Below are 72,089 nucleotides of genomic sequence, written 5' to 3' on the forward strand. Positions count from 1 at the left end.
GACCCTACGGGTTCGGGAGACATGCAGACATGACCGAGACGCCTCTCCGATCAATAACCAACAGCGGGATCTGGATACCCATGTTGGCTCCCACATGTTCCACGATGATCTCATCGGATGAACCACGGTGTCGAGGATTCAATCAATCCCGTATGCAATACCCTTTGTCAATCGGTATGTTACTTGCCCGAGATTCGATCGTCGGTATCCCAATACCTTGTTCAATCTCGTTACCGGCAAGTCTCTTTACTCGTACCGCAATGCATGATCCCGTGACTAACGCCTTAGTCACATAGAGCTCATTATGATGATGCATTACCGAGTGGGCCCAGAGATACCTCTCCGTCACACGGAGTAACAAATCCCAGTCTCGATCCGTGCCAACCCAACCTACACTTTCGGAGATACCCGTAGTGCACCTTTATAGTCACCCAGTTACGTTGTGACGTTTGGCACACCCAAAGCACTCCTACGGTATCCTGGAGTTGCACGATCTCATGGTCTAAGGAAAAGATACTTGACATTGGAAAAGCTCTAGCAAACGAAACTACACGATCTTTTATGCTATGCTTAGGATTGGGTCTTGTCCATCACATCATTCTCCTAATGATGTGATCCCGTTATCAATGACATCCAATGTCCATAGTCAGAAAACCATGACTATCTGTTGATCAACGAGCTAGTCAACTAGAGGCCTACTAGGGACACGTTGTGGTCTATGTATTCACACATGTATTACGATTTCCGGACAATACAATTATAGCATGAATAATAGACAATTACCATGAACAAAGAAATATAATAATAACCATTTATTATTGCCTCTAGGGCATATTTCCAACAGTCTCCCACTTGCACTAGAGTCAATAATCTAGTTACATTGTGATGAATCGAACACCCATTGCGTCCTGGTGTTGATCATGTTCTGCCCTAGGGAGAGGTTTAGTCAACGGATCTGCTACATTCAGGTCCGTATGTACTTTACAAATATCTATGTCTCCATTTTGAACTCTTTCACGAATGGAGTTGAAGCGACGCTTGATATGCCTGGTCTTCCTGTGAAACCTGGGCTCCTTCGCAAGGGCAATAGCTCCAGTGTTGTCACAGAAGAGAGTCATTGGGCCCGACGCATTGGGAATCACCCCTAGGTCGGTAATGAACTCCTTCATCCAGACTGCTTCCTGTGCTGCCTCCGAGGCTGCATGTACTCCGCTTCACATGTAGATCCCGCCACGACGCTTTGCTTGCAACTGCACCAGCTTACTGCTCCTCCATTCAAAATATACACGTATCCGGTCTGTGACTTCGAGTCATCCAGATCTCTGTCGAAACTAGCGTTGACATAACCCTTTACGACGAGCTCTTCGTCACCTCCATAAACGAGAAACATATCCTTAGTCCTCTTCAGGTACTTCAGGATATTCTTGACCGCTGTCCAGTGTTCCATGCCGGGATTACTTTGGTACCTTCCTACCAAACTTACGGCAAGGTTTACATCAGGTCTGGTACACAACATGGCATACATAATAGACCCTATGGCCGAGGCATAGGGGATGACACTCATCTTTTCTCTATCTTCTGCCGTGGTCGGGCATTGAGCCGTGCTCAATGGCACACCTTGCAATACAGGCAAGAACCCCTTCTTGGACTGATCCATACTGAACTTCTTCAATATCTTGTCAAGGTATGTACTTTGTGACAGACCAATGAGGCGTCTTGATCTATCTCTATAGATCTTGATGCCTAATATATAAGCAGCTTCTCCAAGGTCCTTCATTAAAAAACACTTATTCAAATAGGCCTTTATACTTTCCAAGAATTCTATATCATTTCCCATCAACAGTATGTCATCCACATATAATATGAGAAATGCTACAGAGCTCCCACTCACTTTCTTGTAAACACAGGCTTCTCCATAAGTCTGTGTAAACCCAAACGCTTTGATCATCTCATCAAAGCGAATGTTCCAACTCCGAGATGCTTGCACCAGCCCATAGATTGAGCGCTGGAGCTTGCATACTTTGTTAGCATTCTTAGGATCGACAAAACCTTCTGGCTGCATCATATACAACTCTTCCTTAAGGAAGCCATTAAGGAATGCCGTTTTGACGTCCATCTGCCATATCTCATAATCATAGTATGCGGCAATTGCTAACATGATTCGGACAGACTTCAGCTTCGCTACGGGTGAGAAAGTCTCATCGTAGTCAACCCCTTGAACTTGCCGATAACCCTTAGCGACAAGTCGAGCTTTGTAGATGGTCACATTACCATCCGCGTCCGTCTTCTTCTTAAATATCCATTTGTTTTCTATGGCTCGCCGCTCATCGGGCAAGTCAGTCAAAGTCCATACTTTGTTTTCATACATGGATTCTATCTCGGATTTCATGGCTTCTAGCCATTTATCGGAATCCGGGCCCGCCATCGCTTCTTCATAGTTCGAAGGTTCACCGTTGTCTAACAACATGATTTCCAGGACAGGGTTGCCGTACCACTCTGGTGCGGAACGTGTCCTTGTGGACCTACGAAGTTCAGTAGCAACTTGATCCGAAGCTTCATGATCATCATCATTAACTTCCTCCCCAGTCGGGGTAGGCACCACAGGAACATCTTCCCGCGCTGCGCTACTTTCCGGTTCGGAAGGGGTGACTATCACCTCATCAAGTTCCACTTTCCTCCCACTCAATTCTTTCGACAGAAACTCCTTCTCCAGAAAGGACCCGTTCTTGGCAACGAAGATCTTGCCTTCGGATCTGAGGTAGAAGGTATACCCAATAGTTTCCTTAGGGTATCCTATGAAGACGCATTTTTCCGATTTGGGTTCGAGCTTTTCAGGTTGAAGTTTCTTGACATAAGCATCGCATCCCCAAACTTTTAGAAATGACAGCTTAGGTTTCTTCCCAAACCATAATTCATACGGTGTCGTCTCAACGGATTACGACGGAGCCCTATTTAAAGTGAATGCGGCAGTCTCTAAAGCATAGCCCCAAAATGAGAGCGGTAAATCGGTAAGAGACATCATAGATCGCACCATATCCAATAGAGTGCGATTACGACGTTCGGACACACCATTTCTCTGAGGTGTTCCAGGTGGCGTGAGTTGTGAAACTATTCCACATTTCCTTAAGTGTGTACCAAATTCGTGACTTAAATATTCTTCACCACAATCTGATCGTAAGAATTTTATTTTCCTGTCACGTTGATTCTCAACTTCACTCTGAAATTCCTTGAACTTTTCAAAGGTTTCATACTTATGTTTCATTAGGTAGACATTCCCATATCTACTTAAATCATCAGTGAGAGTGAGAACATAACGATATCCTCCGCGAGCCTCAACACTCATTGGACCGCACACATCGGTATGTATGATTTCCAATAAGTTGGTTGCTCGCTCCATTGTTCCGGAGAACGGAGTCTTGGTCATCTTACCCATGAGGCATGGTTCGCACGTGTCAAATGATTCGTAATCAAGAGACTCCAAAAGTCCATCTGCATGGAGCTTCTTCATGCGCTTGACACCAATGTGACCAAGGCGGCAGTGCCACAAGTATGCGGGACTATCGTTATCAACTTTGCATCTTTTGGTATTCACACTATGACCATGTGTAACATCATGTTCGAGATTCGTCAAAAATAAACCATTGACCAGCGGGGCATGACCATAAAACATATCTCTCAAATAAATAGAACAACCATTATTCTCGGATTTAAATGAGTAGCCATCTCGAATTAAACGAGATCCAGATACAATGTTCATGCTCAAAGCTGGCACTAAATAACAATTATTGAGGTTTAAAACTAATCCCGTAGGCAGATGCAGAGGTAGCGTGCCGACGGCGATCACATCGACCTTGGAACCATTCCCGACGCGCATCGTCACCTCGTCCTTCGCCAGTCTCCGTTTATTCCGTAGTTCCTGTTTTGAGTTACAAATATGAGCAACCGCACCGGTATCAAATACCCAGGAGCTACTACGAGTACTGGTAAGGTACACATCAATTACATGTATATCACATATACCTTTGGTGTTGCCGGCCTTCTTCTTGTCCGCTAAGTATTTGGGGCAGTTCCGCTTCCAGTGACCACTTCCCTTGCAATAAAAGCACTCAGTCTCGGGCTTGGGTCCATTCTTTGACTTCTTCCCAGTAACTGGTTTACCGGGCGTGGCAACTCCCTTGCCGTCCTTCTTGAAGTTCTTCTTACCCTTGCCCTTCTTGAACTTAGTGGTTTTATTCACCATCAACACTTGATGTTCTTTTCTGATCTCTACCTCAGCTGATTTTAGCATTGAATATACCTCAGGAATGGTCTTTTCCATCCCCTGCATATTGTAGTTCATCACAAAGCTCTTTAAGCTTGGTGGAAGCGACTGGAGGATTCTGTCAATGACCGCGTCATCCGGAAGATTAGCACCCAGCTGAGTCAAGCGGTTGTGCAACCCAGACATTCTGAGTATGTGCTCACTAACAGAACTGTTCTCCTCCATTTTACAGCTGAAGAACTTGTCGGAGACATCATATCTCTCGACCCGGGCATGAGCTTGGAAAACTAATTTCAGCTCCTCGAACATCTCATATGCTCCATGTTTCTCAAAACGCTTTTGGAGACCCGGTTCTAAGCTGTAAAGCATGCCGCACTGAACGAGGGAGTAATCATCAGCACGCTGCTGCCAAGCATTCATAACGTCTTGGTTCTCAGGGATTGGTGCATCACCTAGCGGTGCTTCTAAGACATAATCTTTCTTGGCTACTATGAGGATGAGCCTCAGGTTCCGGACCCAGTCCGTATAGTTGCTGCCATCATCTTTCAGCTTGGTTTTCTCTAGGAACGCGTTGAAATTGAGGACAACGTTGGCCATTTGATCTACAATACATAGTGTAAAGATTTTAGACTAAGTTCATGATAATTGAGTTCATCTAATCAAATTATTTAATGAACTCCCACTCAGATAGACATCCCTCTCATCATCTAAGTGAAACATGATCCGAGTTTAACTAGGCCGTGTCCGATCATCACGTGAGACGGACTAGTCAAGATCGGTGAACATCTCCATGTTGATCGTATCTTCTATACGACTCATGCTCGACCTTTCGGTCCTCCGTGTTCCGAGGCCATGTCTGTACATGCTAGGCTCGTCAAGTCAACCTAAGTGTATTGCGTGTGTTCCGAGGCCATGTCTATACATGCTAGGCTCGTCAAAACCCGTTGTATTCGAACGTTAGAATCTATCACACCCGATCATCACGTGGTGCTTCGAAACAACGAACCTTCGCAACGGTGCATAGTTAGGGTGAACACTTTCTTGAAATTATTATAAGGGATCATCTTACTTACTACCGTCGTTCTAAGCAAATAAGATGCAAAAACATGATAAACATCACATGCAATCAAATAGTGACATGATATGGCCAATATCATTATGCTCCTTTGATCTCCATCTTCGGGGCACCATGATCATCTTCGTCACCGGCATGACACCATGATCTCCATCATTGTGTCTTCATGAAGTCATCACGCCAACGATTACTTCTACTTCTATGGCTAACGTGTTTAGCAACAAAGTAAAGTAATTTACATGGCGTTATTCAATGTCACGCAGGTCATACAAAATAATAAAGACAACTCCTATGGCTCCTGCCGGTTGTCATACTCATCGACATGCAAGTCGTGATTCCTATTACAAGAATATGATCAATCTCATACATCACATATATCATTCATCACATCTTCTGGCCATATCACATCACATAGCACTTGCTGCAAAAACAAGTTAGACGACCTCTAATTGTTGTTGCAAGTTTTACGTGGTTTGTAGGTTTCTAGCAAGAACGTTTTCTTACCTACGTATGACCACAACGCGATTTGCCAATTTCTATTTACCCTTCATAAGGACCCTTTTCATCGAATCCGTTCCAACTAAATTAGGAGAGACAGACACCCGCTAGCCACCTTATGCAACTAGTGCATGTCAATCGGTGGAACCTGTCTCACGTAAGCGTACGTGTAAGGTCGGTCCGGGACGCTTCATCCTACAATGCCGCCGAAACAAGAAAAGACTAGTAGCGGCAAGAAGAATTGGCAAACTCAACGCCCACAACTGCTTTGTGTTCTACTCGTGCATAGTAACTACGCATAGACCTGGCTCATGATGCCACTGTTGGGAATCGTAGCATAATTTAAAATTTTCCTACGCTCACCAAGATGCATCTATGGAGTGTACTAGCAACGAGGGGAAGGGAGTGCATCTACATACCCTTGTAGATCGCGAGCGGAAGCGTTCCAATGAACGTGGATGACGGAGTCGTACTCGCCGTGATCCAAATCACCGATGACCGAGTGCCGAACGGACGGCACCTCCGCGTTCAACACATGTACGGTGCAGCGACGTCTCCTCCTTCTTGATCCAGCAAGGGGGAAGGAGAGGTTGATGGAGATCCAGCAGCACGACGGCGTGGTGGTGGATGTAGCGGGTCTCCGGCAGGGCTTCGCCGAGCTTCTGCGAGAGAGAGAGAGAGGTGTTGCAGGGGAGGAGGGAGGCGCCCAAGGCTGTCGGTTGCTGCCCTCCCTCCCCCCCTTTATTTAGGCCCCCCTGGGGGGGCGGCCCTGGAGATGAGATCCAAAGGGGGGGCGGCGGCCAAAGGGGGGGAAGGGGTTGCCTTGCCCCCCAAGGCAAGGGGGAACTCCCCCACCCTAGGGTTCCCAACCCTAGGCGCATGGGGGGAGGCCCAAGGGGGGCGCCCCAGCCCACTAAGGGCTGGTTCCCTTCCACTTTCAGCCCACGGGGCCCTCCGAGATAGGTGGCCCCACCCGGTGGACCCCCGGGACCCTTCCGGTGGTCCCGGTACAATACCGGTAACCCCCGAAACTTTCCCGGTGGCCGAAACTTGACTTCCTATATATAATTCTTCACCTCCGGACCATTCCGGAACCTCTCGTGACGTCCGGGATCTCATCCGGGACTCCGAACAACTTTCGGGTTTCCGCATACACATATCTCTACAACCCTAGCGTCACCGAACCTTAAGCGTGTAGACCCTACGGGTTCGGGAGACATGCAGACATGACCGAGACGCCTCTCCGGTCAATAACCAACAGCAGGATCTGGATACCCATGTTGGCTCCCACATGTTCCACGATGATCTCATCGGATGAACCACGGTGTCGAGGATTCAATCAATCCCGTATGCAATTCCCTTTGTCAATCGGTACGTTACTTGCCCGAGATTCGATCGTCGGTATCCCAATACCTTGTTCAATCTCGTTACCGGCAAGTCTCTTTACTCGTACCGCAATGCATGATCCCGTGACTAACGCCTTAGTCACATAGAGCTCATTATGATGATGCATTACCGAGTGGGCCCAGAGATACCACTCCGTCACACGGAGTGACAAATCCCAGTCTCGATCCGTGCCAACCCAACCTACACTTTCGGAGATACCCATAGTGCACCTTTATAGTCACCCAGTTACGTTGTGACGTTTGGCACACCCAAAGCACTCCTACGGTATCTGGGAGTTGCACGATCTCATGGTCTAAGGAAAAGATACTTGACATTGGAAAAGCTCTAGCAAACGAAACTACACGATCTTTTATGCTATGCTTAGGATTGGGTCTTGTCCATCACATCATTCTCCTAATGATGTGATCCCGTTATCAATGACATCCAATGTCCATAGTCAGAAAACCATGACTATCTGTTGATCAACGAGCTAGTCAACTAGAGGCCTACTAGGGACACGTTGTGGTCTATGTATTCACACATGTATTACGATTTCCGGACAATACAATTATAGTATGAATAATAGACAATTACCATGAACAAAGAAATATAATAATAACCATTTATTATTGCCTCTAGGGCATATTTCCAACACTTCACCACACAAAATATTCACATCATGCACAACCCCGATGACAAGCCAAGCAATTGTTTCATACTTTTGACGTTCTCAAACCTTTTAAACTTTCACGCAATACATGAGCTTGAGCCATGGACATAGCACTATGGGTGGAATAGAATATGATGGTGGAGGTTATGTGGAGAAGACAAAAAAAGGAGAAAGTCTCACATCGACGCGGCTAATCAACGGGCTATGGAGATGCCCATCAATTGATGTCAATGTGAGGAGTAGGGATTGCCATGCAAGGGATGCACTAGAGCTATAAGTATATGAAAGCTCAAACTGAAACTAAGTGGGTGTGCATCCAACTTGCTTGCTCATAAAGACCTAGGGCATTTGAGGAAGCCCATCGCTGGAATATACAAGCCAAGTTCTATAATGAAAATTCCCACTAGTATATGAAAGTGATAACTCAAGAGACTCTCTATATGAAGATCATGGTGCTACTCTGAAGCACAAGAGTGGTAAAAGGATAGTAACATTGCCCCTTCTCTCTTTTTCTCTCATTTTTTTGTTTTTTTTCTCTTTTTTTGTGCCTTCTCTTTTTTTTGGCCTTTCTCTTTTTTTTCGTCCAGAGTCTCATCCCGACTTGTGGGGGAATCATAGTCTCTATCATCCTTTCCTCACTGGGGCAATGCTCTAATAATGATGATCATCACACTTTTATTTACTTACAACTCAATATTACAACTCGATACTAGAACAAAGATATGACTCTATATGAATGCCTCCGGCGGTGTACCGGGATGTGCAATGATCTAGCGTAGCAATGACATCAAAAAAACGGACAAGCCATGAAAACATCATGCTAGCTATCTTACGATCATGCAAAGCAATATGAAAATAAATGCTCAAGTCATGTATACGATGATGATGGAAGTTGCATGGCAATATATCTCGGAATGGCTATGGAAATGCCATGATAGGTAGGTATGGTGGCTGTTTTGAGGAAGATATAAGGAGGTTTATGTGTGATAGAGCGTATCGTATCACGGGGTTTGGATGCACCGGCGAAGTTTGCACCAACTCTCAAGGTGAGAAAGGGCAATGCACGGTACCGAAGAGGCTAGCAATGATGGAAGGGTGAGAGTGCGTATAATCCATGGACTCACATTAGTCATAAAGAACTCATATACTTATTGCAAAAATCTATTAGTCATCGAAACAAAGTACTACGCGCATGCTTCTAGGGGGATAGATTGGTAGGAAAAGACCATCGCTCGTCCCCGACCGCCACTCATAAGGAAGACAATCAATAAATACCTCATGCTCCGACTTCGTTACATAACGGTTCACCATACGTGCATGCTACAGGAATCACAAACCTCAACACAAGTATTTCTACTAATCCACAACTACCCACTAGCATGACTCTAATATCAACATCTTTATATTGCAAAACTATTGCGAGGAATCAAACATATCATATTCAGTGATCTACAAGTTTATGTAGGATTTTATGACTAACCATGTGAATGACCAATTCCTGTCATCTCTCTAAATATATATAAGTGAAGCAAGAGAGTTTAATTCTTTCTACAAAAGATATGCCCACGCTCTAACAAATATAAGTGAAGCAAAAGAGCATTCTACAAATGGCGGTTTTCTATGTAAAGAGAAACAGGCAATCCAAACTTCAAATGATATAAGTGAAGCACATGAAGCATTCTATAAAGCCATACTCAAAAGATATAAGTGAAGTGCATAGAGAATTCTATAAATAAACCAAGGACTATCTCATACCAGCATGGTGCATAAAAGAAAAGTGAAAACTAAATGCAAAAGACGCTCCAAGATCTGCACATATCACATGAACGAAACGAATCCGAAAACATACCGATACTTGTTGAAGAAAGAGGGGATGCCTTCCGGGGCATCCCCAAGCTTAGATGCTTGAGTCTCCTTGAATATTTACTTGGGGTGCCTCGGGCATCCTCAAGCTTGAGCTCTTTCCTCTCTTCCTTCTTCTCACATCGAGACCTTCTCGATCATCGAACACTTCATCCACGCAAAACTTCAACAGAAAACTCGGTAAGATCCGTTAGTATAATAAAGCGAATCACTACTCTAAGTACTGTTGCAAACCAATTCATATTTTGTTTTTGCATTGTGTCTACTGTAGTATAACTTTTCCATTGCTTAATCCACTGATATAAATCGATAGTTTCATCAAAACAAGCAAACTATGCATCAAAAACAGAATCTGTCTAAAACAGAACAGTCTGTAATAATCTGAACATTCACCATACTTCTGATACTTGAAAAATTATGCCAAAATTAGGAAAAATAAACAATTTTTATATAAAGACAGTGCAAAAAGTTTCAGAACCATTCGACGTTCCAGTAAAAAAATGAAAAATCACGCACTACAGCCAAAGTTTCTGTCCTGCACCGTACAAACCAACAAGCATTGTAAACATCCTAAAGGCAAACCTTGGCACATTATTTTTATTTTTAAACTCTATAAAAGCAGACAACAGAAATAAATGACTCTCTAAAACTTCCGGGTTGTCTCCCTGGCAGCGCTTTCTTTAAAGCCATTAAGCTAGGCATAAAGTGCTCAAGTAATGGATCCACCTGGATCCCAAAGTATATCAAAGCCAATTTTAATTAACAATGATTTAGAATTTAGTAGTGAGCACAAAGCAACATATATCAAGCAATGACAAAGTCTAACTCTCTTCCTATGCATCGGCATGTCATAAAAGAACAATTCATGCACACAAAGTAAAGGTCAATGCATAGTATAAACAGTTTCTTGCAATTTTATCGTGTTGGAAACATAGAGAGGTGGAGATATAGTTCCTCTCTCATAATAATTGCAAGTAGGAGCAGCAAGCACATGCATATTATATTCATCAAAATCATCATGTGCAACGGTATAAGGCAACCCATCAATATAATCGTTAATAAGTGCAAACTTCTCCGATATAGTGTGGCTGGGAGAATTCAAAAAGATAACAGGACTATCATGCATGGGTGCAATAGCAACAATTTCATGTTTAACATAAGGAACTATAGCAAGTTCATCTCCATAAGCATCATTCATATTGGCATCTTGGCCACAAGCATAGCAAGCATCATCAAAAAGGGATATTTCAAGAGAATCAACGGGATCATAACAATCATCATAGCATTCATCCTTCGGTAAGCACGAAGGGAAATTAAACAATGTATAAGTTGAAGAGTTACTCTCATTAGAAGGTGGGAACGGGTAGCTAATCCGCTCTTCCTCCTTTTGTTCTTCGCACTCCTCATCATCTTTTTCATCCAATGAGCTCACAGTTTCATCAATTTCTTCTTCCATAGACTCCTGCAAAATATTAGTCTCTTCTTGGACAGCGGAGACTTTCTCAATAAATGCATCAATATAGGAATTGTATTCATAATTCTCATAGCAATATTTCAATATGGCAAAATTTTCAGGCCTATAAACATCATCATCAAGAGCTTCATACTTTTCAAACAAAGGTTCAATTTCATAAGCACCCTTAAAAGCAACAAATTCTTCTATTTGTTCCACATCATAGTAATCATATATACCATTAGCATAAGAAGCTAAGGTTTTATTATCATTAAATTTGCATAAAAGGGGAAGGTGTGGAGACTTCATCCTAGAGCAACAAGTATAATCATAACTCAAGCATGCTTGCCGAGCATACCACTTCAATATATAAATTTGATCCCATAATAGTTTCCCCTTTTGTGTCAAGCGATAATCCCTAAAGTATTCACGTTGATCCAACGTTACTCCCATTACCAATTGAATGGGGTTTTCTCTGGATTATCAAAGTAGTACATAATATCTGTCACATAACGAGCATCGAGGGTTTTAGGAGGTTCCTCATCTCCATGAGTAGCAAGTACACCTAATTTTTTGGTATTTCGTGTTCCATATCCATAACTAAAGATAAAGAACAACTAAGAATAGCAAATAAAAATTACTTAGTGATAAAGCAAACAAGCACACACGAGAATATTCACCCCACGCTATTGCTCCCCGGCAACGGCGCCAGAAAAAGGTCTTGATAACCCACAAGTATAGGGGATCAATTGTAGCCTCTTTCGATAAGTAAGAGTGTCGAACCCAACGAGGAGCTAAAGGTAGAACAAATATTCCCTCAAGTTCTATCGACCACCGATACAACTCTACGCACGCTTAACGTTCGCTTTACCTAGAACAAGTATGAAACTAGAAGTACTTTGTAGGTGTTTTTGGATAGGTTTGCAAGAAAATAAAGATAGCATAAATAAAAAGCTAGGGGCTGTTTAGATAAAGACACAACTAAAGTAAATATAGCGAGTGTGGAAAAGTGGTGGTAGGAGTGGTGAAATTGTCCCTTAGCAATTGACTACTTTACTAGACCGATAGCAAGTTTTATGTGGGAGAGGCTACTGCTAGCATGCCATCCCTTACTTGGAATTCTATGCACTTATGATTGGAACTATTAGCAAGCATCTGCAACTACTAACGTTCATTAAGGTAAAACCCAACCATAGCATTAAGATATATTGGTCCCCTTCAATCCCGTATGTATCAATTTCTATGCTAGGTTGAAGCTTCTGTCACTCTTGCCCTCCAATACATAGTCCTATCAACATACAACTAACCCTATGGTGTGATCCACGCGTGCGCTCATATGATGGGCACCAAAGGACAGCAACATAACCACAAGCAAATTAAATCAATCATAGCAATTCATCAACCACCAATAGGACAACGAAAATCTACTCAGACATCATAGGATGGCAACACATCATTGGATAATAATATGAAGCATAAAGCACCATGTTCAAGTAGAGGGTACAGCGGGTTGCGGGAGATTGGACCGCTGTAGATAGAGGGGGGAAGGTGATGGTGTAGGAAATATGCCCTAGAGGCAATAATAAAATGGTTATTATTGTATTTCCTTGTTCATGATAATTGTCTATTGTTCATGCTATAATTGTATTAACTGGAAACCGTAATACATGTGTGAATACATAGACCACAACATGTCCCTAGTAAGCCTCTAGTTGACTAGCTCGTTGATCAATAGATGGTTATGGTTTCCTGACCATGGACATTGGATGTCATTGATAACGGGATCACATCATTAGGAGAATGATGTGATGGACAAGACCCAATCCTAAGCATAGCACAAGATCGTGTAGTTCATTTGCTAAGCGCTTTTCTAATGTCAAGTATCATTTCCTTAGACCATGAGATTGTGCAACTCCTGGATACCGTAGGAATGCTTTGGGTGTACCAAACGTCACAACGTAACTGGGTGGCTATAAAGGTGAACTACAGGTATCTCCGAAAGTGTCTGTTGGGTTGGCACGAATCGAGACTGGGATTTGTCACTCCGTATGACGGAGAGGTATCTTTGGGCCCACTCGGTAATGCATCATCATAATGAGCTCAATGTGACTAATAGGTTAGCCACGGGATCATGCGTTACGGAACGAGTAAAGAGACTTGCCGGTAACGAGATTGAACAAGGTATAGGGATACCGACGATCGAAAGTAACATACCGATAGACAAAGGGAATTGTATACGTGATTGATTGAATCCCCGACATCGTGGTTCATCCGATGAGATCATCGTGGAACATGTGGGAGCCAATATGGGTATCCAGATCCCGCTATTGGTTATTGGCCGGAGAGGTGTCTCGGTCATGTCTGCATGGTTCCCGAACCCGTAGGGTCTACACACTTAAGGTTCGGTGACGCTAGAGTTGTTATGGGAAATAGTATGTGGTTACCGAAGGTTGTTCGGAGTCCCAGATGAGATCCCGGACGTGACGAGGAACTCCGGAGTGGTCCAGAGGTGAAGATCGATATATTGGACGAAGGGTATTGGAGTCCGGAATTGTTCTGGGAGTACCGGGTGACGACCAGCATGACCGAAAGGTGTTTCGGAGGCCCCGGCAAGCGTTGGGGGCCCTTATGGGCCAAGGGGAGGGGGCACACCAGCCCACTAAGGGGCTGTGCGCCCCTCCCAACCCCTCTCACGTAACGTGGAGAGGTGGGGGCGCCTCCCCTAGGGCAGCCACCCCTCCCGGCTTTGGGGGCAAGTTTCCCAGGGGTGGGGGCGCCCAAACCCATCTAGGGTTTCCCCTGTGGCCGCCGCCCCTCCCCTAGGGAACCCTAGGGCGCCTCCTCCACCCCCCTTCCCCCTATATATAGTGAGGGAGAGAGAGGGCAGCAGCAACCCTTGCCTGGCGCAGCCCTCTTCTCCTCCGTAGTGCTTAGCGAAGCTCTGCCGGAGAACCACGAGCTCCATTGCCACCATGCCGTCGTGCTGCTGGAGTTCTTCCTCAACTTCTCCTCTTCCCTTGCTGCATCAAGAAGGAGGAGACGTCCCCGGGCTGTACGTGTGTTGAACGCGGAGGCGCCGTCCGTTCGGCGCTAGATCGGATCTTCCGCGATTTGAATCGCCGCGAGTACGACTCCATCAACCGCGTTCTTGTAACGCTTCCGCTTAGCGATCTTCAAGGGTATGAAGATACACTCAATCTCTCTCGTTGCTAGAATCTCCTAGATTGATCTTGGTGACACGTAGGAAAATTTTGAATTATTACTACGTTCCCCAACAGTAGCATCATGAGCTAGGTCTATGCGTAGATTCTATGCACGAGTAGAACACAAGTAGTTGTGGGCGTTCGTTTGTTCAATATGCTTACCGTTACTAGTCTTATCTTGATTTGGCGGCATCGTGGGATGAAGCGGCCCGGACCGACCTTACACGTACACTTACGTGAGACAGGTTCCACCGACTGACATGCATTTGTTGCATAAGGTGGCTAGCGGGTGCTAGTCTCTCCCACTTTAGTAGGATCGGATTCGATGAAAAGGGTCCTTATGAAGGGTAAATAGCAATTGGCATATCACAGTTGTGGCTTTTGCGTAGGTAAGAAACGTTCTTGCTAGAAACCCATAGCAGCCACGTAAAACATGCAACAACAATTAGAGGACGTCTAACTTGTTTTTGCAGGGTATGCTATGTGATGTGATATGGCCAAAAGGAAGTGATGAATTATATATATGTGATGTATGAGATTGATCATGTTCTTGTAATAGGAATCACGACTTGCATGTCGATGAGTATGACAACCGGCAGGAGCCATAGGAGTTTGTTGGGGATCGTAGCAGAATTTAAAATTTTTCCTACGCATCACCAAGATCCATCTATGGAGTGTACTAGCAACGAGGGGAAAGGAGTGCATCTACATACCCTTGTAGATCGCGAGCGGAAGCGTTCCAATGAACGGGGTTGATGGAGTCGTACTCGCCGTGATCCAAATCACCGATGACCGAGTGCCGAACGGACGGCACCTCCACGTTCAACACACGTACGGAGCAGCGACGTCTCCTCCTTCTTGATCCAGCAAGGGGGAAGGAGAGGTTGATGGAGATCCAGCAGCACGACGGCGTGGTGGTGGAAGTAGCGGGGATCTCGGCAGGGCTTCGCCAAGCTTCTGCGAGAGGGAGAGGTGTTGCAGGGGGAGAGGGAGGCGCCAGGGGCTGTGGTGCTGCTGCCCTCCCTCCCCCCACTATTTATAGAACCCCTGGGGGCGCGCCGGCCCCTGGGAGATCAGATCTCCAAGGGGGGGGGCGGCGGCCAAGGGGGAAGGGGGTTGGCTTCCCCCCCAAGCCAAGTGGGGCGCACCCACCCCCAGGGTTTCCAACCCTAGGCGCAGGGGGAGGCCCAAGGGGGGGTGCCCCAGCCCACTAAGGGCTGGTTCCCTTCCCACTTCAGCCCATGGGGCCCTCCGGGATAGGTGGTCCCACCCGGTGGACCCCCGGGACCCTTCCGGTGGTCCCGGTACAATACCGATAACCCCCGAAACTTTCCCGGTGGCCGAAACTGGACTTCCTATATATAATTCTTCACCTCCGGACCATTCCGAAACTCCTCGTGACGTCCGGGATCTCATCCGGGACTCCGAACAACTTTCGGGTTTCCGCATACTAATATCTCTACAACCCTAGCGTCACCGAACCTTAAGTGTGTAGACCCTACGGGTTCGGGAGACATGCAGCATGACCGAGACGCCTCTCCGGTGAATAACCAACAGCGGGATCTGGATACCCATGTTGGCTCCCACATGTTCCACGATGATCACATCAGATGAACCACGATGTCGAGGATTCAATCAATCCCGTATACAATTCCCTTTGTCAATCGGTACGTTACTTGCCCGAGATTCGATCATCGGTATCCCAATACCTTGTTCAATCTCGTTACTGGCAAGTCCCTTTACTCGTACCGTAATGCATGATCTCGTGGCTAACTCCTTAGTCACATTGAGCTCATTATGATGATGCATTACCGAGTGGGCCCAGAGATACCTCTCCGTCATACGGAGTGACAAATCCCAGTCTTGATCCATGTCAACCCAACAGACACTTTCAGAGATACCCGTAGTGTACCTTTACAGTCACCCAGTTACGTTGTGACGTTGGGTACACCCAAAGCACTCCTACGGCATCCGGGAGTTACACGATCTCATGGTCTAAGGAAAAGATACTTGACATTGGAAAAGCTCTAGCAAACGAACTACACGATCTTTTATGCTATGCTTAGGATTGGGTCTTGTCCATCACATCATTCTCCTAATGATGTGATCCCGTTATCAACGACATCCAATGTCCATGGTCAGGAAACCGTAACCATCTATTGATCAACGAGCTAGTCAACTAGAGGCTTACTAGGGACATGGTGTTGTCTATGTATCCACACATGTATCTGAGTTTCCTATCAATACAATTCTAGCATGGATAATAAACGATTATCATGAACAAGGAAATATAATAATAACCAATTTATTATTGCCTCTAGGGCATATTTCCAACAGTCTCCCACTTGCACTAGAGTCAATAATCTAGTTCACATCACCATGTGATTAGCACTCACAGGTCACATCACCATGTGACCAACATCTAAAGAGTTTACTAGAGTCAACAATCTAGTTCACATCACTATGTGATTACCACTCAATGAGTTCTGGTTTGATCATGTTATGCTTGTGAGAGAGGTTATTAGTCAACGGGTCTGAACCTTTCAGATCCGTGTGTGCTTTACGAATATCTATGTCATCTTGTGGATGCTACCACGCGCTACTTGGAGCCATTTCAAATAACTGCTCTACTATACGAATCCGGTCTACTACTCAGAGTCATCCGGATTAGTGTCAAAGTTCGCATCGACGTAACCCTTTACGACGAACTCCTTTTCACCTCCATAATCGAGAAAATTCCTTAGTCCACTAGATACTAAGGATAAGTTCGACCGCTGTCATGTGATCCATTCCTGGATCACTATTGTACCCCTTGACCAACTCATGGCAAGGAACACTTCATGTGCGGTACACAGCATAGCATACTGTAGAGCCTACGTCTAAAGCATAGGGGACGACCTTCGTCCTTTCTCTCTCTTCTGCTGTGGTCAGGTCTTGAGTCTTACTCAATACTCACACCTTGTAACACAGCCAAGAACTCCTTCTTTGCTGATCTATTTTGAACTCTTTCAAAATCATGTCAAGGGGTGCGTTCTTTGAAAGTATCATCGGGCGTCTTGATCTATCTCTATAGATCTTGATGCCCAATACGTAAGCAGCTTTATCCAGCTCTTCCTTTGAAAAACTCCTTTCAAACAACCCTTTATGCTTTCCAGAAATTTTACATCATTTCGGATCAACAATATGTCATTCACATATACTTATCAGAAATGTTGTAGCGCTCCCACTCACTTTATTGTAAATACAAGTTTCTAACAAACTTTGTATAAACCCAAAAACTTTGATCACTCCATCAAAGCGTATATTCTAACTCCGAGATGCTTGCTCTAGTCCATGGAAGGATCGCTGGAGCTAGCATACCTTTTAGCATCCTTAGGACAAAACCTTTCTGATTGTATCACATACAACCTTTCCTTACGATAACTGGTAAGGAAACTTGTTTTGACATCCATCTGCCAGATTTCATAAATGCAGCTAATGCTAACATGATTCCGACGGACTTAAGCATCGCTACGGATGAGAGAATCTCATCGTAGTCAACTCCTTGAACTTGTGAAAATACTCTTTGCCACAAGTCGAGCTTCATAGACGGTAATCTTACCGTCCACGTCCGTCTTCTTCAAAGATCCATTTATCTCAATGGCTTGCCGATCATCGGGCAAGTTCACCAAAGTCCATGCTTTGTTCTGATACATGGATCCTATCTCGGATTTCATGGCTTCTAACCATTTGTCGGAATATGGGCCCACCATTGCTTCTCCATAGCTCGTAGGTTCAGTATTGTCTAACAACATGATATCTAAGACAGGATTACCGTACCACTCAGGAGTAGTACATATCCTTGTCGACCTACGAGGTTTGGTAGTGACTTGATCCGAAGTTTCGTGATCACTATCATAAGCTTCCACTTCAATTGGTGTAGGTGCCACAGGAACAACTTCTTGTGCCCTGCTACACACTAGTTGAAGTGACGGTTCAATAACCTTATCAAGTCTCCACCATCCTCCCACTCAATTCTTTCGAGAGAAACTCTTTCTCCAGAAAGGACCCATTCTTGGCAACAAAGATCTTGCCTTCGGATCTGAGGTAGAAGGTATACCCAATGGTTTCCTTAGGGTATCCTATGAAGACGCATTTTTCCGACTTGGGTTCGAGCTTTTCAGGTTGAAGTTTCTTGACATAAGCATCGCATCCCCAAACTTTTAGAAACGACAGCTTAGGTTTCTTCCCAAACCATAATTCATACGGTGTCATCTCAACGGATTTTGACGGAGCCCTATTTAAAGTGAATGCGGCAGTCTCTAAAGCATAGCCCCAAAATGAGAGCGGTAGATCGGTAAGAGACATCATAGATCGCACCATATCCAATAGAGTGCGATTACGACATTCGGACACACCGTTTCGCTGAGGTGTTCCAGGCGGAGTGAGTTGTGAAACGATTCCACATTTCCTTAAGTGCGTACCAAATTCGTGACTTAAATATTCTCCACCACGATCTGATCGTAAGAACTTTATTTTCCCATCACGTTGATTCTCAACCTCACTCTGAAATTCCTTGAACTTTTCAAAGGTTTCAGACTTGTGTTTCATTAGGTAGACATACCCATATCTACTTAAGTCGTCAGTGAGAGTGAGAACATAACGATATCCTCCGCGAGCCTCAACACTCATTGGACCGCACACATCGGTATGTATGATTTCCAATAAGTTGGTTGCTCGCTCCATTGTTCCGGAGAACGGAGTCTTGGTCATCTTACCCATGAGGCATGGTTCGCATGTGTCAAATGATTCGTAATCAAAAGATTCCAAAAGTCTATCTGCATGGAGCTTCTTCATGCGTTTGACACCAATGTGACCAAGGCGGCAGTGCCACAAGTATGTGGGACTATCGTTATCAACTTTACATCTTTTGGTATTCACACTATGAATATGTGTAACATCACGTTCGAGATTCATCAAGAATAAACCATTGACCAGCGGGGCATGACCATAAAACATATCTCTCATATAAATAGAACAACCATTATTCTCGGATTTAAATGAGTAGCCATCTCGGATTAAACGAGATCCAGATACAATGTTCATTCTCAAAGCTGGCACTAAATAACAATTATTGAGGTTTAAAACTAATCCCGTAGGTAAATGCAGAGGTAGCGTGCCGACGGCGATCACATCGACCTTGGAACCATTCCCGACGCGCATCGTCACCTCGTCCTTCGCCAGTCTCCGCCTATTCCGCAGCTCCTGTTTTGAGTTACAAATATGAGCAACCGCACCGGTATCAAATACCCAGGAGCTACTACGAGTACTGGTAAGGTACACATCAATTACATGTATATCACATATACCTTTGGTGTTGCCGGCCTTCTTGTCCGCTAAGTATTTGGGGCAGTTCCGCTTCCAGTGACCACTTCCCTTGCAATAAAAGCACTCAGTCTCAGGCTTGGGTCCATTCCTTGACTTCTTCCCAGTAACTGGCTTACCGGGCGCGGCAACTCCCTTGCCGTCCTTCTTGAAGTTCTTCTTGCCCTTGCCTTTCTTGAACTTAGTGGTTTTATTCACCATCAACACTTGATGTTCCTTTCTGATCTCCACCTCCGCTGATTTCAGCATCGAATATACCTCAGGAATGGTCTTTTCCATCCCCTGCATATTGAAATTCATCACAAAGCTCTTGTAGCTCGGTGGAAGCGACTGAAGGATTCTGTCAATGACCGCGTCATCCGGGAGATTAACTCCCAGCTGAGACAAGCGGTTGTGTAACCCAGACATTCTGAGTATGTGCTCACTAACAGAACTATTTTCCTCCATTTTACAGCTGAAGAACTTGTCAGAGACTTCATATCTCTCGACCCGGGCATGATCTTGGAAAACCATTTTCAGCTCTTTGAACATCTCATATGCTCCATGTTTCTCAAAACGCTTTTGGAGACCCGGTTCTAAGCTGTAAAGCATGCCGCACTGAACGAGGGAGTAATCATCAGCACGTGATTGCCAAGCGTTCATAACGTCTTGGTTCTCTGGGATTGGTGCTTCACCTAGCGGTGCTTTAAGGACATAAGCCTTCTGTGCAGCAATGAGGACAATCCTCAGTTTACGGACCCAGTCCGCATAATTGCTACTACCAACTTTCAACTAAATTTTCTCTAGGAACATATCTTAAACAGTAGAACTAAAGCGTAAGCTATGACATAATTTGCAAAGACCTTTTGACTATGTTCATGATAATGAAGTTCATCTGATTAATTAATGAACTCCCACTCAGATAGACATCCCTCTAGTCATCTAAGTGATACATGATCCGAGTCAAACTAGGCCGTGTCCGATCATCACGTGAGACGAACTAGTCATCATCGGTGAACATCTCCATGTTGATTGTATCTGCTATACGACTCATGTTCGACCTTTCGGTCTCTTGTGTTCCGAGGCCATGTCTGTACATGCTAGGCTCGTCAAGTCAACCTAAGTGTTTTGCATGTGTTCCGAGGCCATGTCTGTACATGCTAGGCTCGTCAACACCCGTTGTATTCGAACGTTAGAATCTATCACACCCGATCATCACGTGGTGCTTCGAAACAACGAACCTTCGCAACGGTGCACAGTTAGGGGGAACACGTCTCTTGAAATTTTAGTGAGGGATCATCTTATTTACTACCGTCGTTCTAAGCAAATAAGATGCAAAACATGATAAACATCACATGCAATCAAATAGTGACATGATATGGCCATTATCATTTTGCTCCTTTGATCTCCATCTTCGGGGCACCATGATCATCTTCGTCACCGGCATGACACCATGATCTCCATCATCATGATCTCCATCATTGTGTCTTCATGAAGTTGTCACGCCAATGATTACTTCTACTTCTATGGCTAACGCATTTAGCAATAAAGTAAAGTAATTTACATGGCGTTATTCAATGACACGCAGGTCATACAAAAAATAAAGACAACTCCTATGGCTCCTGCCGGTTGTCATACTCATCAACATGCAAGTCGTGATTCCTATTACAAGAATATGATCAATCTCATACATCACATATATCATTCATCACATCTTCTGGCCATATCACATCACAAGGCACATGCTGCAAAAAAAAGTTAGACGTCCTCTAATTGTTGTTGCAAGTTTTTACATGGCTTGTATAGGTTTCTAGCAAGAACGTTTCTTACCTACGTAAAACCACAACGTGATATGCCAATTTCTATTTACCCTTCATAAGGACCCTTTTCATCGAATCCGTTCCGACTAAAGTGGGAGAGACAGACACCCGCTAGCCACCTTATGCAACTAGTGCATGTCAGTCGGTGGAACCTGTCTCACGTAAGCGTACGTGTAAGGTCGGTCCGGGCCGCTTCATCCCACAATGCCGCCGAAACAAGATAAGACTAGTAGCATCAAGAAGAATTGGCAACATCTACGCCCACAACTGCTTTGTGTTCTACTCGTGCATAGTAACTACGCATAGGCCTGGCTCATGATGCCACTGATGGGGATTGTAGCAGAATTTAATTTTTTTCCTACGCGTCACCAAGATCCATCTATGGAGTGTACTAGCAACGAGGGGTAAGGAGTGCATCTACATACACTTGTAGATCGCGAGCGGAAGCGTTCCAATGAACGGGGTTGATGGAGTCGTACTCGCCGTGATCCAAATCACCGATGACCGAGTGCCGAACGGACGGCACCTCCGCGTTCAACACACGTACGGAGCAGCGACGTCTCCTCCTTCTTGATCCAGCAAGGGGGAAGGAGAGGTTGATGGTGATCCAGCAGCACGACGGCGTGGTGGTGGAAGTAGCGGGGATCTCGGCAGGGCTTCGCCAAGCTTCTGCGAGAGGGAGAGGTGTTGCAGGGGGAGAGGGAGGCGCCAGGGGCTGTGGTGCTGCTGCCCTCCCTCCCCCCCCACTATTTATAGGACCCCTGGGGGGCGCCGGCCCCTGGGAGATCAGATCTCCAAGGGGGAGCGGCCTAGGGGGAAGGGGGGTTGGCTTCCCCCCCAAGCCAAGTGGGGCGCCCCCCACCCCCAGGGTTTCCAACCCTAGGCGCAGGGGGAGGCCCAAGGGGGGGCGCCCCAGCCCACTAAGGGCTGGTTCCCTTCCAACTTCAGCCCATGGGGCCCTCCGGGATAGGTGGCCCCACCCGGTGGACCCCCGGGACCCTTCCGGTGGTCCCGGTACAATACCGATAACCCCCGAAACTTTCCTGGTGGCCGAAACTGGACTTCCTATATATAATTCTTCACCTCCGGACCATTCCGAAACTCCTCGTGACGTCCAGGATCTCATCCGGGACTCTGAAAAACTTTCGGGTTTCCGCATACTAATATCTCTACAACCCTAGCGTCACCGAACCTTAAGTGTGTAGACCCTACGGGTTCGGGAGACATGCAGACATGACCGAGACGCCTCTCCGGTCAGTAACCAACAGTGGGATCTGGATACCCATGTTGGCTCCCACATGTTCCACGATGATCTCATTGGATGAACCACGATGTCGAGGATTCAATCAATCCCGTATACAATTCCCTTTGTCAATCGGTACGTTACTTGCCCGAGATTCGATCGTCGGTATCCCAATACCTTGTTCAATCTCGTTACCGGCAAGTCACTTTACTCGTACCGTAATGCATGATCCCGTGGCTAACTCCTTAGTCACATTGAGCTCATTATGATGATGCATTACCGAGTGGGCCCAGAGATACCTCTCCGTCATAGGAGTGACAAATCCCAGTCTCGATCCGTGTCAACCCAACAGACACTTTCAGAGATACCCGTAGTGTACCTTTATAGTCACCCAGTTACGTTGTGACGTTGGGTACACCCAAAGCACTCCTACGGCATCCGGGAGTTACACGATCTCATGGTCTAAGGAAAAGATACTTGACATTGGAAAAGCTCTAGCAAACGAACTACACGATCTTTTATGCTATGCTTAGGATTGGGTCTTGTCCATCACATCATTCTCCTAATGATGTGATCCCGTTATCAACGACATCCAATGTCCATGGTCAGGAAACCGTATCCATCTATTGATCAACGAGCTAGTCAACTAGAGGCTTACTAGGGACATGGTGTTGTCTATGTATCCACACATGTATCTGAGTTTCCTATCAATACAATTCTAGCATGGATAATAAACGATTATCATGAACAAGGAAATATAATAATAACCAATTTATTATTGCCTCTAGGGAATATTTCCAACAGAGTTGTCTTAATTTATTGTATGACCTGCGTGTCAATGAAAAACGCCATGTAATTACTTTACTTTATTGCTAACCGTTAGCCATAGTAGTAGAAGTAATAGTTGGCGAGACAACTTCATGAAGACACGATGATGGAGATCATGATGATGGAGATCATGGTGTCATGCCGGTGACGAAGGTGATCATGCCGCGCCTCGAAGATGGAGATCAAAAGGCGCAAGATGCTATTGGCCATATCATGTCACTTTATGATTTGCATGTGATGTTTGTCATGTTTACATCTTATTTGCTTAGAACGGCGGTAGCATAAATAAGATGATCCCTCAGTAAAATTTCAAGAGATGTGTTCCCCCTAACTGTGCACCGTTGCGAAGGTTCGTTGTTTCGAAGCACCACGTGATGATCGGGTGTGATAGATTCTAACGTTCGCATACAACGGGTGTAAGCCAGATTTACACTGCGAAACACTTAGGTTGACTTGACGAGCCTAGCATGTACAAACATGGCCTCGGAACACAAGAGACCGAAAGGTCGAACATGAGTCGTATAGTAGATACGATCAACATGGAGATGTTCACCGTTGATGACTAGTCCGTCTCACGTGATGATCGGACACGGTCTAGTCGATTCGGATCATGTATCACTTAGATGACTAGAGGGATGCTATCTAAGTGGGAGTTCATTAAATAATCAGATGAACTTAATTATCATGAACATAGTCAAAAGGTCTTTGCAAATTATGTCGTAGCTTACGCTTTGGTTCTACTGTTTAAGATATGTTCCTAGAGAAAATTTAGTTGAAAGTTGATAGTAGAAATTATGCGGACTGGGTCCGTAAACTGAGGATTATCCTCATTGCTGCGCAGAAAGCTTATGTCCTTAATGCACCGCTCGGTGTGCTGAACCTCGAGCGTCGTCTGTGGATGTTGCGAACATCTGACATACACGTTTTGATGACTAAGTGATAGTTCAGTGCGTAATGCTAACGGTTTAGAATTGAGGCGCCAAAGACGTTTTTTGAAACGTCGCAGAACATATGAGATGTTCCAAAGACTGAAATCGGGATTTCAGACTAGTGCCCACGTCAAGAGGTATGAGACCTCTGACAAGTTTCTTAAGCCTGCAAACTAAGGGAGAAAAGCTCAATCATTGAGCATGTGCTCAGATTGTCTGAGTACTACAATCACTTAAATCGAGTGGGAGTTAATCTTCCAGACGAGATAGTGATGGTTCTCCATAGTCACTGCCACCAAGCTATTAGAGCTTCGTGATGAACTATAACATATCAGGGTTAGACATGATGATCCTTGAGCAACTCGCGATGTTTGACACCGCGAAAGAAGAAATCAAGTAGGAGCATCAATTGTTGATGGTTAGCAAAACCACTAGTTTCAAGAAGGGCAAGGGAAAGAAGGGATACTTCATGAAACGGCAAATCAGTTGCTGCTCTAGTGAAGAAACCCAAGGTTGAACCCAAACCCGAGATTAAGTGCTTCTGTAATGAGGGGAACGGTCATTGGAGCAGAACTACCCTAGATACTTGGTAGATGAGAAGGCAGGCAAGGTCGACAGAAGTATATTGGATATACATTATATTAATGTGTACTTTACTAGTACTCCTAGTAGCACCAGGGTATTAGATACCGGTTCGGTTGCTAAGTGTTGGTAACTCGAAATAAAAGGCTACGGAATAAACGGAGACTAGCTAAAGGTGAGATGACGATATGTGTTGGAAGTGGTTCCAAGGTTGATGTGATCAAGCATCGCATGCTCCCTCTACCATCGAGATTGGTGTTAAACCTAAATAATTGTTATTTGGTGTTTACGTTGAGCATAGACATGATTGGATTATGTTATCGTAATACGGTTATTCATTTAAGGAGAATAATGGTTACTCTGTATATTTGAATAATACCTTCAATGGTCTTGCACCTAAAATGAATGGTTTATTGAATCTCGATCGTAGTGATACACATGTTCATGCCAAAAGATATAAGATAGTAAAGATAGTACCACATACTTGTGGCACTGCCACTTGAGTCATACTGGTATAAAATGCATGAAGAAGCTCCATGTTGATGGATCTTTGGACTCACTCATTTTTGAAAAGATTGAGACATGCAAACCATGTCTATTGGTAGATATGCATGAAGAAACTCCATACAGATGGATCGTTTGGACTCACTTGATTTTGAATCACTTGAGACATGCAAATCATAACACATGGGCAAGATGACTGAAAGGCCTCGTTTTCAATAAGATGGCACAAGAAAGCAACTTGTTGGAAGTAATACATTTTGATGTGCGCAGTCCAATGAGTGTTGAGGCATGCAGTGGATATCGTTATGTTCTTACTTCACAGATGATTTGAGTAAATGCTGAGTATATTTACTTGATGAAACACAAGTCTGAATTATTGAAAGCTTCAAGTAAGTTCAGAGTGAAGTTGAAGATCGTCGTGACAAGAGGATAAAATGTCTATGATATGATCATAGAGATGAATATCTGAGTTACGAGTTTGGCACACAATTAAGACATTGTGGAAATTGTTTCACAACTAATACCGCCTGGAACACCATAGTGTGATGGTGTGTCCGAACATCATAACTGCACCCTATTGGATATGGTGCATACCATGATGTCTCTTATCGAATTACCGCTATCGTTTATGGGCTAGGCATTAGAGACAACCGCATTCACTTTAAATAGGGCACCACGCAATTCCGTTGAGACGACATCGTATGAACTATGGTTTAGAGAAACCTAAGCTGCCGTTTCTTAAAAGTTTGGGCTGCGACGCTTATGTGGAAAAGTTTCAGGCTGATAAGCTCGAACCCAAAGCGGATAAATGCATCTTCATAGAATACCCAAAACAGTTGGGTATACCTCCTATTTCAGATCTGGAATCAAAAGTGATTGTTTCTAGAAACGGGTCCTTTCTCGAGGAAAAGTTTCTCTCGAAAGAATTGAGTGGGAGGATGATGGAGACTTGATGAGGTTATTGAACCGTCACTTCAACTAGTGTGTAGCAGGGCACAAGAAGTTGTTCCTATGGCACCTACACCAATTGAAGTGGAAACTTATGATAGTGATCATGAAACTTCGGATCAAGTCACTACCAAACCTCGTAGGACGACAAGGATGCGTACTACTTCAGAGTGGTACGTAATTCTGTCTTGGAAGTCATGTTGCTAGACAACAATGAACCTACGAGCTATGGAGAAACGATGGTGGGCCCAAATTCCGACGAATGGCTCGAGGCCATAAAATCCGAGAGAGAATCCATGTATAAAAACAAAGTATAGACTTTGGAAGAACTACTTGATGGTCGTAAGGCTGTTGGGTGCAGATGGATTTTAAAAGGAAGACGGACAATGATGGTAAGTGTCACCATTAAGAAAGCTCGACTTGTCGTTAAGATGTTTTCCTACAAGTTCAAGGAGTTGACTACGATGAGAGTTCTCACTCGTAGCGATGCTAAGAGTTTGTTGGAATTATATTAGCAGTTACTGCATTATTTATGAAATCTTGCAGATAGGATGTCAAAAAACATTGTTTCCTCGACGATTTTCTTGAGGAAAGGTTGTATGTGATACAACCAGAAGGTTTTGTCAATCCTGAAAGATGCTAACAAGTATGCAAAGCTCCAGCAATCCTTCTAAGGACTGGAGTAAGCATCTCGGAGATGGAATGTACGCTTTGATGAGATAATCAAAGATTTTGGGTTTTTACAAAGTTTATGAGAAACTTGTATTTCCAAAGAAGTGAGTGGGAGCACTATAGAATTTTTGATGAGTATATGTTGTTAACATATTGTTCATCAGAAATGATGTAGAATTTCTGGAAAGCATACATGGTTATTTGAAAAGTGTTTTTCAAAGGAAAACCTGGATTAAGCTACTTGAACATTGAGCATCAAGATCTATAAGGATAGATCAAAAACGCTTAATAGTACTTTCAAAGTGAATACATACCGTGACAAGATTTTGAAGGAGTTCAAAATAGATCAGCAAAGAAGGAGTTCTTGGCTGTGTTACAAGGTGTGAGTATTGAGTAAGACTCAAGACCTGACCACAGCAGAAGAGAGAGAAAGGACGAAGGTCGTCCCCTATGCTTTAGACGTAGGCTCTACAGTATGCTATGTTGTGTACCGCACCTGAAGTGTGCCTTGCCATGAGTTAGTCAAGGGGTACAATAGTGATCCAGGAATGGATCACATGACAGCGGTCAAACTTATCCTTAGTAACTAGTGGACTAGGGAATTTTCTCGATTATGGAGGTGGTAAAAGAGTTCGTCGTAAAGGGTTACGTCGATGCAAACTTTGACACTAATCCGGATGACTCTGAGTAGTAAACCAGATTCGTATAGTAGAGCAGTTATTTGGAATAGCTCCAAGTAGCGCGTGGTAGCTGCATCTACAAGATGACATAGAGATTTGTAAAGCACACACGGATCTGAAAGGTTTAGACCCATTGACTAATAACCTCTCTCACAAGCGAGATATGAACAAACCCCATGGGTGTTGGATTCATTACAATCACATAGTGATGTGAACTAGATTATTGACTCTAGTGCAAGTGGGAGACTGTTGGAAATATGCCCTAGAGGCAATAATAAAATGGTTATTATTGTATTTCCTTGTTCATGATAATTGTCTATTGTTCATGCTATAATTGTATTAACTGGAAACCGTAATACATGTGTGAATACATAGACCACAACATGTCCCTAGTAAGCCTCTAGTTGACTAGCTCGTTGATCAATAGATGGTTATGGTTTCCTGACCATGGACATTGGATGTCATTGATAACGGGATCACATCATTAGGAGAATGATGTGATGGACAAGACCCAATCCTAAGCATAGCACAAGATCGTGTAGTTCGTTTGCTAAGAGCTTTTCTAATGTCAAGTATCGTTTCCTTAGACCATGAGATTGTGCAACTCCCGGATACCGTAGGAATGCTTTGGGTGTACCAAACGTCACAACGTAACTGGGTGGCTATAAAGGTGCACTACAGGTATCTCCGAAAGTGTCTGTTGGGTTGGCACGAATCGAGACTGGGATTTGTCACTCCGTATGACGGAGAGGTATCTTTGGGCCCACTCGGTAATGCATCATCATAATGAGCTCAATGTGACTAATGAGTTAGCCACGGGATCATGCATTACGGAACGAGTAAAGAGACTTGCCGGTAACGAGATTGAACAAGGTATAGGGATACCGACGATCGAATCTCGGGCAAGTAACATACCGATAGACAAAGGGAATTGTATACAGGATTGATTGAATCCCCGACATCGTGGTTCATACGATGAGATCATCGTGGAACATGTGGGAGCCAATATGGGTATCCAGATCCCGCTATTGGTTATTGGCCGGAGAGGTGTCTCGGTCATGTCTGCATGGTTCCCGAACCCGTAGGGTCTACACACTTAAGGTTCGGTGACGCTAGAGTTGTTATGGGAAATAGTATGTGGTTATCGAAGGTTGTTCGCAGTCCCGGATGAGATCCCGGACGTGACGAGGAACTCCGGAGTGGTCGGGAGGTGAAGATCGATATATTGGACGAAGGGTATTAGAGTCCGGAATTGTTCTGGGAGTACCGGGTGACGACCAGCATGACCGAAAGGTGTTTCGGAGGCCCCAGCAAGCGTTGGGGGCCTTATGGGCCAAGGGGAGGGGGCACACCAGCCCACTAAGGGGCTGTGCGCCCCTCCCAACCCCTCTCACGTAACGTGGAGAGGTGGGGGCGCCTCCCCTAGGGCAGCCACCCCTCCCGGCTTTGGGGGCAAGTTTCCCAGGGGTGGGGGCGCCCAAACCCATCTAGGGTTTCCCCTGTGGCCGCCGCCCCTCCCCTAGGGAACCCTAGGGCGCCTCCTCCACCCCCTTCCCCCTATATATAGTGAGGGAGAGAGAGGGCAGCAGCAACCCTTGCCTGGCGCAGCCCTCTCCTCCTCCAACTCCTCCTCCTCCTCCTCCGTAGTGCTTAGCGAAGCTCTGCCGGAGAACCACGAGCTCCATTGCCACCATGTCGTCGTGCTGCTGGAGTTCTTCCTCAACTTCTCCTCTCCCCTTGCTGGATCAAGAAGGAGGAGACGTCCCCGGGCTGTACGTGTGTTGAACACGGAGGCGCCGTCCGTTCGGCGCTAGATCGGATCTTCCGCGATTTGAATCGCCGCGAGTACGACTCCATCAACCGCGTTCTTGTAACGCTTCCGCTTAGCGATCTTCAAGGGTATGAAGATACACTCCCTCTCTCTCGTTGCTAGCATCTCCTAGATTGATCTTGGTGACACGTAGGAAAATTTTGAATTATTACTACGTTCCCCAACAGATGGAGATGTTGGTGAAGATGGCGGAGGTGTTGGTGTAGATCGCGGTGATGATGATGGCCCCCGGCGGTGTTCCGGCACCACCGGAAGCGAGGGGGAGAGAGCGCCCCTCCTTCTTCTTCTTCCTTGACCTTCTCCCTAGCTGGGAGAAGGGTTTTCCCTCTGGTCCTTGGCCTCCATGGCGTGGGAGGGGCGACAGCCCCTCCGAGATTGGATCTGTCTCTCTGTCTCTCTCTGTTTCTACGCTCTCCTCTGCTGCCCTTTCACCGTTTCGTATATATATGGAGATCCGTAACTCCGATTGGACTGAAACCTTCGCCGTGATTTTTTTCCTGAAAATTAGCTTTCTTGCGGCCGAAGAAGGGCATCAACCGTCTTGCGGGTGGCCCACGAGGGTCAGGGGCGCGCCCCCTACCTCGTGGCCACCTCGGGCACCGTCTCGCGTTGATTCTTCTTCCGGAATTTTCCAAATATTCCAAAAATATTCTCCGTCCGTTTTTATCCCGTTTGGATTCCGTTTGATATGGGGTTTCTGCGAAACATAAAACATGCAACAAACAGGAACTGGCACTGGGCACTGGATCAATATGTTAGTCCCAAAAATAGTATAAAAAGTTGCCAAAAAGTATATGAAAGTTGTATAATATTGGCATGGAACAATCAAAAATTATAGATACGACGGAGACGTATCACCCACCAGGGCGCGCCTGGGCCTCCTAGCGCGCCCTGGTGGGTTGTCCCCTCCTCGGGACTCCCCCCAGGTGCAACCAGGGCCCAATATCTTCCTTCTGGTCCATAAAAAATCTTCGTAAAGTTTCAGGGCATTTGGGCTCCGTTTGATATTGATTTCCTGTGATGTAAAAACATGAAAAAAAAAACAGCAACTGGCACTTGGCACTATGTCAATAGGTTAGTACCAAAAAATGATATAAAATGATTATAAAACATCCAAGATTGATAATAAAACAACATGGAACAAACAAAAATTATAGATACGTTGGAGACGTATCACACGTCCGGCTGGATAGCAATTTTCTGTCTAGGCACTAACCGGGTAGGCCACCCGGATGTTTGGGGGCGGATATGAAGGATCCGAATGTAGATGCTCTTAGTAAGCGATGTTTTTTGACACTTTGGTCGAACTTCTAAAATTTTGACTTCCAATATCCACTTTTGCAGCAAACACACCTGAAGTGCTTTAACTTACTCCTGGTATACATTCAGTTTGTGTATGTCTAAGAATAGGGTGTTGCTAGGCGTCGGCCGACCAGCGCAAAGCCTAGATCAATCGCACGTGTGCCGGTCAATGGGACCAATTAGAACCATTCTATTTGTATCCCTACGCCATCCTTCACCCCACCACTTTGTTTGCAAAACATAGAGAGAATGAGGAGTGCAACTTGAGTCGCGCGAGCCACCGCCTCCTGCAACCCTTCAAAAAAACGTTGTTCCCCTTCACTGTGAAGTCGGTGGACTGTTCGTAGCTACCGGGGCGGTGCCATAGTCGGCCGCAGTAACTGTCGACCCAGCCTCAGCATAAATCTATGTTTTATTATAATGAATACAACAATATGAAATTTGGCATAACTTATACTAAACTAAGCTCTTTACGGGAATTTTTTCCCAATACAATCATTACAGTTATGCATACTTGAGTGTGTAAATTCAAATAAGATGTTACAGGAAGCATGAACGAAGCTATTGGAGTCTTGATAATACTACCTCTGTCCTGGTTTATTTGTCCCTTCCGTATTTTCCGCCAAACTTTGATCATAGATTTAACTTTAAAAATATTAATGCATGTCATCAAAAATTATATCATTGGATTCGAATCTGACCATAGCTTTTGATAACATTATTTTTGCTATGTATAACTTATATTTTATTAGTTAAAATTATGGTCAAAACATGACCCTAAATACGAGGGGGGCTAATAAAGCAGGACGGAGGTAGTAGTTAGATAAAAATAACTATAAATACATGAATCAAGGAAACATCAACTTAGGAAGGACAATTCAAATAAACCAAGAGAAATATAAAACATTACCAAATAACACTACACGGAGAAAGGATTGACCCATAGAGAAATAGGAGGATCTAAATAAAGCATATTAGTCTGGAAATCAATATCGTGTCAGTGATTCAACATCAAGTTATTTGTTATCTAAAATTTGCACAAACAGTTAGTAAAAATGTGTTTGCTCAATTATTTTAAGTTAGTGCACCAAAAGGTAATGAACTATTCTAATGTAAGACCGCGTCTTAATGGCTTAAGTTATACATGATGAGCCTATGCATGCAGAAATGAGCAGTTCATCCTAAAGTAACCTATTCTTTTACAAACGAATACAGAAACCTTATATGCAACCTACATGTCACAAACAACCAATCATTTTAAATACATGTTGTGCTAAATCCACTACTTCTACTTCACTTGTGCTACATGAGCTAACAACTCCTCGTATCCAATATTTTCTAGTTGAACAACATTGACAATGGACGCTATTCTCGAATTCAAATAGGTGGATAGAATACATTAAATGTTTATGTAGCCCCAAGTGTGTTTCTGATAATTAATGAAAATCCATATCGACAAATGTTTTCATTAACTTGTATATGAAGGAATGTTCCATAGTTAATGCACTAATAATATTGGATGGATTTGAGGATGGATGTTGGTTCTTGCTACTCCTAGCATTTCCACTAGTCAGCACTTTTGGTCCCCGTGACTTGGTTGTTATTGCGAAAATATTTATCAGTTCAAACACCAATGGAAACCTTGAACACTCGTGTGTTGGCTTCCCGTGAGTAACTAAATGTTAGTGGTAACAAAACAAATCACTAAGGAACAATCATTGCATGTTCGTTGTAACACAAATGCCACTGTGGGTCATGCCCTACTTGTTAGTGATGATAGATCACGGAAATAAGTTGATATATAACTCATTGGGCGAAAACTAACTAGCGCCACCACCCCCTATGCTCGCACCTCAGCATCATCGATATGTCACACATTACCTAGAAGTTCCCAAAGTGGAAGTGAGCATGCGCTTATCGAACTCAATCTTGTCGCCTCAAGGTTCTCTTCACTTCTTAGTCGATTTATCTATTGAACCAAATGTCTCGATGCTTATCTAGACCTATATAATATTCCCAATATTTATCCAATATCCTTCCTATACCAATGTATGGAACGTTCCTTTATATAATTCATGATTTTTTTGCTTCGTCGGAGTTATCATTAATTATTAAATCACAATGCATATCTTAATCTTGATGGTTTTCATCCATCCATCCAATATTATTCATAAATAGAACTCAATGAAAATAGTTAGTCCATATAAATTATTGTTAGTTACCAAAACACACTTGGAGGCTACATGCAATTTAAGTATCTACTCCCTTGCTTTAGCCACGTCGAACTAAACCTTGTGAAACAGTTAGGAATTCAATTTTTTAATGGGCCTCATGCACGCATGGTTCATCTGATGTTGTCTTGAATTATAACATATTTGTAGCAAATAATTAACGTAGATGGGTAACTATTCCTCAACATACTTAAGGAAACTTTGCACTAATTAAGAGGACATGTGCTGAGATTATTTTATAAGAATGCACCCGGCTTCTATCTGATGGGTGGAGAGACAAACCAATACCTTCCCTACCATTCAATAACATGTAAGTGCGTTGATATGGGATGTCCCTACTTTGCAACAAGAAAATGATAGTTGCAATGCATTATTTCATGCCACACAATTGCGGTATTGTCCAGCATAATTTAGACCATTAAAAAAATGTTGCAACATTTCCAAACCGTGTATGCAGCATTGGCCACGCTGATGATGAATCTATCACGATGGAGCCCTCTATTACTTGATTTGGCAAGCTCGGATCATCCACTCTGTGGAAACATCTTCCGCGAGCTCAGCGACACCAAGAAGCCCCATGTCAAGCTCAAATCAAACTCCGCCATAAGGTCATGGTAGCGATCTCTCTAACTTCCGTCTAGAGGAGTCTATAGAGGGCGAGAGTTAGGATGAGAGGAGGGGTTGCACTCAATGGAGTAGAAGTGCAAGTGCATATTGTTCCACCTAAGTTGGTTCTATGATTAGTGACAAACCAATCAAGAGACTGGTGTGTGCACTAAGTGTGATTAGGTACATGCTCCTATAAGAAGTGTCTTAGCAAGGAAAGATCTCTTACAATGTTCTAAGGCAAAAGGCCTTGAAGCTTAGCAAAAAAAATCTAGATCTCGTGGTGGTAATTAACCATAATTTAGTTTGGGTATGCTGTATTATGAAGGAGCTTTGTGTTTCAAAATTTAGTGAGAGAATTTGCTAATTCTCAACAAGGATCCAATTCTCAAATCCAAAGAGTCCGCAAAAACTTCCATTGTTTCTCACGAAATGCAGATAGTGTCAGTGATGATATCAGGCCGCCAGAGTTTAATTAAGTACTCCCTCCCATACAAAACAAGGGTCGTGGTTTTAGTTCAAAGGAGTAACAAGTTAGAAGGAGGTTGGACCCTTTCTATCATCAAAATGCATATAACCACACTTGAGTTCCTTCTTGCTTCAAGTTGGTCCCTGTGAGATAAGTTGGAGTTAGCTAGTCGAACCATGTTTGGACGATGTGATTTAAATTTAAGCAAGACAATTCACGCAAATAATCGAATACAATGCATTTAACAAGGATATCATATTTAGCGTCTAAGACACCGAATACAATAGAACTCGTGCGAAACGCACACCACTCTCACCATTATGGGCTGGCCCGTGTAGGTTTCCCTTCACCGGTATTGGAAAGCTTCTAGTTGGCCTTTTATTCATCTTTTTCTCTTCTGTATTTTTTTGTCACTTTGACTCGATTTTGCCCCAGTTTTTTTCTTTCTATTTTCAACTTTTATTGTAAATAAAATCAAGAGTAAATTGAATTTAAAAACATGTTTAAAATGCATGATCATTTTTCAAATCTGTATTAAAATACCTCAACATTTATTAAATTTATGAAATATTTCAAGTAGTTTTTAAACATTTTTAAAACCAAAAATTCCAAATTCCGTAAAATTTTAAATTTGTGACATTTTTGAAATTCACAAGCAGTTTCCAATTTTACGAACATTTTTTCGAACTACTAAACATTTTTAAAATTCATGAACTTTTTAAAAGAATGAAACATTTGTTTTAAATTTACAATTGTACAAAAAAATGAGAATGCTTTAGTAAGAATTTTCCAAAATAAAAAAGCAGCATAAGACATTGGCTGAAAAGCCAACCATAAAAGAAAATCGCTAGCTCACAAGTTTTTTTAGACAAACTCACAAATCTTTTATTACATCGCCACAATGTTTACATGGACAAAGAGAAGATCTTCAGGTTGACCAAACCAAACATGACCCCATAGAAAGAAGATGCTTAGCAAGATTCTGAGCCTCAACATTCAAGGTGCTAAGCTCGTGGCTAAGAACACAAGAAACAAAAGCCGACGAACCCTCTATTATTTCATGTACCAGTCAGACGCCACCAAGATCCGATTAACATAAAGGTCCTCCGCTAGGGCCACGCTTCTCTGGTAGCCAAAGCCAGCTCACAAGTAGAAACCTATGCTCTAGACGGGCCTCGGCCCGTTGTGTGTTTTGCGTTTTAGCGTCAATTTGGCGCGGCCGAATAGGATCAATACTTCAGGCACCCCTGAATGTGTGTTAGGGCTCACACAGCCCCTGGCGGGCCGCAACCTGATAGCGCCCTGCTCAGTCGGTCAGAAACCGACTCGTAGTTCCTTTCTTTTTCCTCCACTAGACATCTAAAGAACCCAACTTCTATTGGTTCAGAACAAATCCAACTTTGATTTTCAATGGATAAAAAATGCCACATTTCAAAAATGCTAGCACATTTTATAAATTTGAGGAATTTGAGAAAAGTTCACTAGTTTTGAAAAATTGTTCGTCAATTTAGAAAAAATGTTTATGAATTCAAGAAATATTTTTAACTTTATAATGTTCACGAATTTTTTAAAAGTGTTCATGAGTTCAAACAATGTTCGCGAACCTGAAAAATATTCATGATTTTTTTTAAAAGTTTATGAATTAATTTTTTTCATCGATTAAAATAATGATCCTGTATTAGAAAATGTTCATGAATTTTAAAATACTAAAAAATAAAAAATGTTTATAAATTTGAAAAAACACACAAATTAAAAAAGTCACGAATTTGGAATTTTCACAAAAAAATAGAATGTTTAGAAATTTAAAAATAAAAACAAAAAATAAAGTAAAATAAATAAATAACCAAAAAAAGTTGGGATAAACACTTCTTTTGTGAACGAGTTCAAATCAAATATCGAAGTTACTGAAAGTATAAGCGACTCACACATACTAAATTTGCATCAAGATTGCGGGACCACCAAATGGCCACTACCACAACCAGAACGAGTCGTCGATATGGCGCTATCGTTGTTCCCCTACCGAAGCCGGCTTGACCTTGTCGATGACAGCTGGGAGGTCTTTTCATGCACGTGCCCCTATGGACCAGTGCAGGGGAGTCACAGTCGTCACTGTTGAATCCGTGAATAGTCTGAACCACCTGACACCAAATCTCGCCACTCGACTAGAAACTCTAACCACATCACCTCAAGGAGGCGACAGGTATCTACATATGATCTCATTGACTACATCCAAACCGACAAACTCGAAGAGGATCGGAGACCGAAAGACAAACTTGAATAAGAGAACACCGCGCCTACAGGACTAAACAGATTCTAACATAAACCACTAATCGCAGCGGAGGCCTCGGGATTCCCATCCCTGCCGCCGGCTGCCGAAGTGGCAGGCGGAGGGGAGGCGAATCCACATGCTTACCGGCGAAGCCTGGAAGGAAGAATTTGTCCTAGACGCCAAGGGCATGGGGAAGAAAAAGTTCAACACGTGTGATTATTCAATATTACAAGGGAACGATGATTAACCCGGGACAAAACCGATGAACCAGCACATAAGAAAACAGGAAACGAAACGAAATGCCATCATACATGCACAAGGTCGGATGCATCCCCTCCGTTTTATTCAAGCACAAACCATAATTTCAGACATTATTTCCGCTAGCAAATGCAGTACTCGTAGATAATAAGACAACAAAATACGTAAAACAAAATGAGCTATGTCTAAAAGAAACTAGGCATCAATTTAGATAAGACAGAGCTAAGGACTGAACCCACACTACCTGTCCCATATCCCAATGGCCACCAACCAGCATTCATGCCATCAACGTGCGGCACGTTCCTCGAGGAGGTCAGCTCCAGCTGCTCGCCAACAAGTGGCGGGATGCTCTGCTCACTCCTAAAGTAGTCGCGGGGATCGATCTGCCCCTTGGCCATGGCGAGCCTCCGGAAGTTGGCCTTGGAGTAGTACTTCTCCCCCCAGACCCTGCCGGCCTCGAAGCTCGAGACGTCGCCGGCGCCGACCACGTTCTGCCCGATGTCCAGGTCCCTGTAGTTCACGTACGCCTCCCTCGGGTTCTTGCTCACGTGCGGCTCCATGAACGCGTACATGTCCCTGATCCACGTCGTGTGCGCCGCGCCGTCGCCGCCCACGCCCCAGAAGTTCATGTACTGCACGTTGTACAGCACGCCCGCGCGGTGCGAGAACGGCGTCGCCGCCTCCGCCACGACCGCGATGCTCCCGCCGTACGGGTCCAGGATCATCAGCCCCGCGTCCCGCCTCGCCAGCCAGTCGGAGAAGATCCGCGCCCACACTTCCCTCGAGATGGCCCGCCGCACGTAGTCGGACGTGGACTTGCTCGGGGAGGAGTCCCTCGCGACGGTCCGGTTCAGGATGTCGTCCACGGTGGCTGCCTCGCCGATGTAGATGTAGGGCACCGACTGGATCCACGACATCTCCTTGCAGTGCGTCGGGTTCACGCCCAGCTCCGGGAACCGGCTGCCCATCACCGGCAGCAGCGCGTCGCGGCCGCCCAGGTACAGGGCCTGGAACCTGGCCTTGTCCCCCTGGACGACCACCCTCACCAGCAGGTCGTCGGGGAGAGCAGGGGCCACCTCCTGCCACTTGGCGAGGAGGTCCGCGGCGCCCTCCTGGGCCGTCTTGACGACGGTGAACACCGTCACCCTCGGCGGCACGGCCACCAGCCTCACCTTCCACGACAGCACGATGCCGAAGCTCCCGCCGCCGCCGCCACGGATGGCCCAGAACACGTCGCGCCCCATGGTCTGCTTGTCCAGCAGCCGCCCCTCCGCGTCGACCATCACGGCGTTGATGACGTGGTCGGAGGCGAGCCCGTACTTGCGCAGCAGCATGCCGAAGCCGCCGCCGCTCAGGTGGCCCCCGACGCCCACCGTCGGGCAGAGGCCCCCCGGGAACGCGTGGCGGTCGGTCGCTCTCCCGATAGCGTGGTATAGCTCCCCGAGCGTGGCGCCGGACTCCACCCACGCCTCGGCCGGCTCCCGCACGGTGACGCGCACGGACCGGAGGGCGGCCAGGTCGACCACGGCGAACTCCTCGGGGCGCGCGGACCGGAACGAGAGGCCCTCGTAGTCGTGCCCGCCGCTGCGCACGCGGAGGCGCACGCCGTGCCGGCGGCCGCACACGACGGCGGCCTGGACGTGGGACGCGTTCGTCGCCGTGACGATGCAGAGCGGCCGCACCACGGCCGGCCCGAGGAACCGCGGGTTCCGGACGGACGACGCCAGGACCGACGCGAACGACGGCGAGCTCCGGGGGAAGAGAAGGTTGCCTGGGACGGACGCCGACATGCACCGGAGGAAGTCGTCGGCGGCAGCTTGGATAGGGATAGGAAGGGAAGCATGCGAGGTGACGAAGAATAGAGCAGAGACGAGCAGCATTGCCAACGCCATGGTTGGCGACCTGCAGGCCATGGAGCTCCGCATGCTTGAGCTCGTGGTGAAGGGCAAGCAACTGATATTTTGCTGGCCTCGCAACGTGCGGTTAAATAAAGTTGGAGCCGGGTTATTATACTACTACTGCCTGTTGGCCTTGGGTAATTAAAATGGGTAGGTACGCAGCGCCTCTCTCCATCTCCATCGATCCAATCTGATGATACCGGTCGATCGTGACTCGGCCAGGACATGTAGAGTCATTAAGTACTCCAGTTATGGCGATCTTGATCTGGATGGCATATTGTGCACATGCAGCTTTACTGTTTTTGTTGACTCGCTCGGTCGTGCCTCGTGCGTCGGTGAGCTTCACAGTTGCAAGTGGAAAGAGATTCTCCTGCACGAGAGATCCGAGCGCATGCAAATATACTTTGTGTCATGGCGCTCCTCCTCTTTCTCTCTTTTCCTCCTCACGGTGCAACTATAGCACTATCGCAGCGTAGGCATCTCTAAACCCTCAATCCGTCCACGTCTGTCTAGACCGCGCAGGCGTGTTTTATCATCCAACACGGTTCTCTATCCGTCCACGAGATGATCTAGACATTTTTTTTTGCAAATTGAGACAGGGGGGAGGGGGACTTTGTGGGAGTACGGACACCGGTCACATAGGACCCCGACACCCCAGACCCATTGAAATCCTCCTCTCGTCCCTTTTCTTCCAGTCCACCATTGCTCCCTCTTTCTTTAATCCACACCCTCATCGTCCGTCGCCACCATTGCACCTCGCCGGCCGCCGCCAAGGCATCCTCGGACATCTGCAAACCCCACCCACGAGACTGCCGGCCTTGGACTACGCCGTTGTCCACCTAGGAATCCGCCCGCAACCACGCAACTTCCGTACCCCCTGCCGACGCCGTCCATGGCGGACACCGCGTCTGGCAGGTGTTCGGTCGAATGTCATTGAGTGTTTTTTGAACTTCTTATTGTTTTCTAGAGAAGCACGATGTCGGGGTACTTGATGTACGAAGATGAGTTGTTGTGCAATGCGCAGTTGGCCTTTTTTATGACTTTTTGTAGGCATGAGCAAGGGTCTGGCCTTTTGGCAAAGCTTGTATGTTTAGATGGTGCTTGGATACGTTTTAGTCCCATGACTAAAAGTAGTGGGACTAAAACTTGCTAGCCTCACCCATGCTTGGATCCAAATACTAAAGAGACTAAAATCAAGTTAATGAGCATTTATTATCCTCCAAACCCTCCAATCCAGAACTCGCCTGTATTAAAGGAGAGGAGTTAAATGAGGAGAGAGAGGACTAATCCATATTTTAGTAAGGGTACCCCTGACTAAAAAATTTTAGTCTCAAGACTAGTTTTAGCCCCTCTTTAGTCAGGGGTGCTTGGAACTTTAGCCTCTTAAAGAGACTATTTTTAGTCAGACTAAAATAAGTCCCTTGGATCCAAGCACCCTCTTAGTTTCGTGAGCGAAAGAACTTCGCGCCCTACAACATGCACGACATCCATGCACGCAATATGAAGTTACTAACGCATTGGTGGTACACCATCTGCAGCTTCGTCATGAAGTTTTGCGATGCGATTCACCTAGTGGAGACATGGTGGCATTGGGCGCGTCAACCATCGAGATCGTAAGTGTTGCTTTCTGTTACTCTACATGTTGGTTAATTTATTCATTTCACTCAATGTTGATGTCTTTTAATAGTTTAGTTTAGATGGTTGGTTCATGTCTTTTAAACTCAAATGTGGTTTTCATTTTCTTTTAAAATATTTGAACTTCGGGCACCAAGACTTTTAGAACAAGATTAATTTTGGATACATTTCAAACATCTTACAATTTCAATGTCTCAATCCACTTTTCACTCATTCTATTTTTAGTGTGTGAAATTAGTTTCTTCAAATGAGTGAAATCAAATTTTTTGAAATAGTGAAAAAAATTCAAAATGAGTGAAATATTTTTTTAAATGAGAGAAACTATTTTTTTGAAGTTAAATCAATTTTTTAGATGAGTGAAAACATGTTTTTGAAATGAACGTTATTAGTTTTTTGAAATGAGTAAAATAGGTGTTTTTAAATAAGTGAAATCATCATTTGAAATGAGTGAATGCCATTTGAAATGAGTGAAATCATTTTTTTAAATGAGGGATTTTTTAATTGATTGAAATCGGTATTTTAAAATGAGTGAATTTAACTTTTGAATTGAGTGAAATCTGTATTTTGAAATGAGTGAAATCTGTATTTTGAAATGAGTGAAATGTGTTAAATAAAATGAATTAAATCAGTTTTTTTAATGAGTGAATTCCTTAGTTGATTGAAATAATTGTTTTGAACTGAGTGAAATATGAATTTTGAAATGAGTGAAATCATTTTTGTTTAATGAGTGAAATATCTATTTTAATAAAGCGAGCCATTGTTTTGAAACAAGTAAAATCATTTTTTGGAAATGAATTTAATCAGTTTTAAGAAGTGAAATTATTATTTTGAATTGAGTAAAATCTTTTTTTGAAAGGAGTGAAATCTTTTTTTTAGATGAGTGAAATAAACGAGTGAAATGTGTTTTTGTGAGTACAATATGTTCCACGAAATTTAAACTTGTTTAAAAGGAATTCAAGATTGACCTTGTTTTAAAGATCTTGTCACCAAGAATTCAAATATATTAAAATATTTTAAAATTGATTTCTTATTCAATAAATATTAAATAGCGATGACTAATATCGCACAAGCAAATAAAATGCTAGATTTTTTATGGGTAGAGTAGTTCTGCACACAACGTAGTGGATTGGCAAAAGGGAAAGACTTTTGCATTCCCGAGCCCACACGACAAACATATCATTACTCCGATGCTAATGCTGACACACAATTCCTAAGTGTATCTAGCATGTTAGGTAGGTTTTGTATATAGCAGTGCTAAGAAAAAGCATTAGAATAGTTTGCCCTACATTTAGGGTGGCATCTTAGCGGCGGAACAAATGGTTGAACCATGCACGGGAAGTCCCACGCATGCGAGGATTTCAAGTTTCACGGTTGCAAGGCCTAGGCAAACCTATCTAGCTAGACATGACGAGCGCATGCCAAAGGAGATCGCGATGGGGAGTGGAGGGGTTGCGAGGACGGGGAGGCAACATCTTGGGCGGGGTGAGGTTGTGATCTAGCGCCCGCTGCTTCCTCTCTACTAGAAAGGTGTTGGTCGCCAAGTGCAAGGGTTTGCACCAAGTGGCAGTTTCCCTTAAGTGGTTGATCATTGAAAAGGCCTTATAATTGATGTTTGTGCAAGAAGTATAGATTGTCATGCAACAAATGCATTAGAGATATAAATGCATGAAAGCTCTCGTAATGGACTGGTGGGGTGTTCCTCCAACTCGTTTGCTCATGAAGACCTAGAGCACTTTGAGGAAGCTCAACGTAGAAATGTGCAAGCCAAGTTCCATAATGTGATAATCCCCAACTAGTATGCAAACATGAAGTATATGAAAACTCTCTATATGACAATGTAGTGTGTTACTTTGAAACACATGTGTATGAGAAAAGTATAGTAGCGTGCCCCCTCTCTTTTATCCTTTTTCTTTTGTGGGCCTCTGTGTCTCTTTTTTTCTTTGGCCTTTGGCTCTTCTTTTATTCCTCACAAGGTAGGAGAAACACTCTAACACAGTGATCAATACAATAATTATACTCAAAACTCAATTGATAATAAACATGATGCAAAAACATCTATTGAATGCCTTTGGTAATGTATAGATATGTGCAACGATCTAGAGACATAAAAACGGACAAGCCATGTAAATAGCACGATAGATATCTTACAGTCGTGCAATGGCGGTAATAAATATCTCTAATCATGTAATGAATGGTGATGGAAGTTGTATGACTATATTTCGGAATGACTATGAAAATACCATAATAGGTAGGTGTTACCTCTTTAGCATGCGTTAGTTTTCCCTTAAAGAGGAAAGGGTGATGCAGCAAAGTAGCGTAAGTATTTCCCTCAGTTTTTGAGAACCAAGGTATCAATCCAGTAGGAGATAACACGCAAGTCACCTAGTACCTGCACAAACAATCAAGAACCTTGCAACCAACACGATAAAGGGGTTGTCAATCCCTTCACGGTCACTCGCAAAAGTGAGATCTGATAAAGATAATAAGATAATATTTTTTGTATTTTTGTTGTATAGATTGGAAAGTAAAGATTGCAAAATAAAATAGATATTAAACTAGAATTGTAGATCGGAAACTTTTATGATGTAAAGTAGACCCGGGGGCCATAGGTTTCGCTAGTGGCTTCTCTCATGATAGCATCTATTACAATGGGTGAACAAATTACTGCCGAGCAATTGATAGAAAAGCGCATAGTTATGAGAATATCTAGGCATGATCATGAATATAGGCATCACGTACGTGTCAAGTAGACCGAAACATACTCCCTCTTTAAAAAATGTTAACATACTATAAAAATATGTGTTATGCAGTTTAAGAAAATGGGATGACTTTCACATAAATGTTTGTGACAAAGAAAATAAGTTTTCACATTAAAAAATAAGACACATGCAATTTTTTTTTTGAAAAATGAGTAAACAACGTACTCCCTCTTTTCAAAATAAGTGTCATTGATTTAGTAAAAAACACTGTGTACTAAATCTGGGGCACTTATTTTCGGACGGAGGGAGTAACAAAAAATGTTTGCGTAGTGTAAAAAATGTTTCATACTATTAAAAAATGTATGTGATATTCTATGGAAATGTTCCCACGTTTCAAAAAAATGACCGTGACATTAAAAAAGTGCTATATACAATGTAACAGTATGTCCATGTATGTTGAAAAATTTATATTTATTTCCATTAAAAATGTATGTGACATTTTAGAGAAATTTTTGTGTTTGCAAAAAAGTGTGTGTGGAATTTTAAAAAATGTTCATATAATATATAAATAAAGTTTGCTAGTTTGAGAAAATATTTATTCCCACTAAAAAATTGTACAGTTTTTATTTTTGCATATGTTATTGTGTATTTTAAAAACTATTCAAAAACGTGTATTTTAAATAATCTATTCACGTATCGGAATTTTTTCTCACATGTGCTCTAAAAATGTACATTGTATACCAAGAATAAGTAGAGATCAGTTCAAAAAAAAAGTGATAAAACCACAAAGAAATAAATGGAAAGGAAAAACACGAAGAAAACCAAGAAAGAAGCAAATAAAAACAAATATAACGAAGGAAGAAAGAAAAATCAACAAAAACCAATGAAAGCCAAAGTAAAATGAAAAAAAAAACTAGGAAAACAGGGAAAAACAAATAAAACCAACCAAAAAAACAAAAGAAAACGAAAACATATAAAACAGGATGCTACCTGACCTATATTTTTGGCGCGGGCCATTACCAGTAATTTCCTTACTCTTTTCATCAAATCCCGAAATAATATATATTCAGCTTATCATTACATATATTTTTATGGTAAGAAAATTGTTGATGATTTTTAGAAAGTGTTCACGCCTGGTGAAAACATCCCTGTGTAATTCAAAAAAGTGTTCATCTTTTAAGAGATATTCATGTAGTTAAAATAGTTCTTTGCTATTTTAGAAAAATTCCGTGTACTTTTACATAGTGTTCTCCTATTTAATATATAAAAATCATGAAGTTTTTTAAAATGTATTCATGCCTTTAAAATTTTATAGTGTTTTTGAAAAGTGTCCAATCCTTTTGGAAAATGTTCATGTTCTTCAGAAAGAGTTCCCCTATTTTAAAATTGTATACATGTCGTTTGTAAAAAGTTTTCATATTTTTAGTAAAAATGACCATGTTATTCACAAATGTTTTCATGTATTTATACAAACTGTTTGGTATTTTTCAAAACTGTTTCTATAAAAACATCCAAAATCACTTTTTTAGGGGGGGGGGGGGGGGGGGGGGGGTTAGCGCAAAAGATATAGAGGTCGGTTGAAAACCGGCCACACCTGCGCACTAAAACCCACCTCCGCATAGAGGCAAGGAAGTGCCCATTTTTCTTTTTTCTTTCTTTGTATGTCCTTCAGTTTTTAAATGAACACAAATTTAATATCAACAAAAATAAGTTGTAAGTATCTCTAATATAAATATGTTGTACTTTGAATTTATAATTTTGTAAGTATTCATCCATAAATGAAGTTGATCATGTATATCAAATAAGGACTTTTTAATATATTTTACAACAGATAATTTATTGGAGGGGAATTCGAAGGAATATACATGTGCACGATGTCTTCATGTGCACAAATGATTAGAAATTAGATTTTATAGTGAATTACACAGTTGGTACAGGAAGTTGTCGCAGAAATTCAGTTGCATACATCAAGTTAGAAACCTCACCTTGGGATGAAGTTGTCGCGTGCGATTGTGACGAAGCCGGCCTGTGATGGAACCGTCACTCTCATTGTATTGCTCGAACCATGGGCTAGTTCTTCGTATTCACTGATTCATCATTTGTTAGGGCCTATAAATCCATTGTTCCTTTACTTTCTTGCCGAAGGTAAAATGTTCTTAGCTCAATTCATCAATCAATTATGCATGTTTAGGGGTGTTTGATCTGGCTGATGAGGTTTATGTCATTGGTCAAACCTACTCCTTCCGTCCCATTGGATGTAATGACATGTTATATTATGGGACGGAAGGAGTAGTATTGGTTAGTCGTACTGCGTTTTTCTGAGACAGTTAGTTATACTGTACTACTACTCGTGGATCAAATATGATTGATAAGTTACAATAAATTCAAAGGCCCATAACTTTTTTTTGTCGGTAACAAAAGCTATCCACTTTTTGTTTTTGAACTTTGTGGCACACTTTATTTAACTCAGATAATAGTTAGTACATCTCTAACAAGTTCAGCTAAGAGAAAATAAGAGGATAATCATCCCAAGAAATTACAGATTGTCAATCTAGAGACTTTCTAGCTATAGTGTGTGTGCCACCTTGTTTGCCTCTCTGGCAATGAGCAAATGAAACCGAACTAATCATCTTTCTGAGCTGGTTGAAAGCAATCGCAAGGTTTCAGCTACCCCATTACATGCATTATAATCTCAAGGCCATCCGATTAAAAAATACTCCTTTATCTATGAGGGCATCTTCAACGCCAACTCTCAAACCTTCTACAACTGCCCGAACCACGGAAGCCATCCAACACGGTCATGTATCGGTCCACGGCGCGGTCTGGACGTGTTTTCTCCCACAAACTGGAGACAAAGTGGGGAGGCTTGCGGGAGTCCGAACCGATCCAAGCCCGCTTCTGACCGCTCTGGCCCACCAAAAACCCCTCCCCCTCTGTGCACGCTTCCCGCCTGACGCCAGCTGCCCGCATTCATGCCGCCGTAGAGCGCGCTGCTACAAATTGAAGGCGGCTCAGGACGGACGCGACCTCTTACTGCCTCCGCCATTGAAGCGGCGCGCCGGCCGAGGGCGCCGCCCGCTGCACGTCCGGCTGAACACGCCTCCTTGCCGCATTCATACACCTCCATTAAACCCGTCTGGAAGCCGAGAAGCCTACTCCGACCACACGTCCGTTCATGAGTAGGCCGGCATTAAATGCAATGTCGGCCAAGCTCCTTCCGCCAGCCCTCTATTTAAACGAGAATCGCACCCCTCCTCCGCTCCTCCATCTCCTCCTTCACCATTTTCTCCACTCTTCTGATGGCTTCCGAAGAGCAGTTCTTTGGCATACAAGCCGGCTGGGTGGCCCGCCGAACCCGTTGGATACCAGCGAGGCAACTCACTGCTCCACCTCCCTCGCCTAGCCCGACGGAGCCAGTTGTCGCCCCAAGACGGCGCATGGTTCAGCAACTCGCCGCTCCAGGCCAGCTCGATGAGGAGTAGTGAGTTGCTTCATGCCAGCACGACGGGAAGCACGACGACATGGGCGTCGTCGCTGTCGTCGACGACGACGCGTCATACCGCGCCTCCCGTGTATGCAATCGCGCCGCCCGTGCCTGCTGTCGCGCCATGCAAGCAGAGGCATAAGAAGGGTGCGCGGAGAGCCACGAGTCGGTGGCCAGCGCCTCCGTGTCTGCCGCCATCATCGAGGAGAAGTAGAACATGCGAGGCCGCCGCCGCCTGGGTCCCATGAAGGCCACGGCCGAGGCAACGCCGGCATACACAACCGTTGTCTTGCTCGGTTCTTCTTTTGCGAGGACCTTCGTCAACCCCACATGGACTCCACAGAAGCGGTGGCGCCCCCTTCCCCTCCCGCTGAAGCATCAGCCTGTAACATCCCAAATTTTCAATTTGGAATGTTATACATTAGATCATCATTGCATAGCATATTTTATTGCATTTTGGCTAATCCTCGAAATCCTAAGCAGCTCAAGGACCCTCGGAGAGAGTTGGGGATTTCCCGGTTTTCATATTTGATTTTCATCAAATTATGAAACAAGGATTTTGGTTTTAATTATTTTTCACTCCGAAAAATATTTCATATAAAAGTATATGAGAGGAGAAAATATGACTTCTCCAAAATAATTGAGATATTGGAGGAAAAATATTAAAATCAAATATTCGATTTTTTATTTTATTGCATTTTATTTGCATTAGAAAAATTTGCATGTTTTCAAAAATTGCATTTTAGGGCCAAGAAAATGTTCATCGCGTTCTAATTATTTTAATTAGACGGTGAAAATTTGTTTTGGCATTTTTAGATATTTATTTATTTATTTAGGATTTATTTTAGTTCGGCGTAATTTAAAAAAAAATCGCCCGCGGACCGAACTGGGCCGAAGGCCCAGCCGGCCCACCTGTTGCGCCGCCTCGCCCGAATCGTGGCCGAGCCGGACTCCCGCCGGAGTCCGGGACGACGCCGCCGCCGCCGCCCGGGGTCGCCCCCTTCTCCAAGTCGGACGCCCCCCCCGAGCCTATAAGTACCCCGCCCCGCCACCTCGTTCCCCACCCCGACCCCGCCGCCCACGCCACCAACCGCCGCCGCCGTCGCCGAAGGCCGCCGCCCTGGGAAGCCGCCGCCCGACGCCACCCGTCGACCCCGCCGCCACCCGCCGCCCGGACCCGCAGCCCCGCCGCCCCACGCCGCCTCCCGAACCCCGCCGGACCCGAGGTAGGCGTCGCGCCGGTTTTCGCCGGAAAAACCGTGCAGTTCTTTTTGAAACCCCGGTTTATTTTTTTAGATCGGTTTGGTTTTTTTCGGTTTAGTCTTTTTCGCGAGCGTTCGCTCGTTCTTTCGTTTTAACGAACGCATTCATCGTTTAGTTACAGTTAACGAACGTTCGTTCGATAAACTATTCGTCAGTTTTTCTTTTTCTCGGATTTTTCCGCGATTATTCCAGATGGCGATTTCTGATCCGATTTTCGTTCTAGTATAACTTTTCGCTCGTTTATCGGAATCAGGCGATTCAAGCGCCTAGAGTTTCGTCTCGAAATTCTCTTTCCGTTTAACCAACTCAAACAAGTTTTTGCTACTGTAAAATTTGACTTAGATCCACATTAGTAAACGAAGCTTGTTTCTTTCGCCGTTTGACTTTCGTTGCTTCGTTTGATTTGATTCTTTTTGCAAACAGGAGCTCATAAGTTGAACTTTCTAGTTAGATCTTTTATTTGAGTTTTACCTGTGCATTAGATGAGTGCTTACTGTATGCTTGTTTGTTTGCGATAGTGTACCCGGAGTGCGCTGCTTGCTACTTCGAATCTCTAGGTTTCATGGATCATCAACAAGCCAAGTAACACTTTGATCATACCTCTTTACTACCCAGTTTATTGCATTAGACCAATCCTCAAACATTGCATGATTAGGATATGATTAAATTGTGGGTATCGGGAAGTAGATGAGGTAGTACCTATTACCTATTTTGTTATCAAACCTTTGGGAGTTACTTCTAAGTTTGCTCATATTGCTATGCTATGCTAGTAGACGTGGATTGGGTTTGAGAGATCTTTCCATGACAGTTGTGAGATTGTTAATTAATGGTTAAACTTAAGGTGGCAACTTAAACTCACATCTGGGTGGATTGAGGCACCTGGAGAATCCAGTGTTGCCTGTATTTTTGGAAATCCTGGGGTTCCGTGTGATTATCCTATGGACCGCCACCCAGGCTCAAAGGGATCATAAGATTATTCATGCTAGAAACTTCCGTGTGCAGCCACAAGCTATTATGGGCTCTAGCATAGTTGAGTAGGTTGCATGACCTCTTCCAGTGGTAGGCTAGCAGATGTAGGGGATGTAGGTTGGTACTGTCTACCCGGGGTTAGAGTTAATGCTTCTGAAAGACTGTGTCTCGGTCATCCGTTTCTCAAACACCATGTAGTGCGAGAATCTCAACGGAGGAGATCAAGTCTTGTGGGGAAAAGTGCACAAACCTCTGCAGAGTGTACAAACGAATCATGGTTAGCCGTGTCCCCGGTTATGGACATCTTGAGTATCTAGTTCTTGGATTATCATGTGAATCTCATCACCATGTTACTTAATTTAATTTGATTGGGTTAATCACGTTCTTAATTGGGATTGAGATGCTGTCAACCATCTCAATGTTCAACAACCACCATGATAGTTAAATAAAATTTTATTCCTTTGCAGTAGGGAAAAGTTGGCTTTTCGCAAAAACTGTAACCATAGAGCTTTCCACCAGGCAAATATGCATGTAGTATAGCCTTATTCTGTTCATTACTCTCTATGTGTTATATTGCCAGCATATTCCATGTGCTGACCCGTTTTCGGGCTGCAACGTTTCATGTTGCAGACTTTTCAGACGACGAGTAAGGTGCCTTAGGTCGTGGTCTTATACTCAGTGATGCCGTTGGAGTTGATGGACTCACTTACCTTCCAAGTCTTCCGCTGTTATCGTTTTTAGATGGCCTTAAGCCATATTTATCATACTTAGTTCTCTTTTGAGACACTCGATGTAATAAGTGTGTGACTGCTACTCTGTTATAAATCCTTCGAGTACTGTGCGTGTCAGCATTACTTATCCAGGGATGACACTGGTGCACAGTAGATCAGACTGTTTGAGGTCTGGTCACTACAAGATGGTATCAGAGCACACGCTGACTGTAGGACACGACCACTAAGCTTAAACCCTAGAACACTACTCTCTTCTCATTTCTGACTCCTCTCCATTTTCTACTCTTTTAGGAATGGCGGATGCAAGGAACAAGTCCATGCAACCGGATGAAGATACACCATTTGGACGCCACTTGAAGGAAGTCACTAGATACCTGAACATCGGAATTCCAAGCTTCACCAGAACCTACAATGCCACACTACCAGAAGAGGAGCGCTGGATGATTCAAGTTCAAGTTCCAGGAAGGACGTTCATGCCAGTCACTGAGCCTATAGAGTTTTCCTTTGATGCACCAACCTGGAGTTTAGGAAAGAGCATGGCAACCCACATCACTATGGGACGCATTGGAGAAGTTTACCACAAGGAGCTTAAGGATACTATTTATCAGATTTGTGGGCGCCGAGATGAGCAACGGGAGATGATCAGCACCAAGAAGGATAGATCAATTGCAGCTTTCATCCAGGAGTTAAACCAGCACATTCATCGCCAGGAGGACCAAATGTGCGCAGGCATGATAGATCTGAAGAAGGCATTGACCAAGATCACGGAACTGGAGGAAGAAATCAAGTCTACACGCGAGGATTATATGGAGGAAATCATCGGACTGGTGGAGAAGTGTTGGGTAACGTAGCAGAAATTCAAAATTTTCTACGCATCACCAAGATCAATCTATGGAGTAATCTAGCAACAAGGGGAAGGGGAGTGCATCTACATACCATTGTAAATCGCTAAGCGGAAGCGTTGCAAGAACGCGGATGAAGGAGTTGTACTCGTAGCGATTCAGATCGCGGTTGGTTCCGATCTAAGCGCCGAACCACGGCGCCTCCGCGTTCAACACACGTGCAGCCCGGTGACGTCTCCCACGCCTTGATCCAGCAAGGAGAGAGGGAGAGGTTGGGGAAGACTCCGTCCAGCAGCAGCACAACGGCATGGTGGTGATGGAGGAGCGTGGCACTCCAGCAGGGCTTCGCCAAGCACTGCGAGAGACGAGGAGGGAGAGGGGTAGGGCTGCGCCAAAGAGAGAGGAAGTCTCATGTTCATGGCAGCCCCAAAACCCCCACTATATATAGGGGAGGGGGAGGGGCTGCGCCCCCATCTAGGGTTCCCCCCCAAGGGGTGCGGCCAGCCCTAGATGGGACTTGGAGGGGCGGCCAAGGGTGGAGAGAGGGGGGCGCACCACTAGGTGGGCCTTAGGCCCATCTGAGCCTAGGGTTTCCCCCTTCTCCCCTTCCCTGCGCCTTGGGCCCCTTTGTGGGAGGCGCACCAGCCCACCTAGGGGCTGGTCCCTTCCCACACTTGGCCCACGCAGCCCTCTGGGGCCGGTGGCCCCACCTAGTGGACCCTCCCGGTGGTCCCGGTACGTTACCGATAGCACCCGAAACTTTTCCGGTGACCAAAACAGGACTTCCCATATATAAATCTTTACCTCCGGACCATTCTGGAACTCCTCGTGACATAAAGGATCTCATCCGGGACTCCGAACAACATTCGTTAACCACATATATCTATTCCCTATAACCCTAGCGTCATCGAACCTTAAGTGTGTAGACCCTACGGGTTCGGGAACCATGCAGACATGACCGAGACGTTCTCCGGTCAATAACCAACAGCGGGATCTGGATACCCATGTTGGCTCCCACATGTTCCATGATGATCTCATCGGATGAACCACGATGTCGGGGATTCAATCAATCCCGTATACAATTCCCTTTGTCTACCGGTATAGTACTTGCCCGAGATTCGATCGTCGGTATCCCAATACCTTGTTCAATCTCGTTACCGGCAAGTCTGTTTACTCATTCTGTAACACATCATCCCGTGATCAACTCCTTGGTCACATTGTGCACATTATGATGATGTCCTACCGAGTGGGCCCAGAGATACCTCTCCGTTTACACGGAGTGACAAATCCCAGTCTCGATTCGTGCCAACCCAACAGACACTTTCGGAGATACCTGTAGTGCACCTTTATAGCCACTCAGTTACGTTGTGACGTTTGGTACACCCAAAGCATTCCTACGGTATCCGGGAGTTGCACAATCTCATGGTCTAAGGAAATGATACTTGACATTAGAAAAGCTCTTAGCAAACGAACTACACGATCTTGTGCTAGGCTTAGGATTGGGTCTTGTCCATCACATCATTCTCCTAATGATGTGATCCCGTTATCAACGACATCCAATGTCCATGGTCAGGAAACCGTAACCATCTATTGATCAACGAGCTAGTCAACTAGAGGCTTACTAGGGACATGTTGTTGTCTATGTATCCACACATGTATCTGAGTTTCCTATCAATACAATTTTAGCATGGATAATAAACGATTATCATGAACAAGGAAATATAATAATAACCAATTTATTATTGCCTCTAGGGCATATTTCTACCAGTCTCCCACTTGCACTAGAGTCAATAATCTAGTTCACATCGCCATGTGATTAATACCCAAGAGTTTACTAGAGTCAATAATCTAGTTCACATCACCATGTGATTGTAATGAATCCAACACCCATGGGGTTTGTTCATATCTCGCTTGTGAGAGAGGTTATTAGTCAACGGGTCTGAACCTTTCAGATCCGTGTGTGCTTTACGAATATCTATGTCATCTCGTAGATGCAGCTACCACGCTTTACTTGGAGCCATACCAAATAACTGCTCTACTATACGAGTCCGGTTTACTACTCAGAGTCATCCGGATTAGTGTCAAAGCTTGCATCGACGTAACCCTTTACGACGAACTCCTTGTCCACCTCCATAATCGAGAAAATTCCTTAGTCCACTAGATACTAAGGATAAGTTCGACCACTGTCATGTGATCCATTCCCGGATCACTATTGTACCCCTTGACTAACTCATGGCAAGGCACACTTCATGTGCGGTACACAGCATAGCATACTGTAGAGCCCACGTCTAAAGCATAGGGGACGACCTTCGTCCTTTCTCTCTCTTCTGCTGTGGTCAGGTCTTGAGTCTTACTCAATACTCACACCTTGTAACACAGCCAAGAACTCCTTCTTTGTTGATCTATTTTTGAACTCCTTCAAAAACTTGTCACGGTATGTATTCATTTGAAAGTACTATTAAGCGTTTTCGATCTAACCTTATAGATCTTGATGCTCAATGTTCAAGTAGCTTAATCTAGGTTTTGCATTGAAAAACACTTTTCAAATAACCCTGTATGTTTCTCCAGAAATTCTACATCATTTCTGATCAAGAACATATACTCATCAGAAATTCTATAGTGCTCCCACTCACTTCTTTGGAAATACAAGTTTCTCATAAACTCTGTATAAACCCAAAATCTTTGATCATCTCATCAAAGCATACATTCCAACTCCGAGATGCTTACTCCAATCCTTAGAAGGATTGCTGGAGCTTTGCATACTTGTTAGCATCTTTCAGGATTGACAAAAACCTTCTGGTTGTATCACATACAACCTTTCCTCAAGAAAATCGTCGAGGAAACAATGTTTTGATATCCTATCTGCAAAATTTCATAAATAATGCAGTAACTGCTAATACAATTCCAACAGACTCTTAGCATCGCTACGAGTGAGAAAAATCTCATCGTAGTCAACTCCTTGAACTTGTCGGAAAACATCTTAACGACAAGTCGAGCTTTCTTAATGGTGACACTTACCATCATTGTCTGTCTTCCTTTTAAAATCCATCTGCACCCAACAGCCTTACGACTACCAAGTTTTTCTTCCAAAGTCTATACTTTGCTTTTATACATGGATCCTCTCTCGGATTTCATGGCCTCGAGCCATTCTTCGGAATCCGGGCCCACCATCGCTTCTCCATGGCTCGTAGGTTCATTGTTGTCTAGCAACATGACTTCCAAGATAGGATCACGCATTACTCTGAAGTAGTACGCATCCTCGTCGTCCTACGAGGTTTGGTAGTGACTTGATCCGAATTTTCATGATCACTATCATAAGCTTCCACTTCAATTGGTGTAGGTGCCACAGGAACAACTTCCTGTGCCCTGCTACACACTAGTTGAAGTTATGGTTCAATAACCTCATCAAGTCTCCACCATCCTCCCACTCAATTCTTTCGAGAGAAACTTTTCCTCGAGAAATGACCCATTTCTAGAAGCAATTACTCTTGCTTCCAGATCTGAAATAGGAGGTATACCCAACTGTTTTGGGTATTCTATGAAGATGCATTTATCCGCTTTGGGTTCGAGCTTATCAGCCTGAAACTTTTTCACATAAGAATCGTGTTAGGGAACGTAGTAATTTCAAAAAATTTCCTACGCACACGCAAGATCATGGTGATGCATAGCAACGAGATGGGAGAGTGTTGTCCACGTACCCTTGTAGACCGACAGCGGAAGCGTTATCACAACGCGGTTGATGTAGTCGTACGTCTTCACGATCCGACCGATCAAGTACCGAACGTACGACACCTCCGAGTTCTACACACGTTCAGCTCGATGACGTCCCTCGAACTCCGATCCAGCAGAGTGTTGAGGGAGAGTTTCGTCAGCACGACGGCGTGGTGACGATGATGATGTTCCACCGACGCAGGGCTTCGCCTAAGCTCCGCAACGGTATTATCGAGGTGTAATATGGTGGAGGGGGGCACCGCACACGGCTAAGAAATCTCAAGGATCAATTGTTGTGTCTCTAGGGTGCCCCCTGCCCCCGTATATAAAGGAGCAAGGGAGGAGGAGGCCGGCCCTAGGAGGGGGCGCACCAAGTGTGGAGTCCTACTAGGACTCCCTAGTCCTACTAGGATTCCACCTCCCATATGGAATAGGAAAAGAGGAAGGGAAAAAGAGAAGGAAGGAAGGGGGCGCCCCCCTTCCCTAGTCCAATTCGGACCAGACCATGGGCAGGGGTGCGGCCACCTTTTGAGGCCTTTCTCTCCTTTCCCGTATGGCCCATTAAGGCCCAATACGAATTCCCGTAACTCTCTGGTACTCCGAAAAATACCCGAATCACTCGGAACCTTTCCGAAGTCCGAACATAGTCGTCCAATATATCGATCTTTACGTCTCGACCATTTCGAGACTCCTCGTCATATCCCCGATCTCATCCGGGACTCCGAACTCCTTCGGTACATCAAAACTCAATAAAATTGTCATCGTAACGTTAAGCGTGCGGACCCTACGTGTTGAGGATATAGACCTTAGAGTCACCCGCCAGGAGGGGCCGGGTTACTCGTACGGTCGTTGCCAGAAGCCCGGAGCCAAGTTTCAAGACGATGGGCCAGAGATGGGCTGAGACCCGGATATGGCTTAAGGCCCGTAGTTACAATCATTATTATAGTAAAACTTGTAGTGTAAGACAAGTATAGCTTAGAGTCCGAGCCGGACACTCTTATGAGCTGGCCGGGACTCTAAGGGCTGCTGGGCGTCAGCCTCCCTATATAAAGGGACGACCCGGCAACGGTTTAAGGGCGACGACAATCTGATCGAGAGCCGGGCATAGCTGTTTAGCTCCTGGCAATCGTAACCCTAATCAATATCACCCCAGACTGGACGTAGGCTTTTACCTTCACCGTAAGGGGCCGAACCAGTATAAACCCTCGTATTCCTTGTCCCACATAACCCCTTCAAGCTTCCTAGTTGCGATGGCTCCACGACTAAGTCCTAGCTCAAGGACATCTGCCGTGACAATTCCACGACATTACGGGTTCGAGAACTATGTAGACCTGACCGAGACATGTCTCCGGTCAATAACCAATAGCGGGACCTGGATGCCCATATTGGCTCCCACATATTCTACGAAGATCTTTATCGGTCAGACCGCATAACAACATACGTTGTTCCCTTTGTCACCGGTATGTTACTTGCCCGAGATTTGATCGTCGGTATCTCGATACCTAGTTCAATCTTGTTACCGGCAAGTCTCTTTACTCGTTCCGTAACACATCATCCCGCAACTAACTCATTAGTCACAATGCTTGCAAGGCTTATAGTGATGTGCATTACCGAGTGGGCCCAGAGATACCTCTCCCACAATTGGAGTGACAAATCCTAATCTCGAAATACGCCAACCCAACAAGTACCTTTGGAGACACCTGTAGAGCACCTTTATAATCACCCATTTACGTTGTGACGTTTGGTAGCACACAAAGTGTTCCTCCGGTAAACAGGAGTTGCATAATCTCATAGTCATAGGAACATGTATAAGTCATGAAGAAAGCAATAGCAACATACTAAACGATCGAGTGCTAAGCTAACGGAATGGGTCAAGTCAATCACGTCATTCTCGTAATGAGGTGATCTCGTTAATCAAATGACAACTTATGTCTATGGCTAGGAAACATAACCATCTTTGATTAACGAGCTAGTCAAGTAGAGGCATACTAGTGACACTCTGTTTGTCTATGTATTCACACATGTATTATGTTTCCGGTTAATACAATTCTAGCATGAATAATAAACATTTATCATGATATAAGGAAATAAATAATAACTTTATTATTGCCTCTAGGGCATATTTCCTTCAGTCTCCCACTTGCACTAGAGTCAATAATCTAGTTCACATCGCCATGTGATTTAACATGAATAGTTCACATCACCATGTGATTAACACCCATAGTTCACATCGTCATGTGACCATCACCCAAAGGGTTTACTAGAGTCAGTAATCTAGTTCACATTGCTATGTGATTAACACCCAAAGAGTACTAAGGTGTGATCATGTTTTGATTGTGAGATAATTTTAGTCAACGGGTCTGTCACATTCAGATCCGTAAGTATTTTGCAAATTTCTATGTCTACAATGCTCTGCATGGAGCTACTCTAGCTAATTGCTCCCACTTTCAATATGTATCTAGCCCGAGACTTAGAGTCATCTAGATTAGTACCAAAACTTGCATCGACGTAACCTTTTACGACGAGCCTTTTGTCACTTCCATAATCGAGAAACATATCCTTATTCCAGTAAGGATAATTTTGACCGCTGTCCAGTGATCTACTCCTAGATCACTATTGTACTCCCTTGCCAAAATCAGTGTAGGGTATACAATAGATCTGGTACACAGCATGGCATACTTTATAGAACCTATGGCCGAGGCATAGGGAATGACTTTCATTCTTTTTCTATCTTCTGCCGTGTTCGGGTTTTGAGTCTTACTCAATTTCACACCTTGTAACACAGGAAAGAAACTCTTTCTTTGACTGTTCCATTTTGAACCACTTCAAAATCTTGTTAAGGTATGTACTCATTGAAAAAACTTATCAAGCGTCTTGATCTATCTCTATAGATCTTGATGCTCAATACGTAAGCAGCTTCACCGAGGTCTTTCTTTGAAAAACTCCTTTATGCTTTGCAGAATAATTCTACATTATTTCCGATAAACAATATGTCACTTACATATACTTATCAGAAATGTTGTAGTGCTCCCACTCACTTTCTTGTAAATACAGGCTTCATCGCAAGTCTGTATAAAACTATATCCTTTGATCAACTTATCAAAGCGTATATTCCTACTCCGAGATGCTTGCACCAGTCCATAGATGGATCGCTGGAGCTTGCATATTTTGTTAGCACCTTTAGGATTGACAAAACCTTCTGGTTGCATCATATACAACTCTTCTTTAATAAATCCATTAAGGAATGCAGTTTTGTTTATCCATTTGCCAGATTTCATAAAATGCGACAATTGCTAACATGGTTCGGACAGACTTAAGCATCGCTGCGAGTGAGAAAATCTCATCGTAGTCAGCACCTTGAACTTTGTCAAAAACCTTTTTACGACAAGTCTAGCTTTGTAGATAGTAACACTACTATCAGCGTCCGTCTTCCTCTTGAAGATCCATTTATTTTCTATGGCTTGTCGATCATCGGGCAAGTCAACCAAAGTCCACACTTTGTTCTCATACATGGATCTCATCTCAGATTTCATGGCCTCAAGCCATTTTGCGGAACCTGGGCTCACCATCGCTTCTTCATAGTTCGTAGGTTTGTCATGGTCTAGTAACATAACCTCCAGAACAGGATTACCGTACCACTCTGGTGCGGATCTTACTCTGGTTGACCTACAAGGTTTAGTAACAACTTGATCTGAAGTTTCATGATCATCATCATTAACTTCCTCACTCATTGGTATAGACGTCACAGGAACCGTTTCTTGTGATGAACTAGTTTCCAATAAGGGAGCAGGTACAGTTACCTCATCAAGTTCTACTTTCCTCCCACTCACTTCTTTCGAGAGAAACTCCTTCTCTAGAAAGGATCCATTCTTAGCAACGAATGTCTTGCCTTCGGATCTGTGATAGAAGGTGTACCCAACTGTCTCCTTTGGGTATCCTATGAAGACACATTTCTCCGATTTGGGTTTGAGCTTATCAGGATGAAACTTTTTCACATAAGCATCGCAACCCCAAACTTTAAGAAACGACAACTTTGGTTTCTTGCTAAACCTCGGTTCATAAGGCGTCGTCTCAACGGATTTTGATGGTGCCCTATTTAACGTGAATGCAGCTGTCTCTAATGCATAACCCCAAAACGATAGTGGTAAATTGGTAAGAGACATCATAGATTGCACTATATCCAATAAAGTACGGTTATGACGTTCGGATACACCATTATGCTGTGGTGTTCCAGGTGGCGTGAGTAGCGAAACTATTTCACATTGTTTTAACTGAAGGCCAAACTCGTAACTCAAATACTCTTCTCCACGATCAGATCGTAGAAACTTTATTTTTTTGTTACGATGATTTTCCGCTTCACTCTGAAATTATATGAACTTTTCAAATGTTTCAGACTTCTGTTTCATTAAGGAGATATACCCATATCTGCTCAAATCATCTGTGAAGGTCAGAAAATAATGATACCTGCTACGAGCCTCAATATTCATCGGACCACATACATCTGTATGTATGATTGCCAACAAATCTGTTGCTCTCTCCATAGTTCCGGAGAACGGCGTTTTAGTCATCTTGCCCATGAGGCACGGTTCGCAAGCATCAAGTGATTCATAATCAAGTGATTCCAAAATCCCATCAGTATGGAGTTTCTTCATGCGCTTTACACCAATATGACCTAAACGGTAGTGCCACAAATAAGTTGCACTATCATTATTAACTTTGCATCTTTTGGCTTCAATATTATGAATATGTGTATCACTACGATCGAGATCCAACAAACCATTTTCGTTGGTGTGTATGACCATAGAAGGTTTTTATTCATGTAAACAGAACAACAATTGTTCTCTAACTTAGATGAATAACCGTATTGTAATAAACATGATCAAATCATATTCATGCTCAACGCAAACACCAAATAACACTTATTTAGTTTCAACACTAATCCCGAAAGTACAGGGAGTGTGCGATTATGATCATATCAATCTTGGAACTACTTCCAACACACATCGTCACCTCGCCTTTTACTAGTCTCTGTTTATTCCGCAACTCCCGTTTCGAGTTACTACTCTTAGCAACTAAACCAGTATCAAATACCGAGGGGTTGCTATAAACACTAGTAAGTACACATCAATAACATGTATATCCAATATACCTTTGTTCACTTTGCCATCCTTCTTATCCACCAAATAGTTGGGGTAGTTCCGCTTCCAGTGACCAGTCCCTTTGCAGTAGAAGCACTTAGTCTCAGGCTTAGGTACAGACTTGGGTTTCTTCACCTGAGTAGCAACTTGCTTGCCGTTCTTTTTGAAGTTCCCCTTCTTCCCTTTGCCCTTTCCTTGAAACTAGTGGTCTCGTCAACCATCAACACTTGAAGTGGTCTCGTCAACCATCAACACTTGATGTTTTTCTTGATTTCTACCTTCGTCGATTTAAGCATCACGAAGAGCTCGGGAATTACTTTTGTCATCCCTTGCATACTATAGTTCATCACGAAGTTCTACTAACTTGGTGATGATGACTAGAGAATTCTGTCAATCACTATTTTATCTGGAAGATTAACTCCCACTTGATTCAAGCGATTGTAGTACCCAGACAATCTGAGCACATGCTCACTAGTTGAGCGATTCTCCTCCATCTTTTAGCTATAGAACTTGTTGGAGACTTCATATCTCTCAACTCGGGTATTTGCTTGAAATATTAACTTCAACTCCTGGAACATCTCATATGGTCCATGACGTTCAAAACGTCTTTGAAGTCCCGATTCTAAGCCGTTAAGCATGGTGCACTAAACTATCAAGTAGTCATCATATTGAGCTAGCCAAATGTTCATAACGTCTGCATCTGCTCCTGCAATAGGTCTGTCACCTAGCGGTGCATTAAGGACATAATTCTTCTGTGCAGCAATGAGGATAATCCTCAGATCACGGATCCAATCCGCATCTTTGCTACTAACATCTTTCAACATAATTCTTCTCTAGGAACATATCAAAAATAAACAGGGAAGCAACAACGCGAGCTATTGATCTACAACATAATTTGCAAAATACTATCAGGACTAAGTTCATGATAAATTTAAGTTCAATTAATCATATTACTTAAGAACTCCCACTTAGATAGACATCCCTCTAATCCTCTAAGTGATCACGTGATCCATATCAAATAAACCATGTCCGATCATCACGTGAGATGGGGTAGTTTCAACGGTGAACATCACTATGTTGATCATATCTACTATATGATTCACGCTCGACCTTTCGGTCTCCGTGTTCCGAGGCCATATCTGTTATATGCTAGGCTCGTCAAGTTTAACCTGAGTATTCCGCGTGTGCAACTGTTTTGCACCCGTTGTATTTGAACGTAGAGCCTATCACACCCGATCATCACGTGGTGTCTCAGCACGAAGAACTTTCGCAACGGTGCATATTCAGTGAGAACACTTATACTTTGATAATTTAGTGAAGGATCATCTTATAATGCTACCGTCAAACAAAGCAAGATAAGATGCATAAAGGATTAACATCACATGCAATCAATATAAGTGCTATGATATGGCCATCATCATCTTATGCTTGTGATCTCCATCTCCGAAGCACTGTGCTTGTGATCTCCATCTCCGAAGCACCGTCATGATCACCATCGTCACCGGCGCGACACCTTGATCTCCATCGTAGCATCGTTGTCGTCTCGCCAACTTATTGCTTTTACGACTATCGCTACCGCTTAGTGATAAAGTAAAACTATTACATGGCGATAGCATCTCATACAATAAAGCGACAACCATATGGCTCCTGCCAGTTGCCGATAACTCGGTTACAAAACATGATCATCTCATACAATAAATTTAGCATCATGCTTTGACCATATCACATCACAACATGCCCTGCAAAAACAAGTTACACGTCCTCTACTTTGTTGTTGCAAGTTTTACGTGGCTGCTACGGGCTTAGCAAGAACCGTTCTTACCTACGCATCAAAACCACAACGATAGTTTGTCAAGTTGGTGCTGTTTTAACCTTCGCAAGGACCGGGCGTAGCCACACTCGGTTCAACAGTATGACATGCTGGTAAGCAGTATGACTTATATCGCCCACAACTCACTTGTGTTCTACTCGTGCATAGCATCAACGCATAAAACCAGGCTCGGATGCCACTGTTGGGGAACGTAGTAATTTCAAAAAATTTCCTACGCACACGCAAGATCATGGTGATGCATAGCAACGAGAGGGGAGAGTGTTGTCCACGTACCCTCATAGACCGACAGCGGAAGCGTTATCACAACGCGGTTGATGTAGTCGTACGTCTTCACGATCTGACCGATCAAGTACCGAACGTACGGCACCTCCGAGTTCTACACACGTTCAGCTCGATGTCGTCCCTCGAACTCCGATCCAGCCGAGTGTTGAGGGAGAGTTTAGTCAGCACGACGGCGTGGTGACGATGATGATGATCCACCGACGCAGGGCTTCGCCTAAGCTCCGCAACGGTATTATCGAGGTGTAATATGGTGGAGGGGGGCACCGCACACGGCTAAGAGATCTCAAGGATCAATTGTTGTGTCTCTGGGGTGCCCCCCTGCCCCCGTATATAAAGGAGCAAGGGAGGAGGAGGTCGGCCCTAGGAGGGGGCGCACCAAGTGTGGAGTCCTACTAGGACTCCCTAGTCCTAGTAGGATTCCACCTCCCATATGGAATAGGAAAAGAGGAAGGGAAAAAGAGAAGGAAGGAAGGGGGCGCCCCCCTTCCCTAGTCCAATTCGGACCAGACCATGGGGAGGGGTGCGGCCACCTTTTGAGGCCTTTCTCTCCTTTCCCGTATGGCCCATTAAGGCCCAATACGAATTCCCGTAACTCTCCGGTACTCCGAAAAATACCCGAATCACTCGGAACCTTTCCGAAGTCCGAACATAGTCGTCCAATATATCGATCTTTACGTCTCGACCATTTCGAGACTCCTCGTCATACCCTGATCTCATCCGGGACTCCGAACTCCTTCGGTACATCAAAACTCAATAAAATTGTCATCATAACGTTAAGCGTGCGGACCCTACGGGTTCGAGAACTATGTAGACATGACCGAGACACGTCTCCGGTCAATAACCAATAGCGGGACCTGGATGCCCATATTGGCTCCCACATATTCTACGAAGATCTTTATCGGTCAGACCGCATAACAACATACGTTGTTCCCTTTGTCACCGGTATGTTACTTGCCCGAGATTTGATCGTCGGTATCTCGATACCTAGTTCAATCTCGTTACCGGCAAGTCTCTTTACTCGTTCCGTAATACATCATCCCGCAACTAACTCATTAGTCACAATGCTTGCAAGGCTTATAGTGATGTGCATTACCGAGTGGGCCCAGAGATACCTCTCCGACAATCGGAGTGACAAATCCTAATCTCGAAATACGCCAACCCAACAAGTACCTTTGGAGACACCTGTAGAGCACCTTTATAATCACCCATTTACGTTGTGACGTTTGGTAGCACACAAAGTGTTCCTCCGGTAAACGGGAGTTGCATAATCTCATAGTCATAGGAACATGTATAAGTCATGAAGAAAGCAATAGCAACATACTAAACGATCGAGTGCTAAGCTAACGGAATGGGTCAAGTCAATCACGTCATTCTCGTAATGAGGTGATCTCGTTAATCAAATGACAACTTATGTCTATGGCTAGGAAACATAACCATCTTTGATTAACGAGCTAGTCAAGTAGAGGCATACTAGTGACACTCTGTTTGTCTATGTATTCACACATGTATTATGTTTCCGGTTAATACAATTCTAGCATGAATAATAAACATTTATCATGATATAAGGAAATAAATAATAACTTTATTATTGCCTCTAGGGCATATTTCCTTCACATCGCAGCCCCAAACTTTTAAGAAACGACAACTTAGGTTTCTCTAAACGGTGTCGTCTCAACGGAATTGCGTGGTGCCCTATTTAAAGTGAATGCGGTTGTCTCTAATGCCTAACCCATAAACGATAGTGGTAAAGAGACATCATGGTATGCACCATATCCAATAGGGTGCAGTTGTGATGTTCGGACACACCATCACATTGTGGTGTTCCAGGCAGTATTAATTGTGAAACACTTTCCACAATGTCTTAATTGTGTGCCAAACTCGTAACTCAGATATCTCTATAATCATATCATAGACATTTTATCCTCTTGTCACGACGATCTTCAACTTCACTCTGAAATTACTTGAACCTTTCAATAATTCAGACTTGTGTTTCATCAAGTAAATATTCTCAGCATCTACTCAAATCATCTGTGAAGTAAGAACATATCAATATCCACTGCGTGCCTCAGCACTCATTGGACTGCACACATCAAATGTATTACTTCCAACAAGTTGCTCTCTTGTTCCATCTTACTGAAAACGAGGCTTTTCAGTCATCTTGCCCATGTGGTATGATTTGCATGTCTCAAGTGATTCAAAATCAAGTGAGTCCAAACGATCCATCTGCATGGAGTTTCTTGACGCATATATACAAATAGACATCGTTCGCATGTCTCAATCCTTTCAAAAACGAGTGAGTCCAAAGATCCATCTACATGGAGCTTCTTCATGCGTTCTATACCAATATGACTCAAATGGCAGTGCCACAAGTATGTGGTACTATCATTACTATTTTATATCTTTTGGCACGAACATGTGTATCACTGCGATCGAGATTCATTTTAGGTGCAAGACCATTGAAGGTATTATTCAAATAAACAGAGTAACCATTATTCTCCTTAAATGAATAACCGTATTGCGATAAACATAATCCAATCATGTTTATGCTCAACGCAAACACCAAATAACAATTATTTAGGTTTAACACCAATCTCGATGGTAGAGGGAGCATGCGATGCTTGATCACATCAACCTTGGAAACACTTCCAACACATATCGTCATCTCACCTTTAGCTAGTCTCCGTTTATTCCGCAGCTTTTATTTCGAGTTACTAACACTTAGCAACCGAACCGGTATCTAATACCCTGGTGCTGCTAGGAGTACTAGTAAAGTACACATTCATATAATGTATATCCAATATACTTCTGTCGACCTTGCCTGCCTTCTCATCTACCAAGTATCTAGGGTAGTTCTGCTTCAGTGACCGTTTCCCTCATTACAGAAGCACTTAGTCTCGGGTTTGGGTTCAACCTTGGGATTCTTCACTAGAGCAGCAAATGATTTGCTGTTTCATGAAGTATCCATTTTGCCCTTGCCCTTCTAGAAACTAGTGGTTTTACTAACCATCAACAATTGATGCTCCTTCTTGATTTCTACTTTCGCGGTGTCAAACATCGCGAGTTGCTCAAGGATCATCATGTCTATCCCTGATATGTTGTAGTTCATCACGAAGCTCTAATAGCTTGGTGGCAGTGACTATGGAGAACCATCACTATCTCATCTGGAAGATTAACTCCCACTCGATTCAAGCGATTGTGGTACTCCGACAATCTGAGCACATGCTCAACGATTGAGCTTTTCTCCCTTAGTCTGCAGGCTTAAGAAACTTGTCAGAGGTCTCATACCTCTTGATGTTGGCACTAGTCTGAAATCTCAATTTCAGTCTTCGGAACATCTCATATGTTCTGCGACGTTTCAAAAACGTCTTTGGTGCCATAATTCTAAACCGTTAGCATTACGCACTGAACTATCACGTAGTCATCAAAACGTGTATGTCAGATGTTTCGCAACATCTACAGACGACGCTGAGGTTCAGCACACCGAGCGGTGCATTAAGGACATAAGCCTTCTGTGCAGCAATGAGGACAATCCTCAGTTTACGGACCCAGTCCGCATAATTGCTACTATCAACTTTCAACTAATTTTGTTTTTCTAGGAACATATCTTAAACAGTAGAACTAAAGCGTAAGCTATGACATAATTTGCAAAGACCTTTTGACTATGTTCATGATAATTAACTTCATCTGATTATTTAATGAACTCCCACTCAGATAGACATCCCTCTAGTCATCTAAGTGATATATGATCCGAGTCAAACTAGGCCGTGTCCGATCATCACGTGAGACGGACTAGTCATCATCGGTGAACATCTCCATGTTGATCGCATCTACTATACGACTCATGTTCGATCTTTTGATCTCTTGTGTTCCGAGGCCATGTCTGTACATGCTAGGCTCGTCAAGTCAACCTAAGTGTTTCGCATGTGTTCCGAGGCCATGTCTGTACATGCTAGGCTCGTCAACACCCGTTGTATTCGAACGTTAGAATCTATCACACCCGATCATCACGTGGTGCTTCGAAACAACGAACATTCGCAATGGTGCACAGTTAGGGGGAACACGTCTCTTGAAATTTTAGTGAGGGATCATCTTATTTATGCTACCGTCGTTCTAAGCAAATAAGATTTAAACATGACAAACATCACATGCAAATCATAAAGTGACGTGATATGGCCAATATCATCTTGCGCCTTTGATCTCCATCTTTGAGGCGCGGCATGATCACCTTCGTCACCGGCATGACACCATGATCTCCATCATCATGATCTCCATCATCGTGTCTTCATGAAGTTGTCTCGCCAACTATTACTTCTACTACTATGGCTAATGGTTAGCAATAAAGTAAAGTCATTACATGGCGTTTTCTTTGACACGCAGGTCATACAATAAATTAAGACAACTCCTATGGCTCCTGCCGGTTGTCATACTCATCGACATGCAAGTCGTGATTCCTATTACAAGAACATGATCAATCTCGTACATCACATATATCATTCATCACATCCTTTTGGCCATATCACATCACATAGCATACCCTGCAAAAACAAGTTAGACGTCCTGTAATTGTTGTTGCATGTTTTACGTGGCTGCTATGGGATTCTAGCAAGAACGTTTCTTACCTACGCAAAAGCCACAACGTGATATGCCAATTTCTATTTACCCTTCATAAGGACCCTTTTCATCGAATCCGATCCGTCTAAAGTGGGAGAGACAGACACCCGCTAGCCACCTTATGCAACTAGTGCATGTTTGTCGGTGGAACCTGTCTCACGTAAGTGTACGTGTAAGGTCGGTCCGGGCCGCTTCATCCCACGATGCCGCCGAATCAAGATAAGACTAGTAACGGCAAGTAAATTGACAACATCGGCGCCCACAACTACTTTGTGTTCTACTCGTGCATAGAAACGACGCATAGACCTAGCTCATGATGCCACTGTTGGGTAACGTAGCAGAAATTCAAAATTTTCTATGCATCACCAAGATCAATCTATGGAGTAATCTAGCAACGAGGGGAAGGGGAGTGCATCTACATACCATTGTAGATCGCTAAGCGGAAGCGTTGCAAGAACGCGGATGAAGGAGTCGTACTCGTAGCGATTCAGATCGCGGTTGGTTCCGATCTAAGCGCCGAACCACGGCGCCTCCACGTTCAACACACGTGCAGCCCGGTGACGTCTCCCACGCCTTGATCCAGCAAGGAGAGAGGGAGAGGTTGGGGAAGACTCCATCCAGCAGCAGCACAATGGCATGGTGGTGATGGAGGAGCCTGGCACTCCAGCAGGGCTTCGCCAAGCACTGCGAGAGACGAGGAGGGAGAGGGGTAGGGCTGCGCCAAAGAGAGAGGAAGTCTCATGTCCATGGCAGCCCCAAAACCCCCACTATATATAGGGGAGGGGGAGGGTCTGCGCCCCCATCTAGGGTTCCCCCCCGAGGGGTGCGGCCAGCCCTAGATGGGACTTGGAGGGGCGGCCAAGGGGGGAGAGAGGGGGGCGCACCACTAGGTGGGCCTTAGGCCCATCTGAGCCTAGGGTTTCCCCCTTCCCCCTTCCCTGCGCCTTGGGCCCCTTTGTGGGAGGCGCACCAGCCCACCTAGGGGCTGGTCCCTTCCCACACTTGGCCCACGCAGCTCTCTGGGGCCGGTGGCCCCACCTGGTGGACCCCCGGGACCCTCCCGGTGGTCCCGGTACGTTACCGATAGCACCCGAAATTTTTCCGGTGACCAAAACAGGACTTCCCATATATAAATCTTTACCTCCGGACCATTCCGGAACTCCTCGTGACGTCCGGGATCTCATCCGGGACTCCGAAAAACATTCGGTAACCACGTATATCTATTCCCTATAACCCTAGCGTCATCGAACCTTAAGTGTGTAGACCCTACGGGTTCGGGAACCATGCAGACATGACCAAGACGTTCTCCGGTCAATAACCAACAGCGGGATCTGGATACCCATGTTGGCTCCCACATGTTCCACGATGATCTCATCGGATGAACCATGATGTCGGGGATTCAATGAATCCCGTATACAATTCCCTTTGTCTACCGGTATAGTACTTGCCCGAGATTCGATCGTCGGTATCCCGATACCTTGTTCAATCTCGTTACCGGCAAGTCTCTTTACTCGTTCCGTAACACATCATCCCGTGATCAACTCCTTGGTCACATTGTGCACATTATGATGATGTCCTACCGAGTGGGCCCAGAGATACCTCTCCGTTTACACGGAGTGACAAATCCCAGTCTCGATTCGTGCCAACCCAACAGACACTTTCGGAGATACCTGTAGTGCACCTTTAGAGCCACCCAGTTATGTTGTGACATCTGGTACACCCAAAGCATTCCTACGGTATCCGGGAGTTGCACAATTTCATGGTCTAAGGAAATGATACTTGACATTAGAAAAGCTCTTAGCAAACGAACTACACGATCTTGTGCTAGGCTTAGGATTGGGTCTTGTCCATCACATCATTCTCCTAATGATGTGATCCCGTTATCAACGACATCCAATGTCCATGGTCAGGAAACCGTAACCATCTATTGATCAACGAGCTAGTCAACTAGAGGCTTACTAGGGACATGGTGTTGTCTATGTATCCACACATGTATCTGAGTTTCCTATCAATACAATTTTAGCATGGATAATAAACGATTATCATGAACAAGGAAATATAATAATAACCAATTTATTATTGCCTCTAGGGCATATTTCTAACAAGAAGAATGACGACCTGGAAAAGATGATCGAAGTTTTCATGGGAGACCCAGCACCATGAGGAGAAGATGACGATTCTACTTGCCCAGAGAACTACATCATCATCGACGACACCGACTCAGACCCCAGTGAAGATGATTTTGTTGATGAAGCTGGAGCAGATATCATGGAGTCTTCGACCGATCAAAATTTCTAGTAGACCACCATAATCAGTAGTAGTATTTCCCCATGTATATAGTATAGTCCGAGCACTTTGTAACGATAGTTAGATAGATTGTATGCCTTGTTTGAATTGATTGAGTGGTATTGTTTGTGTTTGTCTCATGTGCATTTGGGCAGTGTTTTCCCTCTAGACCTCATTCTATTCTAAATTCTCATCCTTTCTAAACCCAGCAGATGCCTCCGAGACGCGACGCCGGATTTGTTTTTTCACCGGAGAACACTCAGTTGATTCAGCAGCAGAATGCCCTAATGCAAGTGTTAGTACAGAACCAAGGCAACAACAACAACAACAACCCACCACCACCACCTGTTGATCATTTGGCCCGATTCTTGAGGTTGAATCCGCCGGTGTTTTCCAGCAGCACCGAGACGATTGTTGCAGATGATTGGCTCCGCAAGGTTGGAAGGGAGCTGGCCACTGCAGGATGCACAGATGCGGAGAGAGTGTGTTTTGCCGCACATCAACTTGATGGACCCGCAGCATCATGGTGGGAGAATTACACAGCCACTCACCCTATCGACACTGTCACATGGGACCAGTTTCAGCAAGCCTTCCGTACTGCCCATGTTTCAGCAGGAGCTATGGCTATGAAGAAGCGTGAGTTTCGCAACCTACGCCAAGGAGGACGCACCATAGGCCAGTATGTGGAGGACTTTAGTAAGTTAGTACGTTATGCCCCAGATGACGTTGCTACAGATGCAGCCAAGCAGGAGAATTTTCTGGAAGGACTGAATGATGAGCTAAGCATGCAGTTGATGGTAGCAACCTTCAACAACTACCAGGAGTTGGTAGATAGAGCTCTCATGATTGAAGGGAAGCAGCAGCAGATTGAAAGCCGCAAGAGGAAGTATGGACAAGGGGAGTACAATTCTGGAGCTCATCAGAAGCCACGTTTTACCCCGAATTCAGGAGGACATTTTCAGCATACCCATGGACCAGGAGGTTCGCACAACCATAGTGGACCCAAGAATGGTAATGGGAATGGAGGAAGCAACGGACAGAACCGTACCAACCCATCGACCCCAACTAAGAGAGATCTGAGCCACATTACTTGTTACAAATGCCAGAAGACTGGACATTATGCAACTGAATGCCCAGAAGCTAAGAATGGAAATGGCAATGGAAGCTCTGGGAAGAAGCCCAACCCTTTCAACAAAGGACAAGTGAACCACGTTTACGTGGAGGAGGTTGAAGCACAGCCTGATGCAGTGATAGGTAAGTTTTTGGTTAAGACATTTACTGCACTCGTTCTTTTTGATACTGGTGCATCGCATTCATACATATCAAGGGGATTTGTGGATAAGTATAAACTGCCAACCCAAGCCCTTAGGTCACCCATGTTAGTAACCTCGCCAGGAGCAGAGTATATGGCTAATCTATGGTGTGATCGGTTACCATTAAGGATTGGTAACTACGTGTTTCCCTCAGACCTAATAGTATTGGAATCGCAAGGATTGGATGTGATATTAGGCATGGATTGGTTATCGAAGTATGGAGGGAACATTGAATGCGCTAGTAAGTCGATTTTGCTTACCACCCCAGAAGGAAGAAGGATCAAGTATGTATCCCGGCATGTGCCGAAGAGGACTCAGGTGAATTCCTTATCAGGAGTTGTACAGGAGGAAGTACCAGTGGTGAAGGATTTCCCTGACGTATTTCCAGAAGAGTTGCCAGGCATGCCACCGGATAGAGACATTGAGTTTTTGATTGAGCTTTTGCCAGGCACAGGGCCGATATCTAAGAGACCATACAGGATGCCCGCTAAGGATTTGGAAGAAATTAAGAAGCAGATTAAGGATTTACTGGATAAAGGCTATATTCGCCCAAGTTCGTCACCTTGGGGATCACCAGTGCTTCTAGTGGAGAAGAAGGATGGATCGTTAAGGATGGATGTTGATTATCGAGGATTGAATGAAGTGACCATCAAAAATAAGTACCCACTACCGATGATCAATGATCTGTTTGACCGATTGCAAGGAGCTAAGGTATTTTCCAAGATCGATCTGCGATCAGGATACCACCAGTTGAAGATTCGAGAGCAGGATATACCTAAGACGGCTTTTACCACTAGGTATGGGCTGTACGAGTATACCGTTATGTCATTTGGTCTGACTAACGCGCCTGCCTATCTCATGAACCTGATGAACAAGGTGTTTATGGAGTTTTTGGATAAGTTCGTCGTGGTGTTCATTGATGATATTTTGGTCTACTCCAAGAATGAAGAGGAGCATAAGGACCATTTGCGTTTGGTACTTGAGAAGCTCAGAGAACATCAGTTATACGCCAAGTTCAGCAAATATGAATTTTGGTTGAAGGAAGTTGGATTCCTCGGACATGTTATATCCGGAGAAGGAATAGCAGTAGACCCCACCAAGGTTGTCACTGTGACAAACTAGGAATCACCCACATCAGTTGGAGAGATCCGGAGTTTTTTCTTGGACTTGCAGGATACTATCGGAGGTTCATTGAGAATTTTTCGAGGATTGCTAAGCCCATGACGGAGCTGTTGAAGAAGGACACCAAGTTCAATTGGACTGAGGAATGTGAAGCTAGTTTTCAGGAGTTAAAGAAACGTTTGGTTACATCACCAGTGTTGATTCTGCCAGATCAGCGCAAGGATTATGAAGTTTACTGCGATGCTTCACGTCGAGGACTTGGAGCAGTGCTTATGCAGGAAGGAAGAGTTGTTTCATATGCTTCACGACATCTTAAACCCCATGAGAAGAATTACGCTACACATGATTTGGAGTTAGCAGCTGTAGTGCATGCGTTGAAGACATGGAGACATTTTCTCATCGGAAATCACTGTGAGGTGTACACGGATCTACATTTTCACGCAGAAGGAGTTGAATCTCAGGAAAAGGAGATGGTTGGAACTCATAAAAGATTTTGATATGAGATTGCATTATCAACCCGGAAAAGCTAACGTAGTAGCCGATGCGTTGAGCTGCAAGAGCCATGTCAACACACTCATGATCGGAGAGTTACCCAAGGAGTTAGCCGAGGATTTTCGCGAACTACGTTTGGAAATAGTTCCGAGAGGCTATGTAGCAACATTGGAGATTTAGTCTACCTTGATGGAAAAGATCCGAGAAGCACAAAAGACAGACAAGGAGATTGATGAGATGAAGGAAAAGATGAGTAAAGGAAAAGCCAAGGGATTTCGTGAGGATGAGCACGATACCTTATGGTTTGAGGACCGCGTTTATGTGCCCAATGATCCGGAGATCAGGAAGTTGATCTTACAAGAGGCCCATGATTCGTCGTATTCGATTCACCCAGGAAATACCAAGATGTATTTGGATTTGAAGGATACTTTCTGGTGGACCGGAATGAAGAAGGACATTGCGGAGTATGTAGCAGTTTGTGATGTATGTCAGAGAGTGAAGGCAGAGCATCAGAAGCCAGCAGGATTGCTACAGCCATTGTCGATACCCGAATGGAAGTGGGATAAACTAGGCATGGATTTTATCACGGGATTGCCCAGGACTCGTTCAGGCTATGACTCGATATGGGTTGTAGTCGATCGTCTGACGAAGGTAGCTCATTTCATCCCAGTGAAGACCACTTACACCAGTGCTAAGTTGCTAAAGATATACATGACTAGGATCGTATGTCTGCATGGAGTTCCGAGGAGCATTGTATCAGATAGAGGAACCCAGTTTACTTCAAAGTTTTGGAATCAGTTGCACGAAACTTTGGGTACCAGGCTAGAGTTCAGTACAGCCTTTCATCCACAGACAGAC

General features: G+C 44.3%; 1 protein-coding gene across 1 annotated transcript; it reads right to left on the minus strand.

The window, feature by feature from the left end:
* Positions 1-36,974: 36,974 nt before the first annotated feature.
* Positions 36,975-39,002, minus strand: LOC109773465 (berberine bridge enzyme-like Cyn d 4). Its single transcript, XM_020332158.4, has one exon. It carries the CDS (start codon positions 38,847-38,849, stop codon positions 37,110-37,112), a length of 1,740 nt encoding a protein of 579 aa, XP_020187747.1. The 5' UTR covers positions 38,850-39,002; the 3' UTR covers positions 36,975-37,109.
* Between the last annotated feature and the right edge of the window lie 33,087 nt (positions 39,003-72,089).

This window comes from Aegilops tauschii, chromosome 2, assembly GCF_002575655.3.
Source record: "Aegilops tauschii subsp. strangulata cultivar AL8/78 chromosome 2, Aet v6.0, whole genome shotgun sequence".
Classification (NCBI taxonomy): Eukaryota; Viridiplantae; Streptophyta; class Magnoliopsida; order Poales; family Poaceae; genus Aegilops; species Aegilops tauschii.

Excerpts from the sequence above, each read along its gene's own strand:
- LOC109773465 (XM_020332158.4), bottom strand. The coding sequence starts at position 38,849 with ATGCGGAGCTCCATGGCCTGCAGGTCGCCAACCATGGCGTTGGCAATG.